The 59,231-nt window shown below is 51.8% G+C and overlaps 1 protein-coding gene across 3 annotated transcripts; it reads right to left on the reverse strand.

Annotated features, from left to right (window-relative positions):
- Window positions 1-527: 527 nt before the first annotated feature.
- On the reverse strand, window positions 528-54,912 carry FERMT2 (FERM domain containing kindlin 2). 3 transcript variants are annotated; one of them, XM_086462266.1, is made up of 17 exons: window positions 54,835-54,912; window positions 53,704-53,872; window positions 35,058-35,291; window positions 20,088-20,222; window positions 16,414-16,446; window positions 15,718-15,943; window positions 15,453-15,555; window positions 15,071-15,178; window positions 13,099-13,233; window positions 11,013-11,062; window positions 8,284-8,408; window positions 5,796-5,902; window positions 5,213-5,434; window positions 3,084-3,104; window positions 2,429-2,553; window positions 2,039-2,180; window positions 528-701 (listed from the first exon to the last, which is right to left on the reverse strand). In XM_086462266.1, exons 1-17 carry the CDS (start codon window positions 54,910-54,912, stop codon window positions 528-530), a joined length of 2,187 nt encoding a protein of 728 aa, XP_086318392.1. The 3 variants fall into 3 exon arrangements, with proteins under 3 accessions (XP_086318392.1, XP_086318393.1, XP_086318394.1); XM_086462267.1 differs by lacking the exons at window positions 16,414-16,446; window positions 54,835-54,912 and having other exon boundaries at window positions 53,704-53,860; XM_086462268.1 differs by lacking the exons at window positions 3,084-3,104; window positions 16,414-16,446; window positions 54,835-54,912 and having other exon boundaries at window positions 53,704-53,860.
- Between the last annotated feature and the right edge of the window lie 4,319 nt (window positions 54,913-59,231).

The raw sequence follows: 59,231 nt of genomic DNA on the forward strand, positions 1-59,231 counted from the left end.
GTCCCGGTGCACGTAGTGCGAAAGGAGAGATGGCAGCTCGACTTAGGGGAAGGGCGACTTCAAAACGGGTCAAATGTACAGAATTAAGAAAAAAAAAAAAACCCACACACACAAAAAAAGGAAAGAAAACACTCATGCATTAAACATGATAAACAGACTTCATATCGGTTAAGCCCTGGATGGCTTTGCAAGAAGATGGCTTAGAGTTCTCGTAGGAAATTGGCTATTTTAAGTCAGTCGAATCTCATCCTGATCTGCCCATCAGGTTCGGTATCTGAAGGCCAGCGGCACCACCCCCTGGCCCTGAGACGCTCTTGTTACGGCGAATTAACAGAAGTGCTCATTAGTGCCCACAGATTAACTGGTCTGGTAATGCGACAATTTTCATGATTAAAAAAAAAAAAAAAAAAAAAAAAAAGATACATTTCAAGCTTACTTTATTAAGCAGCATATTTCAAAGAACAGCTTTTTAAAGTTAAATATTAATATGGCCACGGGGTTTCCTCTCGGTGGACAGTACGTGGGACTCACACCCAACCACTGGTCAGTTTGTAGAACATCTCTTCGTCTAAACTCTCGTTCTGATCCTTCGCTCGCGTCGACAAGAAGATGTAGCCGCCGATGAACTCGTGGACCACTTTGCAATCCACCTCCGTGCAAATGAAGGACACCCGGACGTCGTCGGCGAACTCCACCGTCACCTAGAGGGCGAAACCACAGGGGTTAACCTCACCGAGGAGCGGCACCGGCGCACGCTCTTCCCTCCTGCCTCGCGGTGCTTTTCTGTTACGCCTTTTTCCGCTGCCTAAGGAAAATCCAGCGATGGAAGCGATGATTTGGGCTCCACGATCCTTAGGGGTCCCTTCCAACATGAGATATTCTACGATTCTACGACGATAATTGTTCGAATGTTTAGATACAGCACTATCTTTCATTGCTTTCAAAATTATTTTGGTTTTATTCCGTTTTCTATTTTATTTATCTATTTGTTTTAACGACCATTACACCTTTTATCCTCCCGTGACTCAGAGATCGTCACCCAGCGTGTCTGCACCTCTCGGTGGGGAGCACGTGGCGACATCTTTGCTTCAAGAGAAACAGAGACCGCGCACGGACCTGTCGAGGGCTGGGATTTTTTTTCCCCATTTTCCCCACGAGTGTATTCTGGGTTTTTTAAGTTAAAGCCTGGCTGTAGAAATGGTTTAGGGAGGGTTGGGGGAGCTCGTTTTGGAGTGACTGACTAGACCGTCCATTTATCGATGCCCATTATTTTTTTGGCCCCCCCCCATCCCTGACAGCTCTGCGGGAGGGCGGAGGATTCCCAGCAGAGTATCCCGGCCGAATAACTGGGATATCGGGGCTTGCAACCGGGTCAAAACAAAGCCTCTGAGGCAGAGGGGAAGCTGAACAATTTCTCCAGCAACTCTCAACGAGCCGTAAACCGCAGGAGAACAGCCCTCACGTATCCCTGGCGATTTCAATTAGGTGTTCCGCCGAAAAGGAGCACAAAAAGTTGGTGCATCCAAACGGAACGGTTGGGTAAAAGCCCATCTCGGTGCCCAGTGAAGTGGCTAATGTTGCTTTTCAGTCCTCACGTCAAAATCTGGGCTGAGCTGCAAACAAATGGACTTTTAGTGTGGGTAAGTACAATTACGGTACCCGCTAGGATCAAGCCTGAGCGTCGGTCCTGAGACTTGATTTTCTTCAGCTGCCTTTGAGCGAGCGCTCAGAGACCAGAGAAGATGGTTAAGGGTGTAACTGGCTGCGCTGAAGAAGGATTCACGTTGGCTTTTGTCTCCTTTTTCAGGGTGACACCCAGCTCCCCCAGCGGTGAGGACAAGCTCTGCTAGATCCCCAGCGAGGGTGGAAGAGGAGGGAGGAGAAGCTGTTTTACCCAAACGGACGGGACCAGCTTTGGCAAACGGCGACGGGAAAACCCGGCTTTTTAAAAGCCGACTTCCAAAAACCCGCTTCAAACGGACCCCGGAGCGCGTCACGCGAGTTGGGCGAGCGGCCGCGGCGGAAACCGCCGGCTCACCATTTTAATCTCCCAGTTCACGTTCCACTGCTTCATGTTGCTGAACCGCCAGGTTTTGACGGCGTCGCCCGTGCCGGCGTCCATCCGGATCAGGCGGTTGTAGGCGATGCCGATCAGCTCCTCCTTCTTGCCCCCCTGGAACCTGCGAGACGGCGAGGGGTGAGCGGACGCCCGCCCGCCCGCCCGCCCGCGACGCGCGGCCCCGCGCCTTCGATTCCGCGGCCGAGTTAACGCCTAGAATCGCGTTTATATTCTACAATATCGCAATTAATGCTTTGCACCTCGGTGCCAGCGCAACTTCCACAGCTAAGGCCGTGCCACACGTTTAACGTACGTTATTTGTGACCCCCCCCCGCCCCCCACCCCGTCCGGCCCAGCACCCCCACCGACCTCGCGATGAAATGCGTGATGCCGAACTCCGGCAGCGACTGCCAGGCTTGAATGAACCGCATCTTCGCCTCGATGAGACTCATCTGAGCGACGTTCTGGTGGGCTTCCAGGATGCGGGCCGTGATCTGCGGGCGGCGAGACACACCGGCTTTAGGCGAAGGAGAGGGGGTTCGTTGCGGGGGTGGGGGGGGGGGGGTGTGGGGGGGCACCGCGGCCGTCGCGCGACGCGGGAGGCGGTTGGGGGAGCCAGCGCGGTTGCGAGCGACGCCGAGAATCGGTAATTTCTACCCTGAGGTCTTGTTTTAAGCGCTCGAAGCCGGCGACCACGGCGGGTAAACGTGGAGCTGCTTTGCCTTCGTCTCTCCAGACCCATAAAAGCAAATACAGACCCGAGCTGTCTGGAGGCAAAGAGCCGCTCGGGCTCGGTGAGTTTAAGGCGCAGGACGTGAGCAAACGGCGGGGCCGATTTCTGATTTTAGCTTCGCCGGCGTAAATCACCGGGGACCGTTATAAAAACCACACAGGGCCCACGTTTCTCGGGGAGGGTGTAGGTTTTGTTAGTCTTTTCATCGCCGCTCTCCAAACCAAAGGGGTTCTAGACTATTTTAAGTTTTATCTCACGTTTAATCTTAATTTTAGTGTCGCTGTCACTTACCAAGTCTCTTACATAGCCTGGCTGTAGATGGCAAGGCGAAAAAACAAAAAACAAAAAAAAAAAAAAAAGAAAAGGAGGCAGAAAGAAAAAAAAAAAAAGCAATCAGAAATACGGCAACAAAGCAAAGAAAAAGTGTAAATTAACTGCAAACCAAAGTTCGAGCCAAAAAAAAACCAAAACCGCATGCACCATTTCTGAGGTGGAAAAGCAGCCAAAGTGAACGTTAAGGACGAGAGGGCAGAGATTCGCCGCTCGTGCTGGCCCTGGTTTTGGTCCTGAGAAGGTTTTGGTTCCTGCTGGTGGATGAAGGTGCCAGCTGAGAGGAGAATTCGTGTCCTCGCGCTCCTCCCCGCGCCTCTGCCCAAATTCAAGCCCACCTCCTCGCAGGGGAAGCTCGAAGGGAAGCTCAGTGGCTCCTTTTATTGGAGATACGCAGGGCAATGATGGGCCTGCTGCTGGGGGGGAAGGGAAGGTGGAGGATAACATCAGCCGGGCTCCTGGGGGACGCGTCTGCCCTTGCGAGCCGGCTGGGTGCCGCTCCGACACCGAACCCCACCGAGAGCTGCGAATACGCGCCTTTTGGGTTGGGGTTTTTTTTAGGCGTTTCTTGCTGCATTTGGGGTTTGGCGCCCCTCAAACCCACCCTGCCAACCCTACGCTGCTGCAAGGGGACGGGGAGACAACCACCAGCCGAGGGGGTCTGGGGCTGCTGCGGGACCCAGCGCCTCCATAAATCCTCCGGCAAGGCCCGCTGCCATTTCCCATTTCAGCACCGTTTGGGGGCTGCACTCCTCCTCCTCCTCCTCCTCCTCCTCCCCCACCTCCTCTTCCTCCTCCTCCTCCTCCTTGTGGCACCCTCTCGGCCAAATTCCTTGCATTCCCGCAGCCTCCATCCCTCCTTCCCTCCCTAAATTTGCTGTTCAGCCCATGTCTCTAGGGGACCCGATGTCTCTAGGGGACCCAGCATTTGCATCGCGGCCGCCGGCCCGGCTTGCAGCAGGGCGAGGGCTCGTGCTCGTCCCCTTGGTTCGTCAGAGGTTACTTTTATAACGAGGATACCTGCACGGTAAGCGAGTTCTGCAAGCTAATATTTTTCCAGGTGCCTCCATTTTACTGAGTTCAGGCCTAGAAGGTATTATATATGTTCAAATGGTATATTTATGCAGCCTCTCCTCCGTCCAAGTGGATATAAAGGCTTATTCAGAAGAATAATAAGGGCTATATAAAATATAACTCCACTGCCAGGAAATCATCGTGCCGTGCCAATAAAAAGTTACATTTTCCCTGCTTCTCTGACTTGCAGCCTTCTTCTGGGTTTGCAGAAATCGTTATCTACCCACAGCCAGCCCGAAGCTCCAGCTGAACGATTAAGTCACCGAAAGGCCACGGAGCAATGCCTTGACTTATTTTTGCCCCTGTCCTGACATATAATGTCTCTCAGAAAGTCATGCATTTATTTCCAGCGCAGAACAGTTCAGCCCTGTCATGCACGGATCGAATGCAGCGTGGAGTTCAAGCGCAAGTCACAGCAACTCAAAACGAAGCAACGTTTCAAGGACTGGCATTTGGAAGCAGTGGGAGAAGCAAAGAGAGAAATACGCAAACCGCGTTACAGCCAAGTCTGAATAAAAGCACTGCAAGCGACTGCAACTCCGCTGATCCTGAGGATTTCTGCACCGCCTCTGTGCAAGGGAAGGGGTTTTAATCCCAGCACCGGGGCCCGATTCCACCTCACCGCCGCTCCGCCTGCGCGGCGAGAGACGGGGGCAGCTGACCCACGCTTCGCTGCACTGTCGTGGCCAAAAACCATTCCCCAAACGTCTTGAAAAGACTTTAAATAAATTCTAAAAGTATTTAAAATAGATGCTTCCCTGCTGCCGAGGCTGCGTACGTGCACCACCGCGTAACGTACGGCATAATTAAGGTGGTGGGTGCCATCCCCGGGTGCTGGATCGAAACCACGCGGTTCAGTCGGCGTTTTAGTAACCACTCGCATCCGATTAAGTGACAACACCCGACACACGTGGTGTTAAAAGGGTTAACACGCCGGTTACCCCCAAAACGGGTGCACGGTCAGCCCGGTCCACACCATCACCAACACCGCGCCGGGAGAGCGGGCGAGCACGTACCTGCTTGTTCTTGTACTTTTTCAGGTAGCGAGGAGAAACCAGGCACTCGGGGTTAATGTCGGTGTTGATTTGTTCCGGGATCAGCTGCGGGTCTGGGTTCAAATGCTGCATTTTCAGGAAGGAGAGGATGTTCTGGACTTCCATGCCGTAGGAGCTGTCGGCCATCGTCTTGCCCTTGGAGGCCAGGCGGCAGGCGGCCATCCAGCTGGCGTACTGCGTCTCCTGCGCCCCCCAAAACAGAGACCCGTGCCTGTCAGAGGGCTGGGGGTGCTCGCCCCTCCCCGCCAAATAAAACCCCAGGGAGCCTTTATTTCCCTTCGAGCCCCAGGAGACTCAAGAATGCGCAGAGACGGGCAGAAACCCAGCCAACGCGTAGGCTACAACCATGGGACGAAAAGCCACGGAAGAGCAGGGGCTGCTTTTCTACTCCAAATCCACACCCCTGCTCTGAACAGCGAGATCAGACGCACGTGAGCGCACGGTCTGTTATTTTTTTAGTTAACACCAGCCACGTGGCACATCCCAGCGTGAGCTGGCGGCGGGCAGAGGGCGAAGAGACGGCCGGTCCGAGCCATAAACTTACGTTATCGCAGCGAAGCCAGATTTCATTCATTCCCTCCGCCACCGGAATCAGAAGTTTGATGTTAAACTTCTGACCAGAGATGTTCACATCAGGGGTAACTTCACATCCTGCAATGAGGGAGCCAGCGTTTAAGAGAGGCGTGAAGAACTATGCTAAAAAAAAAGAGGGAAAAAACCCAACCAAAAAAGGACAAGAAAAAGCTCTCCCACTACAGGGTCTCCAACGGCATCTCGCTGCTGCAAAGGTCTTACGCCGCATCTCCGATGGGATGAACGCTACGTAGCAGGGACAAAACCTCTGTCTGATGTCTCTTTTTCCCAGTGACAGGAAAAACCAGGGAAAAAAACCCAAGACCTGGTCTGAAATCAGTGCAGCCCAAGGTAACGCGCACCCGCAGGATCCATCTCACAGATCCTGCCCGGCCTCGCAAATGGACCTGATGGCTGGCAAACACCCTGAAACGTTCACGAAAGGGCAGAAAAAGGTGGCTGCCTGGGGGCTGCCTCTCACCCTGAAACCCCCGTACATTGTTTCAGCCAGGCACGCTGCTGCTACAGTCAGCGGTGAGGTGTGAGCATCCCGCTCCGGGTGCCTGGAGAGAACGACAAGCGGTTGTACAAACACCGGGGGGTGACGAACTGAACCGGCCAAGCGAGCCCGGGCACCGCTTCAACGCCGCCTCCGAGATTTTTTAAAAGTGCCGTCACAGCAGATATGTCACAAGCTCCCAAAAAGGTCCCGCGGGTCGGGCTTCGCTCTGACCGCAGCCCGAGGTCGCTTGGCATCACATCTGCTCCTGCCTCCACGAGGGGAGGGGGGAGGGGGGGAAAAATGAGGTCTCTGGAGTTTGGTGGCTGCTGGAACAGGAATGTTTAACTTGACATAAGAAAAGCCAGCAGCCATCGGAATGTAGAAACTCATGTGCAATGCTCGTGGGGAGCGCTTGAGCGAGGCTGCTCCCTGACAGCACCAGGGGAAGGAGGGAAAAAAGTTAAAGGCAGCGGAGGAAGAGACTGGTCTGTTCTCTCCAGCACAGTGTGGGCTCAGACTTATTCTCCGCCATGGGAATTAGTGCGATCCTTTTGGATAGCGATGACAAAATCATAGAATCACAGCATGGTCTGGGTTGGAAGGGACCTTAGAGATCACCCAGTTCCCACCCCCCTGCCCTGGGCAGGGACACCTCCCACCAGACCAGGTTGCTCCCAGCCCCATCCAGCCTGGCCTTGAGCACTGCCAGGGAGGGGGCAGCCACAGCTTCCCTGGGCAGCCTGTGCCAGGGCCTCACCACCCTCACAGGGAAGAATTTCTTCCCAATATCTCACCTAAATCTCCCTCTTTCAGTTTGAAACCGTTACCCCTCATCCCATCACCACCCTCCCTGATCACAAGTCCCTCCCCACCTCTCCTGCAGCCCCTTTCAGCACTGGAAGCCGCTGTAAGGTCTCCCCGGAGCCTTCTCTTCTCCAGGCTGAACACCCCCAACTCTCTCAGCCTGTCCTCACAGGGAGCTGCTCCAGCCCCTGAGCATCTTCGTGACCCTCCTCTGCACCCGCTCGAGCAGGTCCGTGTCTTTGCTGTGCTGGTGCCCCCAGAGCTGGAGGCAGCCCTGCAGGGGGGTCTCACCAGAGCGGAGCAGAGGGGCAGAACCCCCTCCCTCGCCCTGCTGGCCACGCTGCTCCTGATGCAGCCCAGGAGGCCATTGGCTTTCTGGGCTGCGAGCGCACGTCGCTGGGTCACGTTCAGCCTTTCACCCACCAGCACCCCAAGTCCTTCTCCCCAGGGCTGCTCTCCACCCGCCCATCGCCCAGCCTGGGCCTGTGCTTGGGGTTGCCCCGACCCGGGTGCAGGACCTTGCACTTGGCCTTGGGGAACCTCACGAGGTTTGCACAGACCCACCTCTCCAGCCTGTCCAGGTCCCTCTGGATGGCCTCCCCTCCCTCCAGCGTGTCCACCACACCACACAGCTCGGGGTCGTCAGCAAACTGGCTGAGGGTGCACTGATCCCACTGCCCGTGTCACCCACAAAGGTATTAAACAGCACCAGTCCCAATACCGACCCCTGAGGAACGCCACTCCTCACTGGTCTGCACTTGTTGACCGTGGCTCTTTGAGTGCGACCTTCCAGCCTGTTGCTGACCCAGCGAGTGGTCCATCCATCCAACCCATGTCTCTCCAGTTTAGAGACAAGGATGTCGTGTGGGACAGCGTCAAATGCTTTGCACAAGTCCAGGTAGAAGAAGAACAGCAAGTTGTCACCCCACGGCACTGGGGAGCTGGTGGCCCGTGGGACCACACGTACCACGAACTCACTTTCTAGAGGTCAAAGCCTTCACCAGGCTATCAAGCCCAGTCACCCTCATTCCTTTAAACTTATTTACCCAACCCTAGGGAGGCGTGCCAAGAAGAAAGAGCAGCGGGAAAACGAGATGCACGAGGAGCAGCCTGTTACTGGAATAAAATGCAACGGCGCTTCAGCTTCTCTCACCTCTCAGGTTCATCTGGTGTGCAGGAGTCCCGTTGGATTCCTCTTTGCTTTTATAGCAGGAGATAGAGGTATCTTTGAAGGTGCACCAATACGGCTTGTAGCCTTTCAACGTCAGCTTCTTGGGCCTGCCAGACAGGTTGAGGGACGTTACATTTGGTTTAAGCTCCTAAACCAAGCTGCTGCACCCAGAAACTCATTTCACCCTTGAAAACCTGGTGGCAGCAACCTGGGCTATGCCCACCCCTGGGACAGTCCCTGCCTGGGTGCTCAGCCACCTCTCACCACCCCTTCACTCCAAGGCTGGGTCAAGAAATCGAGTTACAATTGCAAAGTTGGGCTTTTCAATCCCGTGGCGGTCCCAGTAATTTGGGGCAAGGTGAGGGGAGCTGGAGAACTGTCTTACAAAAATGGACATGTCCACGAACCGCTGCAAAATCTGGCTCTTTGCCTGCCACGTTAAACTGGAACCCCTCTGCTCAAGCTCTGAAAGGAAGCGGGACTTCTAAAAGACTTCTCAGTCGAGCACACGCATGAGTACACTTGTTTTCTTTTTAAATACTCCGTGTCAGAAAAGGTTCATTTCTTTTCTGTGGAAAACATGGATTTTGCTTCACTCCACAGAAGAACCGATGGCCCTGCAGCAAAGCAAAGGGACCTCCTGGCACGGTGGTACCCTGAACCTGCTCATCCCACCCCGAGCCCAGGACCTTCGTAGAGCAGCAAGCTTCTGATTTTTCTTAACCCCTCCTAATTTCTAAACCTTAGCGAAAGGCTCGACCTGCAGTTGCGCGCTGCAATGCGTTTCTCACATCCCCAGCCCAGAAAGGAGCTGCTGAACCCTCAACTGCGGGGATCAAACACGTTGATGGCCCCAATTGCTTGTCCTCAGGCCTCATTTCCAAGCAGAAGCGTGCTGGGGGCTGCTCGAGGAAATTAGGGAGGTGGGGGAGAAACACGGCATCTGCTTGAACCCCGCGGCTCCCACAGCTCTGGTGGACAGCTGAGCTTGGGGCATCTGCTGACCCCTCCTGCCTTTGCTGGTTTTCCTCCTCCTAAAGCCCCGGCACACACAGCCCTGCCCCATGCACACTTTACAACCACCCTTTCCTTCGAAAGCTGCCTCCCGCTCCAGAACAGGTCACCAACCTCCAGCCAAGCCATCCTACAGGGGCAGGTTTTTCCACCCTTCGCTTTGCATCCTTCTCTAAAGACGTTTTAATACGTTTTTACTGTCTGGAGCTTTTTTGGGGGAACTCCTTTAAATGGCAGGCAGGGCATTCTGGCTGGCACGGGCAGTAACCCAGCTGGCAGGGGAGAGAGAAACATCCCGAGTCTCTGCAGCAACACCAGGCTTGTGTAGGGACATAGACTGCAGCTCCTCCCCAGCTGAAGCGTGACAAGAGGCACGTCCAAAGCTGGGCCAGCTCTTAACATCGCATCATTACGTTGCGTTTCTGGCAGTGAAATACCGCCTGGCCCTCGTTTTGAGGAGCAAACAGCGATTCTGTGCTCCCCCACCGTGGCAGGACAGCCTCAAATCCCAATCTCAAAGTTTGGGGCTTGCACCGGGTGAGGAACCGGCAGCTTCTCGCCGCTCCATCGCCTGCCCCACCGAGTGACACATCCAATTTGTAAGCAAGTAGCTCCCCGAGTCATGCCTGGTTTTATTGGAAAACCAGCACATCCAAGGAAAGAGCAAGTTTTTGGTTTGTGTGTTTGTTCAAGGGGAGGAAAAAAAAAAAACCCCACTCAGATGCAGGGCACAGGCTGCAACCCTGAAACTTTGCCCCAGTTAAGCCAGACCGCAAGCCCAGGCGGCCACGGAGACCTTCAGAGGGGGAGAAAGAGTTTTTCACAGCCGAAGGGGTAGGTTCTGGCTCCAGAACCAAACAATTAATAAAATAAAGGCTTGTTCCAGAGCTACTTCGCTGCCTACAGCTTTTCTTCTACATCCTATAGCTTCGGTGTGAAATCCCATCACAGTTTCCAGAACTTTCACTGCAACCCTCGCCGCAGCAGGCAATAAATTGCAAAAGACGGTCGCGGCTGCCAAAACGTTACTCAAAGTCCAGACGCTGCCGTTCCCGGTTTCCACGTACCCCCGTCCAAGTCAAAGCAAAAATTAAAACAACCCTTAAATCCTGAGCGAGCTGGAAGAGAAGCAAAGTCAGCTTAACCTGCTCCTTTTGGCAAGGAGGGGGCAGACAGACCGGGATCTCGGCTATTTATTATTCACCCAGCCTCTTGCAAACCAGGAGAGGTATTTGAGCAAGGTTTCTAGGTTTCACCCCTCATTTTAGGATGGCTTGATGATCTCCTGGGCATTAACAGTGCGAGAGAAACACCCCAGCGCGCGCTGCTGGCTACGGGACGCGGCAAGCTCTCCCGGAGGGGTGCACACCTGCCGGGGCAGCAACAGTGGGAAAACACCCTGGGTTTTATATATAAGATCAACTTCAGTATCGAATGGGTTGTTTTGTAACAGCGTGAAATACTTAGTGACTGCGCCCCGTGGGGGATAAAGAAGCAAAATGTTGTAATAGCAAGAGAGCGCAGACGCTCTGAGCTGTGGTATTACACAGCGACTGCTCGGTGGCTTTTCACGCGTAGGGGTGTGCAGCCAGATCTCAAGCCAGGAGATAAAAACCAGAAGGATATCAGGCGGTAGGACCATTAATTATTCATAGACATTACCATTTTCACAAGCACCTCTTCCCATCAGCACTTACTTGAAGACTTTGATGTAGTCGGCGAGCTCCGGGATGGAAGTGATGTCACCCTGAAAAGAAAAGATTATCCCACTCACCCGCCTGCGCGAGTGGCGGGTCCAGGAGGGAAAGGATGCTGCGCCCGGGAGGAAGCTGGTGGCAGCTTCCCCGGCCAACGCTGGGGGCCCAGGGGTCATGAAAACGCTCTTGAGAAAGCCCCATCCTCCTCAGGGCAGAAGCAAGCGGAGAAATATCTATCGCGCTGCCGGAAAACCAGCGGACAAGGTTTTATTTGCCTTTGAGGAATTCCTGCCGCCGCCTCGGAGCCAATTCCCACCCGCCAGGTCACCGGCGGTCACACCAGCTCGTGTTCACACAGGGGGTTTTTCCTCCTCCCTTCGTTATTTCCTTACGCTCCGAACAAAAGGAAAAGATGCCGCTCTGCCCCTCCACGGAGGACTGGGGCTTTCGGAGAGTCTAGAAAGGTTTTTTTTCCCCCCAGCTTTTTTGATATGGAGTTTATCATCGTATTTGGCACGAGCAAAATCTACGGGGTGGCACTTGCACTTCCCACGAGCTCCAACCAAAGGGTTTTCGAAGGACAGAAAAATCAAAGCAAGACAGTTTACTTTCCGTCTGCCATGAGCAATGCTGTTTAGAGATAACCACGGGGAAAAAAAAAACGCAGAATCTAAACAAACAATCCAGTAATTGCCCATTATCTGTATTCAATTACTCGACTGCATCTGGAAATGGCCCCCGCGAGCAACCCCGACGGAAAGGGAGATGGAGATCTTTTGATGAATCACTGTCGCCTTCGCTTCTGTCTGGCAGGGGCTGCTCCTCAGCACCGCGCTTCCAAGCTGGTTTGGCAAAGAAATTCTCAAAAAGCTCTCTTGGCGATAAAAACTTGTCGTTATTTCTGTCGCGCCGGCGCAGCGCTGCTCTCCCTGCGGCAACCGGTTCATACCGTAACTCCGCCGCTATTAATGCTACTAAAGCAGGTTAAGTATGGAGGTTAACTTCAAAAAAAAACCCTTCGTAAACACTTTAAAAAAAATTCTGTGAAGTGTGAGACTGGAAAATTTGAGGGATTTTAGGGTCTGAAAGAACATAAAATGAAACTCAGCGATGGTTTAAATGTGCAGAACGCCTGGGAAAGCTGTGCTGTGCCAAGTCTGACTGGACCTAGTCCTTCTCCTGCAGTTTAGCTCTTGGGCTTTACATTTTTAAAGGTGGAAAACCAGTGTGAACACCGAAAAAAAAATATTGAAATCCTCTGAAATACAGTCATAGCCCACTCCAGGCTAAAATCCAGTCTAATAAAAACAGGGTTTCATAAGCGTAAGTTATTTCTGAAAATCGCAGCAGCTGTTTTAGGTGCTGCAAAACTTTGCCGTGAATTAGAAACGGTGGAAGAGAAACCTCCGTGCGAAGAACTCAGCATTTTGGAAAGTCAGTGGTGAGCACAGAAACCAAATTCATTTGAATTTACTTTTCCATTATTTCACCAGGAAGGTGGCTTGGTGCAGGGCGGGGGGTGTCAGTAAAACCTCGGCTCCTCCAGGACTTCTCCAACACCGTTTGGTTTTACGGTCCCGGTAGGAAAAATGCAATTTTGTGCTTGACTTCTGCAGCAATGCAGAGCTGGGCATGCGGGACGGGCTGAGCCGCCCCTGCTAAATTAACTGCAAACACCCCAAAAATAGAAGGTGGGTCTTACAGCTTAAATGAAGCCTTTGGTTCAATACGGGCACATGCTCAAAGAGGTTTTTATGCTGCTTTGGGCTCAGAGCAGAGCTCCAGCTCGGTGCTGGTCCGGTGCTGGACGCTGCCCAGGGTCCCCTCTCACCTGAACTAGCCCTTAGTATTTAAAAAAAATACTATTTTTAAGAAAATATTATTGGGGGTCTATGTTTCATGTTGCTTCACTGGGCTGTGGGCAACTTTCTCACGCTGTAAATAGAAAAAAAAAAGGGGAGAGGAAGGAAATAAAGAAGGTTGGAAGCCTGGAAAACTTCCCAGCTTGGGAGGATTATTCGTGCCTCGTGTGAGATGAGGAGGGGACGTGCAAGCCACCCTGCCACCGTGTGCCGGCAACCCTTACCAGGATGGTCGACGTTTTGCCACCTTCCAGAGTAATCTCTAGATCCGACAGCGCAGCATCTACCTCGTCCACCTCCTTGTCGCTGTTGTTCAGGTGGTTTTCCGAGGACATGATGGACAGCTTATTGATGTGGTACTGAAAGGCAAGGCACAGCATTTCACCGGGACGCTCCTGGGATCTGCTGGATGCCGCGGGTCCATCACGACCCAGCCACCACGCTTGGGAAGCGGAGTGTCACACCGGAGCCTCCACGGGAGCAGACGGCGACAAGAGCTGAGACCCGAGTGCAGTTGAGTCAGGAATGACCAGCTTGGCTGTTTTCAGTCCAAGGAGTTGGTGGTACGAACCCTGAAGGACCGCTCTGGACCCCGCAGGGCAGAGCTACTCTTTTCCCAGCATCACAGACTGGCTGAGGTCGGATGGGACCTCTGGAGGTCATCTGGTCCTACCCCCTGCTCAAGCAGGGCCACCTACAGCCGTTGTCCAGGACCACGTCCAGTTGGCTTTTGAGTATCTCCAAGGATGGAGACTCCACAACCTCTCTGGGCAACCTGTGCCAGTGCTCGGTCACTCTCACAGTTAAAAAACGTTTCCTGACGTTCAGAGGGAAGCTCCTGTGTCGCAGTTTGTGCCCATTGCCTCTGGCCCTGCCACTGGGCACCACTGAGAAGAACCTGGCCCCCACCACCTTTACAGCCTCCCACCAGGTATTTATATCCCCCTGAGCCTTCTCCAGGCTGAACAGTCCCAGCCCCCTCAGCCTTTCCCTCACAGGAGACATGCTCCAGGACCTTCACCATCCTTGTGGCCCTTCATGGACCACTATGTCCATCTCTCTCTTGCACTGAGGAGCCCAGAACTGGATGCAGCACTCCAGGCGTGGCCTCACCAGTGCTGACCAGAGAGGAACAATCACATTCCTCGACCTGCTGACAATGCTCTTCCCAGTGCAGCCCAGGACACCTTTCACCTTCTTTGCCCCAAGGACACGTTGCTGGCTGATGTTCGGCTTGGTGTCCACCAGCACCTCCAGGTCCTTTTCTGCCAAGCTGCTTCCCAACGGGGTGGCCCTCAGAATATACCAGTGCATGGGGTTGTTCCTCCCCAGGGGCAGGACTTTGTACTTGCCCTTGTTAAATTTTGTAAGGTTCATGTTGGCCCATTTCTCCAGCCTGCCAAGGTTCCCCCTGGATGGCGGCACAACCTTCTGGTGTATCAGCCACGCCTCCCGGTTCGGGAGGAGGCATTGCATCTGTTTTTACCCCAGAAAACCAAAGCATCCATAAAATCTCACACAAAGGACCATGCCCAACCCTCTCTAGACGGCTCGGAGAGGTAAACCGAGTCTTTGTATTTCTGTTTTCACTCTTTTTTTTTCCCTAGGAGGGGCCCTAGGAGCAGACAGCCCTGCTCCTGATGGGGATATTTCTGCATCCTACAGCGACGAGGCACGCCAGACCACACGTAGGAAATGGCCTGCCATCCGTCTTACAGAAGTCAATAGCAGGTGTAGTATTTATGCCAAATCACGCTGAGCATTTTATAAAACAGATAAATAAATAGTTCTGGGAAACCCACAGATTATCACCAGCTGTTTGGGGGGGCAGCATGCCAGAAACCTAGTGTACTTACTGGGGTTTTTTAAGAAAGGCAAAACTCAAAGCTAAGATAGACATAAACGTGTTTGGTAAAAGAAGGCCGAGTTCCTTTTCCTGAGGAGCAACCAGCAGCAAATATTTAGATTCCCCAATAAGCTCAAGTGAGGATTAGGAGACGGGCAATGATCCGACCTCTACCAGCATGAGAAGTCCAAGCTCCCACCAAAGACAAGGTGAACCTCAAACCACCAGTTACAGCAGATTTCCCTCAGCCACAGAGTGAAACTGTTCACTGATACTCACCCACAGAGAAGCCCGCAAAGCTACAAAGTCAAGTCTAACCCAAACCGTGAGCGTCTCGGGCTGCCTCCTACCTGCAGCGCCGCAAACATCATCATTTCTTCCTCCGTGCACTCGATCTCCTCCAGCAGAATTGCCCACTTGGACTGCTCGTACAGCTGGTTGATCCTGATCGCGTCGTACTACGGCAGAAACACGGGCCGGTTGTAACAGGCAGGAGGGCAGTTCAGGACAACCCCCTTCCTCCTTCATTCCAGCGCAACGCTTCGATCTGAGAAAGCCTCTGCCGCCGAAGCAACCCTTAGAGCACCCCTCGCAACGCCCACGGACGGGGCCTGCTCGCCCAGTTTGGAAAGCGGCGGAGGATTTACCGACACAAAAGCACGTCAGAGCTACAGGCACCCTTTGCTCAAAGCCTGGGCCTGCAAGATGCACGTAAAAGAAATAGCTCTGTACCTTTGGATTCAGGTCAAAAAAGCTGTAGTACTTGAACCGGAGCAGCAAAGCTTCGTTTTCTTTCACCTCCTGCTCCATAAGAGATCGGGACGAATCCAGCCATCTGTAAATTGTCAACACGGGATAACACACACACAGAGGAAACTCTGGAGAGGTCGCAACGACGCTTTCAAGAATGCAATTTAAACCACATATTGGGGGAAGAAAAAAAAAAAAAAAAGAGAAAAAAAGAAGAAAAGAGCAGAAAACCAACTCGTTAACTCACCCTTGGTTGATTTTGGCTTTATCGAGCAGCGCCTGCGGCTTGTACATTTTTGCTAAGGACTCCGGGGAGGTGACGGGCTGGCTCACGGCCAGGATGCCCGGGTTCCCCTCCGACAAGGCGCTGTCACCGAACCAGGCTGACGTGGGCGACAGGGGACTGCCGTCGTGAGCGTCGTAGGTTGGTGTCATGGTTTTGCTATACAGTCCTGGGCTGGAATATATGTTTCCTACCAGTAAGAGGAATAAAAGCCGGGAGTTAGCTTGTGGCCAAGCCCTGCCTGCTCCCAACCGAGCCAACTCGGACACAAACCCGAAGCAAGCGGATGAAAGAACCTTCCCTTCTTGTTCCTTTTTTTTTTTTTACCATTTTTTTTTTCCACAATGGGAAAACACTACACTGCTTGTTTTCCCATGAAAAGCTGCCCCTCTCTCTCAGCTCTTCCCCGAGAGCATAACTGATGGAAAACTCATTCCAGCCCAAATCCATGGGAAAAGGCGCAGATCTCCCACGCCGGGAAACTCCTGCCCCCTGCGTTTCTGTGGCACCTGGGACACGAAGGGCCCCCAACTTACCGGTATTACCTGTTGCTTAAAGATTTTGGAAGTCAAAAGTTTTAGAGGAGCAGGAAAATAAACTAAGGGTGCAGCCAAAGAGACCAGAGGCAGAGGGCAAAAGTCCTACTGAGGTGGAGCTCACCTTTGACGGGGCCGATGTAAAGAATATCGGTGCCTATAGAGAGGGAAAGAAAGGAGGGAAGTGAGAAGGCGAGAGAAAGTCACCGGGAGAGGAGGAAAGGACAGAAGCTGAAAATGGGCATTTTCAGAAGTGGGCAGAATAGCACAGGTGAAGTTTAACCACCCAAACGGAGCGTTTGCAGCAGCGCCGGTGGACTCGGCAGGCAAAGCAACCGAAGTGACTCCACGGTTATTTTTCCTCCTGTTACGAGGAACAGCCGGGCACGGCGACACGGCATTTCACGGACGGAGAAGCTCGCTGAGGCGGCCAAACAAATTTGGTATTAATATGCTGAGCAAGTCGTGCGATCTGGTGCAAAACTGACCCTGAAGCACACGTGACTCCCAGGCCTTTTAAAGCTTTACAGCTCGTACAGACTCAAAGCAGACCAAAAAAAAAACCGCACCCCTTTTAAGATAACGAATCTGAAGAGAAGGAAGCGGACCCAGCTTGGTATCTCGCACCCCAAAACAGCTGAGAGTAAACAGTCCCTATTCACCTCACGGGAGCGCTGATTTTTACGTTAGGAATATAAAATCCAGATTTTCAAAATAAGGGAGGTTCAGTGACTGTATCCTAACGCCAGTAATTCCACCGTGTATGTGTTGGGCAATGAGCTCAGCGTCACTTGCTGGGCACAAATCTGCGCACCAGTACCTAAAAGGACCAATAACCGGCTTTTTGGGACAAAGTCGTGTCCTTTTTAAATCACGAGTCTGTTCAGACGCGCAATTCGATGCACCCAAACTCGACCTCCAAGAGGGCGTTGAAGGTGGCGTGTGGTAAAGTTGAGATGCCAGAAGCACGGTCCTCTGTGCCACCTCCTGCTGCTGCCCTGAACCACCCCCTCGGGCCACCCTGTGGCTCCTCACTCCAAGCGATCCCTCCTCCCTGAGCGCGTGAGGAACGACAGAAAGCTGAGCTAGACATCTGGGAGGGTCTGAGACCAAAGCAATAGGACAGACTTCCCCAACCTCTCATTTTTGTGACGGGTGTCTCAAGGAGTCGTGAGAAGGGTTTGAATCAGCAGCATCATACCCATGACGGCCAACGGTTTGTTTAGGAAACTTAAAATAATATAGAAACGCGATTCTACACTGCCTGACAGGATGGAAAATATAGGTGAAAACCATCCGTGGCCATCACACAAGAAGACCACCAGGATGCTTTTAATGCTCCTGCTAGTTTTGCCAGATCCCAGTCTGAATTAAGGACCTGAGGGACCAGTAAGCACCATTGGGCACCTGCCATCAAGACAGACCTGGCAAACCAGGCACGAGCAAAAAAGCAGTAGAAATGGTCAAGGGATGGAAATATCCACCTCCAAGCTCCACACGTGCAAGGAGAAGGCTGGGGGTGACTTGGCAGGTGCTTATAGCAGGCACTTAGACTTTGGGGGTTGGACTCAACGATCCTTAAGGTCCCTTCCAACTTGAGATATTCCACGATCGCAAAAGCAGCAGAAACGTGCTCTCCCCACGGACCGTTATAACACTGGAGCAGAGCAGCCCAACAAGAACCGGCAACAAACCACCACCACCATCCACAAACTGCATCCACGCTCTTCCCTCCTCTCCCATCCGCTCTCACAGCCAACCTCAACCTTCATGCGGCTCAAGCAGACGGGGCTGAGCATTAACTGCACCACCAAAAGCAAATCCCACCTCTCGCCCCAACTCAGGCAGGTTTTCCCACAGCCATCCCCCCACCTCCCTCCGCTTGACCGGCTGCACTAGAAGAGCGAAGCTTCCCCTCGGATGGTCTCCTCACCACCTTCTCCAAATGTCTGAAACATCCCAGAAGAAGCTTCCCTTAAAAAAATTTGCTCGAGGCAGGCGATGTCATGGAAAGTTCCAGCTGAAATAGCTATAAGTTCGGCTAACTTATGAACAAGTGAATACAGGTCTCCTAATGGAAAGTGTTGGGCAACTTCTACTGTATTGACAGCTCTGCCTACAGCGATTTAAAGGGTTTCACTGCCAGGTACGGGGTGCTCAGTGACAAAACATGCCCATTACATCTACATGCACTGAAATAAGCAGATCCCGAAATACTAACTCGTTTTACAGAAGCCTTCAGCGCACAAACTGATGTTGGAACAACACTAGAAAACAGTTTAGTCAGATTAAAAACATGACTTTTAACTAATGGCACCTGAACATGGCAGGTAGCTGCAGTAATTAAACCTGCAGCAAAAGTAATGTCATACACAAGGAAAGCAAAAAAACCAGCAAGACACTTCAAAGTGACTCACTGAAAGACCAATAAATAATTAAAATAAAAACCTATCTTTTGCGCACGTTTCCCCCAAAGCAGGCCAAGTATTTCCTATTAATCTAACAGAGATGCTCTCCGCAAACACTGACTTTTGGAAAGGCTAATTACGGACTTTCAAGAGGAAAATGCCAAATGAAAATGAAAATTGACTGGAGCCTTGCCCAATGCAGGGAAAACTCCTCGAGCCAGGAGTGAGAGAGGACCAGCCCAGAAGTATTTTTAAGTAACTGAGAGGAGAAAGAGCGAGATCAGAGCAAAAGAAGGATTATTTTTCCCTTGCCATGGACCCGTGCTGATGGTTTGCCGCGGAGCCCACGGTGCACATCACTTTGGCACGGCAGCTCCAGGGCATCGTCGTCCTTGCCCAGCCAAAACCTTTCTGCTTGCGAGCGCCGGTGGCACTAACCACGCCGCATGACCTTCACTTGCACTTCAGTTAATTTAAGGCCAATTAATACATGCCGACTGAATTGCAAGACCATTTTTTTTTTAATTAAAGCTGCCCTGCTTCCCTCTCATCGCCGCACTTAAAACCAAGAGCTTCGGCAGCCGGACACGTCTCGCCCCCCTGGCAGCGCGCGTCGCTGCGGCTTTCCCCACAAGTCCATTTGGGCTAAAGTGCTCCCACTTGACCGACTTGATGGTTTAAGCTCCTGCCATTTGCCACCGAACACCGGACCTCCAGCAGCCACAGAGTAGAGCCAGAAAAACCCCTCCGCTTGCAAATACCTCCCTGCATCAATGTGCTGCCTGGGGCAAGAGGTGTAACTCCATCAGCGACGTTACTCCACCAGCAGCTCTCTTACCAGTGCTGCTCTGGTTCTGTAAGCCAGACTGGCAAACTATCCCCCACAGCAGTGAAAGGGTCGGGGTTTTTTTAGCACTAGGATCTATAGCTACACCCTTAACATAAGGGACCACTAATGCAATTAGTCAAATCCTGCGTTTGCTGGGCTATAAATAAGGAGTAAAGCGGCGGTACTGCTTAAAACACACCTGGAACTTGACATTAGGAACGATTTCCCATTTAACTCCTTTCTTAACAGGGCAAGAAAACTTTTCAGCCACACAATCTGAGTGTTACAGTGGTCACGCTTCGTTTCTGTTGTATTTGATAAAGGCTGGCGTTGCTCTGCTCCCCTCTAGGCGTGACAGCTTCAGGCATGCATCTGTGCGACCGCGACCGAGTGCTGCAGCCCTGGATGATTTGTGGAATTTATTTGGCGTCTGTTTCTTGCACAGACCTTAAGGAATTAGGTCAGACCGATACTGTGTCATTCCACCACCCCCACCTCCCCCCTTTTTATTATCTGTTTGCCCCCTGCAAGCTCGTCCTCACAAAGCAAGTCCCGGCTCACCGGACCCCGGCGTGATCAGCGGACCCTCCAGCTCAAAGGCGTCGTCTTCACACTGGTCGTCCAACTTCTTCTTTTTTTTCTTTGATGGATCTCTGGGTTTCCTCAAAAGGGAGAGCTCTTCTGGATGCCTGATGTCTGGGGAGAAAATGGACCACATTTACAAAGGCAGGATGGCAAAAAAGGGAAAAAAAAAGAATATCGTTCCTTTAGGAACAACATCCAGCAACGTGCAGTATCTCCCTTGGCTGGTTTTCCTGCTTGGCAAGGGTTAAAAATCAAGTTGAGAACATTTTCCCTGCAAGCCTGTTGGAAACAAGTACGTTCCCTGGCTGGCATTTGGGTAAAACGCAGAATTTCCCAGGCACAGCCACTCACATGCAAACACAAGCACTGCTAGACCCTGCGACAGAGCCTAGTAGCACTCCCACCCACTGTCTTAAATATAAATATATATTTTTTTTAATAATGGAGCTGCACAGAGCTCTGTCTGGGGAAGGATAAGGAGCTTATGGGTCAGGATTAAAGGGAGGGCAGGGACAGGGGACATCAAAGTGGGGGTCTGCTACAGGTTGCCCAACCAGAAAGACCGAGCGGACGAGGCCTTCTATAGACAGATAGGAGCAGCCTCATGTTTACAAGCCCTGGTCCTCATGGAGGACTTCAACCACCTTGGTATCTGCTGGAGGGACAGCACAGCAGGGCACAAGCAATCCAAGAGGTTCCTGGAATGTGTTGATAGTAACTTCCTTCTTCAAACGGTGGAGAAGCCAGCGAGAAGAGGAGCTATGCTGGACGTTGTTCTCACCAGCGAGGAAGGGCTGGTGGGGAATGTGAAGCTCAGGGGCAGCCTTGGCTGCAGTGACCATGAAATGGTGGAGCTCAAGATCCTTAGGGCAGTCAGGAGGGCGCACAGCGAGCTCGCTACCCTGGACTTCAGGAGAGCAAATTTGGCCTCTTCAGGGATCTGCTTGGTACAGTACCATGGGGTACAGCCTTGGAGGGAAGAGGGGCCCAAGAAAGCTGGTCAGTTTTTGAGGACCACCTCCTCCAAGCTCAGGAGTGATGCATCCCAACGAAGAGGAAGCCAGGCAACAACACCAGGAGGCCGGCGTGGATGAACAAGGAGCTCCTGGACTAACTCAAACACAAAAAGGAAGCCTGCAGAGGGTGGAAGCAAGGACAGGTAGCCTGGGAGGAATACAGAGAAAATGTCCGAGCAGCCAGGGATCAAGTTAGGAAAGCCAAAGCCCTGACAGAATTAAATCTGGCCAGGGACAACAAAGGCAACAAGAAAAACTTCTATAGGTACATCAGTGATAAATGGAAGACTAGGGATAAGGTGGGCCCTCCCTGGAAGGAAATGGGAGACCTGGTTACCCAGGTTATGGAGAAGGCTGAGGTACTCAACCACTGTTTTGCCTCAGTCTTCACTGGCAAGTGCTCCAGCCAGACCGCCCAAGTCACAGAAGGCAAAGGCAGGGACTGGGAGAATAAAGAACCACCCACTGTAGGAGAGGATCAGGTTTGAGACCATCTAAGGAACCTGAAGGTGCACAAGTCCATGGGAATTGATGCAGGGCAACCATGGGTCCTAAGGGAATGGGCAGATGAAGTGGCTAAGCCACTACCCATCATATTGGAGAAGTGAGATGGCAGTCCAGTGAAGCTCCTGCTGACTGGAAATAGGAAAACATAACCCCCATATTTAAAAAGGGAAAAAAGGAAGACCCAGGGAACTACAGGCCAGTCAGTCTCACCTCTGTCTGCGGCAAGATCATGGAGTGGATCCTCCTGGAAAATATGTTAGGGCACATGGAAAAGAAGGAGGTTATTGGAGACAGCCAACATGGCTTCACCAACAGCAAATCGTGCCTGACAAATCTGGTGGCCTTCTACTACAGGCTTACAGCATTGGTGGATAAGGGAAGAGCAACTGATGTCATCTACCTGGACTTGTGCAAAGTATTTGACACTGTCCTGCACGACATCCTTGTCTCTAAACTGGAGAGACATGGGTTGGATGGATGGACCACTCGCTGGGTCAGCAACTGGCTGGAAGGTCACACTCAAAGAGCCACGGTCAACAAGTGCAGACCAGTGAGGAGTGGCGTTCCTGAGGGGTCGGTATTGGGACTGGTGCTGTTTAATACCTTTGTGGGTGACACGGGCAGTGGGATCAGTGCACCCTCAGCCAGTTTGCTGACGACCCCGAGCTGTGTGGTGTGGTGGACACACTGGAGGGAGGGGAGGCCATCCAGAGGGACCTGGACAGGCTGCCAACGGCCTCCTGGGCTGCATCAGGAGCAGCGTGGCCAGCAGGGCGAGGGACCGGGTTCTGCCCCTCTGCTCCGCTCTGGTGAGACCCCCCCTGCAGGGCTGCCTCCAGCTCTGGGGGCACCAGCACAGCAAAGACACGGACCTGCTCGAGCGGGTGCAGAGGAGGGTCACGAAGATGCTCAGGGGCTGGAGCAGCTCCCTGTGAGGACAGGCTGAGAGAGTTGGGGGTGTTCAGCCTGGAGAAGAGAAGGCTCCGGGGAGACCTTACAGCGGCTTCCAGTGCTGAAAGGGGCTGCAGGAGAGGTGGGGAGGGACTCTTGATCAGGGAGGGTGGTGATGGGATGAGGGGTAACGGTTTCAAACTGAAAGAGGGAGATTTAGGTGAGGTATTGGGAAGAAATTCTTCCCTGTGAGGGCGGTGAGGCCCTGGCACAGGCTGCCCAGGGAAGCTGTGGCTGCCCCCTCCCTGGCAGTGCTCAAGGCCAGGCTGGATGGGGCTGGGAGCAACCTGGTCTGGTGGGAGGTGTCCCTGCCCGTGGCAGGGGGTTGGAACCAGTGAGCTTTATGGTCCCTTCCAGTCCAAACCATTCTGTGATTCTATATAAATATAAATAAACACAAACATAAGCACGTTAATCATCCTGTAAATCCCTACTTAGGCACCCAGGTAACAGACCAAGTACTCTCTCACTTCCACGGGAGCAATCCAAGAGTCAAGCCATTTATTTACATATCAGACTGGAAATTTTAGAGCCTGTATTTAAGGCATCCACTTTTTAAAGAGATCTTGGCCAAAGCGGTCCCTTTTCACAGCAAAACTCTAGTCTCTCTCATGTCCCTGAACCAGCCTCAATCATTTTAAACCCATGTTATTTAAAATGAAGAGCATCCCAGTGTGTTTGTGTTTTAAGCCATGGTAGTATGGGGGAAGCTAACGAAAATGAGAATTTTAGGGCCACTTCCCACTAAGGTGGTACTCCGGGTTTGCTTATGCCTGCTGCAATCGCTTCCAAGTGGGAAGGAGCTTTCTGGGAAAGCAGAGCCCACTATCCATCCTACCACCGAAACCACCGAGGGAGCAGAGGGGAGCCAGGAGCCCCTTGCCAGCGCTGCAAAAACCAAGAGGGGAGGAAAAAAACCCCTCCATCTACTCTAAACTGTCCTCAGTCGGTATGCGGGAACTGACCCGGAAAAGCATTCCCCTGGGCATAAAGCCACCCTATTGCAACGATGAAAGGCCTCAAAAAGATCGGAGAGCTCTGAAATACAGCTTGGATTGGAAAAAAAGGAGATTATGGGTCATGCTTGAGCCTGGAAGGAAGTGTTTCGGAGCTGGCTGTCCACGTTGAAGCCCCTGTGTTGTTTCTACCTCTGGTTTTCACACGTGTCGCCCAAAAACGCTCAGCAGCACGGAGATGCGCAAAGCTTTGCCTCCGGGATACCCTAAGGAAAGCAGCCCCTGGTCCTGTCCACGTCGAAGGCTGCAGCTGTAGCTGCAAGGGAGACAGACGAGCGGGAGCCGGCTGCATTGCAGCCAGGCTGTATTTTCCCACCAAGAGGAATGCTGGACGAGACAATAAGTCATTATTCTAACGAGGAGAGGTTACAGGGTTCCTATTTCACCGCCGCGCTGGCAGCAGTGGGAGTTTGCTGTACCCTCTCAGGCGCGGGATTATAATTAAACCCGGAATTTGGTCCCCAGCACATGACCCGAGCGGGACACATCCCCACGGCAGATGTGTCCGTCCTGACTCACCGCCCGCCTGCGCCAGCATCTTTCCTGCCTGCAAATCAGCGGGGGAACGTCAGGCTGGAAGCGAGCTCTGCTCCCCCCTCGCCCCATCCACGGGCACACCGGGAGCTGATTAACCAGAAGTGCTTTTCCACATTTGTCAGGGGATGGCTGCCACTACAAACAGCACAAGCTAAAAATTACTTCTTTAATAAGAAAAAAAGAAAAACGTATTAAAGCACAACTTCCCTGACAGGGCACATCCCTGGGCTTCGTTCCGCTGTTTGCAGACACAGGGACCATCACGGGCTGTCCCCTCCTGAGGAGGACACTGTGACAACCTCCCTGCAACGCTATTTTAAATAACAACCCGGGCTTTTCCCTCCTTTCCCCCCCCCCCGCTATTTTAAATCACCGACTCTGCACCACCGCCAACCCCACTGTGCCTGTTGCATTTGGGGGGGACTTGATTTTAAGGGACCTCCAGGGATGGATCCTGCTGGCCCTGGCATTCCCAAATCCAGAGGCTGGGCACCTCTGGATTTAACTCTCATATCATGGGTCTCCCATCTCAACCCATCCTCTGGGTTTATTTATATATTCATCGGTATTCTTTAATATAATATTTCTATTTTTTATTTATTTATATATTTACATATATATATTTTATATATTTATATATATTTATAGATATATTTATATATATTTATATATTTATATATTTATATATATATAAGCTTCATTTAATTGAAGCTTTAACACTGATTTATTATGACTACGCACACATTATCATGCTAAACTCCGTCCCTGCACCCACGAACCAACAGTTAGTCTCGCCACACAACTTTTTGACCATTTCTAGCAATAAATACCTAGCAGATGAACCCAGACGGCCATTCGCATGCCCACTGATCAAAGCCAGCTTACCTCATGAAGAAAAAATCTGCTGGGACAACCAGGGTCATGCGCAAGGGACAACGCGCAGCACAGCCCAAAATGAGGAGTTCCCCTGGTATTTTGCTAGCAAGGTTTATACTCTGATGTTTATTTATGGTGCATTAGCAACTGATACAGCCTCTCAGCTGAAACCATTCAGAGAGGCCAAGAGAAGGGCTCTGGGCCAAGCTCGGCTCCTGAAAGCAATCTGTTGGAGACGGCCCAAAGCTTGACCATCTGATTTCCAAGCGACTTTTTATAGTCCCTCAGTTGTTCATGACGCCACCATCGGATTACAAAGGATACAGGCAAGTTTTCGGCAGCTGCTTCCCAACGGCGCAGGGCCGCGGGGCACGGCAAAGGCGGCGGCATCCTTGCCACGCCGCAGCATCCCTGTTCCCCCGCAGCCGCCCGCGTTTCCCATCGATGAGCCGCAAATTTCTCCCGAACGGCGGTCTGCCGGGCGGACCATCGTCTCCGAGACTTGACAAACCCACTGAAGCCAACTGAGGGTTGCAGGGGAAATTAAAAAACGAGCCCACGGTGCCAAAGAGCAGAGAGCAGAAAAGCAGAGAGCGCCACATTGGCGTTGTTTCCCACCCCAGAAGTGAGAAAAAGCAAGAAGCACTTTACCCATTTCGACCTTTCAGTGAAAAAAAAGTTTGCTGCTGCTGCTGCTTATGATTAACAAATGTATGAAGGGTCCTAAAGCGTGTTTTGGACAGAGCTGGGCCTTTAGCTTCATTACTGTAGCTAAAGCAGAGCCTGTCTCAGTGTGTAAGGGCTTGCAGATGGTAGGACTCTGCTTAATCAGAAACGGGGACAAGGAACCGCTCCAGAGTCCCAGCCCCTGTTTTCTGGCATAAGAGCAAGAGAAAGATCCTTAAAGCACCCAAGTGGTGCAAAAAAAGTCCTTTATGTAGCTTTGGTCTCTTTACTGAGTCCCACCGCACCACCCACCTCCAGCCCACTTGCTGGAGCTGTTCACCGGGGGTAAAACTGGGTTCACCCTGGGGTAAAACATCCCCCCAGGGTTTGAGTTCAGCCCCAAAATCCCGCTCCAAACCCTCCGTTAACTATTTCACCCACATTTTCCAGCCGAAGCCAAGCCGCTCCTGCCAAAGGTCGCTTTGAAGGAAAAAGGGTCAGTGAAATGTGGGTGGACCAGGAGGAGTGACCTTCTGAACAAGGCTAATGTGTTGACTCTTCAATTGATGCGTTGGTCGGGGCTGTGTTTGCTTTAAAACAGACTCCTTGTCTGTACACACGAGACAGATGGCACTGGCAAGGTCTAGTAGAAATTACTGTAAATGATCCTTTTAGCATTTTATTTCGATTTATTGCGTAAGCGCGTGAAAACCCAGCTGTCCAGCCTCTTACTGAGCGTCCCCAGCGCCGCTGGTGGCGGCCGTCAGCAGAAACCATCTGTGACGACACGTGGCACGCTCCGTACAAAGGGGAGAGTGCTGCCCAAAATCTGGTCCAAACCCAGTTTTCATCTGGATCCAAGCAGGAACCGTTTGTATCTTGACATCTCCAGCCCACGCCGGACCAGCTGCAGCCACGGCTGAGCCCTAACATTGCTGCAGCTCCGTGTCCACGCCCTGGCAGAAGGGCTTCACCAAACTTCGGGGATTTGTTGCCCAGAGAGGTGGTAGAAGCCCCATCCCTGGAAACACTCCAGGTCAGGTTGGACGGGGCTCTGAGCAACCTGATCCAGCTGAGGATGGCCCTGCTCACCGCAGGGGGGTTGGACTAGATGGCCTTTAAATGTCCCTTCCAAGCCAAACCATTCTGTGATTCTATGATTGCATCTTAGGGAGGCAAACGCCCTTTGGTGAAAGGAGCACACACATACATGCATTTCATGGGAGGCATTTAAAAAACGCAACCAGGAAGGCGGCTTTCCACCCCCAAGAGGAATTTTTCCAACTTTCAGATGAAGCCATTTTGCTCCCTATAAGTATCCTCTTTTCCATCTGCCCGCAAAACCCTACTTGTGCCTGCGCTGTCTCCCGCTGAAGACAAATCCAAGGCATTTGTTTTCCCCGTGTAATCCCTCATTTCTCATCCAGCCCCTCCACAGCTCACTCAGCCCAGCTGTGCCCATTTATCTCCCACCCGGAGACAAACAACAGAGCTGGGATGAAATCCTCCTTTTTCATAGGACACCACACCGACTGCCCCTAGGAAACTTGGCTTTGAAGAAAAATATCTGCCTTGCAGGGTGTAAAATTCACAATTTATGCTCTTTTAGCACCGAATCCACCAAGTCAGTCTTGCAGCTGCAACCACCAAGGTGTATTGCGACGGGAAAGCAGTCGCAGTCAGAGATGGGACTGAAATCCACACATCCCAGCATGGAAGAAGGGGTGGTTTTGCTGCTCTGTCCCCATCCAAGATGTGGGGGTTCCCAGACCCCACCAAGAAGCACACCAAGGGGTCGGGGGACACACAGTGACAACTTCAGTGCTCCAAGGGATGGGCTCTCACTCCCACAAGAAGTCAGATTTGTGGTTTTCTTGCATCACCTACGCATACAACACGGCATCATCGACTGGAAGGGCTGTCTGAGTATGTACAGACTTCCCCAAAAATTAAAATGATGGGAAATCACACTAGTTTTAATATTCAATTTTGATATATAAGGAAAATTAATGTTCCAAAGAAGCTCTCTCAGCATCCATTTTTCCACCTGATTTCTGGCTCCCTTAAAAGGCCAGCGGGCTGGTTTGCCTAGTTAGCTCTTGGACCATAAAAACTCCATAATTTTGCTTGTAGCACAGAGAGCATTTAGGGGAAATCCTCTCTTTAATGCTGATCCAGCTACCCTCCGTTAGGAAACGTGTTTTGAAGTGGGCTATCTCTGGACTGCATCACCGCTGTCTCGAAGCAATGACTCACAAAAATTACAGCCTTTGTGCATTGCCGTGACGATTCTTAGAAAAATGAGCCCTCAAACCCCATTTCTGACTTTAAAAAAAAAAAAAAGAAGTATTTTTCTTCGGAATGAGTGAATTCTATGGATCGTGTTTCCTGACTTTACGGAATTCCTGAGTTTACAGAATTAAGCATCCGACTTATCTTGAAGATAAATTCACTCGAGATAAAGTTTTGCAAAACAGACCAGAAGCAAAAAAAAAAAAGAACAAACCCAAAACTTATGTAACTTTTGAAGTGCCTGGAGATAAGACCGTGCTTGTACCCGGACGCTGGGCGGTATCTGATGGCACAGCAGGTCCTCACCCCCTTAGCACAGCTTCCTAGGTTTGTACACCCGCCTACATTCAGAACATTTTATTATGGGTTCTTCAGCTGCCTAGGTGCTTAAATATTTATTTGGGTCACAGCCAAATTCTCCACTTGCTGCCCCGGGCCATTCAGCTTTGTCAGGACATCCTGCAAAGCCTCCTGAGATGCCCAACGAGCGCCGCGGTCGCCGATCAAACCGGGGCTGACCCTGGCAGGTGCTTTGCCAGAGCCTTCCCAACTTCAGCATGGAAACCCAAGTGTCTGTTGACTCAGTGACTCGCCGTCGGAGCAACCCCCCCGAAAACGGAGGCCGGCCGGGTTTGCGGCGGCGTGACTGCTGCTCGCCAACGGGGAGCCAGATGCTGAAATCAGGCACCACCGGCCAGGAGGGACCCAGGAGGAGGAGGCAGAGAACGGTGACGGAGCCAAACGTTATGGCAAGGCTAAGAAAAAGGGCCATTGGAGAGACATGAGTCAACAAACGCTGAATGTTTGGGGTTTTTTCTCCGCAAGTGGGACAAAATCCCCAGACTCCAGTTATCCGGATGCCTCTCGGAGCACAGACAGCACTTTGAGCCTTGCCCCTGAAGTGTCTGAACCGCAGCTAAAGTCAAATTAAACTCCATTAACTCAAGCATCACAAACAAGAGAAAAAAATCCACTTAACACCCTCTGCATCGGACCATAAAGAGCAATCAGAATAATCTTAAGGAAGGCGGCAGCATCAGCTTTGCCAGCATCTCCTAATGTCTTCAGGGTGAAAGTCTATTTAAAGGGTCTCTGTCAACAGCAGAGTAAGGATGAAAACATTCACTGACTCACACGGTGACATACAACCTGATGCTACTCCACAGACAGAACGGGGACTGGGGTGGGGAGGGGTGAGAAAGGGGAGTATTTTTTTCCATTTCAGTCACTTTGCAATTAAATCTCGTTATTTCCCTTACACCAGTTGCTGGTGTTCGTCTGGATCCTATGCAATAGCTGCAGCTGAATACAGGCAAGCAATGAAAGAGGAAAAGAGCAAAATGAAGAAGCTGGCAGCGGTACGCTTGGGCCTCGCAATTTAAAAAGCTGAGTACATTGCAATTTGGCCGACTCTCTAAATGGTAAGATTTCCTTCCACACCCATCCCCTAGACATATTTAGAAATAGCTGCGCTACTGCCAAATCTCTCTGCTCGTGGCAGCAAAAGGCAGCAAACCCTTCCTCGGTATTTCACCGGGTCTGTCTCCACGCCGGCACGCCAACGCCGTCTCCAAGCATCTTCACGGTCCTACTGAGCATCCGGAGCCTGTACCACAAGATGCTGGTGCCGCCCCCCCTAGATAACCCCCTGAGATGCTCACATGCATCTACCAGGACTCCATTTCAGCTCCACTAGTTTAGGAAAAATGCTACTTTACCAGCGGGGTGTGAAGGAAGGGAAAAAGGTTTCAAGAGGTTTGCAACGGTGAGGCTTTGCCTCCCAGAAAGCGACCGCGCCGGGGCTGCAGCTACTCTGCCGGGTACAGGCAGAGCCCTGGGAACGCTGCACATCTCGGAGTACCAAAGGGTTTCAGTTTTTGAGAAAACAACAACAAAAAAAAACCAACCAACAAAAAAAAAACAACCCACCCTCAGCGGCTTTTTATAGAAGTTTTTTTGGCAATGGAGGGCGTGGAAATACTACAAATACTTCAGAAGTCAGAGGACGTTCTGTACTGGAGCGGAGACCATTTATAAAGAGAAAAAAAAATAAAAAAAGGTAGGGTCACATTCGGCATCTAGACGGCTGGATGGTGTCACCTGGCTCGGGCCAGGCTGGCATCACACCCCTCCCAAACGCCACCGTCACCTCGTCTCGCTCGGTGGCTGGAGGCTGATGCCAGGCAGACCGGCTACCGCCTTCCCATCAGTCCCACAGCCTCGGGCCCCTCGTTATTTTGGAGCAGGGAGAGGCGAGGAGGAGCCGCCCCATCCCTCCTCCCTCAGCCCCACAAGCTCCCCGGGATGGGACCACGCTTACCCTATGCCCAATTTCCCGGCGTCCCTCGCCCCTTGAGAGCTGGGGACCGGAGCGAGATGGGATGCGGGCGCAGAAACCGCCGCTGCACGACACAGGATGCTCCACAGACTTTGTTTTCCAAACCAGGTGATTAATTCACCCAAAGTTCTTTGAGGATTACGAGGCAGGAGCTGGGTGTGATGCCTTACCAGCCGCTGGGGAAAAAAACCAAAAGACCTGAAGGGAATTTCTGCATCTTGCACAGCCTCAGGGTGGGTAAGGGAGGGAGCAAGTCATGAATTTTGGAGCGCTTCCTCCCAGAGCTGCCTCCTCCCAGCTCCGGCACCACATCCTCCTCCCAGCACTCCCAGCTCCCACCAGCATTAACTGGAATGACCCCTGCTTCTCTGCTCCGGCTGGAGGACAGCGTAGGGCCCAAATCTTCACGGTCCGAGGAATAAAGAGAAGGATGCAAGCTTTTACGCCGTCACAGCATCTCCCCTTGCCTGCAGCTCTGCAACATACGCTGTCTCCCCAGGAGAAGCAGCACCACTGGGGCAGGAAACGCCGAAGCATGGGAAAAAACCTTCACACTTGCATTTCGCTGTTTGCTTTTCCTCTCCCACGTGCCCACACAGCAGCAGCGGATCCTGCCTGGAGTCCCCTACTGCTCCCAGGACACATGGAAAAAAAATACAGGCAGCAGCAAGAGAAAGGAGATGCCGTGAAGGAGCTTAAAGGCATGTGCAGATGCAAAGCATCCGCTGTCCTGGAATCAAACGAAGTCGTTGTGGAGGAAAAGGGGATTTTTCCACTCACGGGATGCTGGGTTAGCAGGGGGTCTCCAATGCAACCGCTGTGGAAGAAAAGAGGACTTTTCTGCTCGTCGGTCTGTAGGGTGATGGGTTAGCGGGAGCTTTGCAATGCAGCCGCATCTCCTGTCTCCCCAGATCTCCCTTTCCCATGAGGATATTCCCACCCACACCAATAAAGTGTGGACCTGCAGCCACATCGAATCGCGTTTGGGTATGTGATGGGCTGCCTGCTGGACAGGAATATCTCCCCAGCGGGACGATGAGAGGAGGGGGAGATGCAGGAGCCCCGCAGGCAGCACCCCATCCCAACCTCCATGCCCCGCTGCCGGTCAGGCAGGCAGCGCAAACTCCTGCTGCTCCAATTAAAAAAAAAAAAAAATTTTTTAAAAAAAAAAAAAAGGGAAGTTTTACTTTCTCTTTCTCTGGTCTTTAATTGCAGATCAAAGCTGGCCCTTCAGGCCGGCACCGCCTGCCAGCAGCTGCTCCCGGGCAGGCTTCCAAGCCACCCTTTGGGTGAGGGCTGCCCATCCCTTCCACCGCCCTGCTCCTCTCCTCCTGCCTGCTCCTACCACAGGCAGGGTCAATCCGTGCTGGTAACCCTCCCGCCCGGTTGCTGTGGGAATCAAGGGGCTCCAATCCAGCGACTGGGAATGAGACTGTGGTTTTTTCCGGCTTCGCACGACCTCCCAAGAAAGCGAGGGATGTGCGAGCGGCTCCAGCATCTTCCCACAGCCACCTCCAGGCTGGCCCCCCGGGAGCCCCAGCGGCGAGAGCTGCCCTTTGCCACAACTTCACCCCGCACAAGAACAGAGACTTGTCTTCAAAAAGCAGCTGCACGCTGCCACGGTGAACACCTCTGGGTACAATTTAAAGGGAATATAGGAAAAGGCACAACCCTAAATGTTTCCCCCCAGTGTGTTCCTGCTTGTGTACAGGGGATTCTATAAATGCAACCAGCTAGAGTCCTGGCAACACGCGGAATTACTTAAATTACTCATTAATCATGCCATATGCTAAAATTACTGAAGCGTGTAATTAAATGCTCCGGGGGCAAAGACAGCAAACAGTTACAGCCAAAATATGAGCAACTCACAAGCACAGTTCTGTCGGCTGGACGTTGGGCCACGCCACACTGGACCCTAACTTTAGAAATGAAGGGATTTGCAGGGACAAGAGCTATGCTGTTAGAGCTGGGACTACTTCTTTCCTCTTCTGCCTTGAAATACCTACTCAGAACTCCTTGGGGAGACAATTAGCATGATTAATAGGGAGTACACATGCCCTCTGCATCCAACCTGTGCAGCGATGCTGCGGAGGGCAGGAAAAGGGAATGGAGAAAAACGGAGCAGCATAAACACTAATCTGGGCGGCAAAAAAACACAACAGGGAAACAGCAGGTTGGGAAAGTGTTATAGCACAGTCTGCAAGACCCCAAGAGCGGGTTGTGCTGGAGAAAAAAGAAAATGCAAGCTCCCCAAGGCAGGATGACCCCACCATCCTCTAATTTTTGGCAAGCTGAAGGGGGCACCGAGGTGTGGGCAGATATCCCCCACGCCTTCCAGGAACGAAATGCTCTGTGCAAATCCAGCAGGACACCCCCGGGATGATTTTGCGTGCCAGGAAGCAGCAGCCCCTCTCGCCCGGCAAGCGCGTGACCTCCCGGCCGAGATTAGCTCCTGCCTCCACCGTCGGTGCTCGGCTCCGGGACCCCGTGCTCGAGGGAGGACGTCTCTGACCCACGGCACAGCACCGAGGTCACACAGGGAGCAAGAACGGACAGGCGGTGAGTGGGATTTGCAGGGAGTGGCCTGGGGTTTGCCCCAGGGAGCTTCTGGATCATAAATATATATGAACCAAGACCTCCCCGGAGCAAACACCAAACCATATATATATATATACACCTATATATATACACACACATACACATATATATATGCCTTCCCACTGGGAAGCTTCTCCCTGGACCACAGAGGCATTCGGACACCTATATTTTATATATATATAAAAAAAACAGGTATTTGGACATGTTTTATATATATTCAATATGTCTAATATACAGGTGTATATTATTGTATATATAAAAAATAGGTGTCCAAATACCTCTGTGGTATATATAAACCTGCATGTATAATATACATCTGTGTATTATATATATTAAATATATATGTTAAAATATATTATCTATATTCTTATATAGATAAAAAAATAGTGGTATTTGGACATCTATATAATATACACCTGTACATTATATATACCTCTGTGGTCCAGGGAAGAGCTTCCCAGGCCCTCCAGCTCCCCGCATCCCAATCTTCCCTCAAGCCGATGTGACTGTCTTCCCCATAGCCCTGCCGAACATCTGGCTCCCAGTAAACACAAAGACCAGGGCTAACCAAGATTTAATCACTGTATTCGGCCACGCAGTTTCCGTCCATCCTCAGACAGGTCGGGCTGGTAAGAGTCACTAAAAGGAGAGTGAAGTTTCCAGCAAAAATCCTGCTTCCCCTCAAAATCGGGGACGTTTATTTCCGTAGGTCAGATGCCACGGAAGGAAAGTCAGAACAACCCTCGACAGATGTGTGTCCCCAGCCTGCTGCAGAAAGCTCCCACCACAGCTGGGCTGCAGCTATCCGAGCAGCTTTCTCCCTTTCCACGCCTTTAAATATTAACATTATTCTCCCGGTTTGTTCATAAATACACTGAGAGCCCTGGAGTTGAAGGCCCTGCTTCAGGCCCATGTAAGGTTCTGACTGCTCGGCAGGGGCAGTGAAAGATCTCTTGTTACGTGATTAACTGTATCAGAATTTCCTGACGTGACTCACTGCTAGAAAGATTCATCAGCAACCAAGCAGACGCCCGTGACCTCCCTGTCTAGCATGACGTTAAAAATGGCAATGGGAGACAGGGGGGAAGCAAAATCAACTGGGAAATAATGCTGGCTAAGCCTTTTCTATTTAAGGAGAAATTGCCCAATATTTGTATTTAAAAAAAAACCCAGGAAAGAAATAGCAAAGATTTGTAATCAGCTATATATACCGACCCAACCACAGATGCGCCGGAGGCCACGCTGTAACACCGCACGTACGGCCGAGCTGTTCCTGCCTCACGAAACAACTGGGTCAGCCAAGAGTAACCCTGGCCGCTTTCTGAGGGCAGAAATAGATTTACTACGGCCCAGGTTGGGTTGCAGGCTCCTTTTGGAGGGGAGCAAGCGGGAAGGACACCGGTAGGGAGCCCACGCCGAGCGCTGATTTGAGTTTCTCGGACTGAAGTCACCATCTACTGGGTTTTTTTGTGGGCAGAGAAAGAAGCACCAACTTCTGGGGTAAGAAATTTGTGAAAATGGGTAATAAGCGATGCACAAAAGCAGCAGCCCTGTGTACCTGCTAGGAAACGATCCATCTTTTCTTGTCGGGCTTCTTCTCAACAAGGGAAAGGAGCATGAAGAGGAGTTGGGGAGGAGAAAGGGAGACTCGGTTCCTTCCCTCCACCAGACAGTTTTACAGTGAAGCATCACCACTTAATCTCTAATATGATTTTCCACTGGAAGAGAACCCACGGAGCTGGCAGGTTTCCTATTTCAGGGTTTGTTTTTCATCCAGCAGATAAATTTGCAGGAAAAAAATTACGACCCAACACCAGCAGCTTTAACATAACGCAGGGCTGCTACCGCCTCGCCTAAGACAAAACCGAGAACAGCCTGGCTATGAAACAGAATTCAGCACAGAAAATTTATTTCTTCTTATGTTTCCAGTACCACTGGTCCCGTTATTTAAGTATCTGCACTTAAAAGGTCGGCTTTGCAAGGGAAAAAGAGCCGACATCCAGGCTGCTTGACGCCCAAGTGACTGTTGGGTGTCTGAAGCTGGAAAATACCAGCAATTTAGTACATTTATGAGATGAGCAGAAGGAGAGGCAGGAGCCAAACCAAGGGACAACCTCCCCACCGGTGGCTTTCGGCGCTCGCTACTTACTGAATGTTTTGCAGATGTCAGAAACCGCCTTGAAGACCCTGTCGGAGAAGTTGACTTTCACCTTGACGTACTTCATGTTGGGCAGCTGAAGGCGAAGCAGCTTGTGCTGAGGTGTGAACTGGAGCTTGGCGTCAGCCTGTATCCCGTATTTGTCCAACGTCCAGTGCGTTTTAAGGAGCCAAGTTTTCTTCTTTTCCCACCACAGTGCGTGATCCGACCAGTCTTTCTTGACATCTGCCACAAAGGAACCATTTTACCAGTTAAAACTGGGACCAGAATTAGCCTTCAAAAGACAAAAGTCGATGCTTAAATGCGTTTCACAGAGAAGTGACTATCGATCCAAGAACACCAACAGCCCCTTTCAGGTACAAATAATTGCTCGTACTCAGTAGCATCTAGAAGCCGCCTCAGAGATAAAAGTAGGAAAGAACCCAAGAGGAAAAAAGGACGAGACACAACGTGTCCGTGGGTCACTCGGCCCAGCAGCAATGGCAAGCGTGAAGCCAAGGGGGTCATGAACAACGCGACACCTTCCCTGGGAGGGATTCTGCACAGCTTTTTGGGTTAACTATCAATTCTTGGGTTTCCCCATCCCCACCAAGCAGGACCTCTGAGCTACCCAAAGGCGAGCCCAGCCACCTCGGCACACACGGGAAGCAGAACTAGGAGGAGGTTTGCAAGAAGAACTAAATAGAAACACCGTGTCGTCTCCAGGCCTTTCAACAAAACTGGAAAATTCCCAAATGAAACTAAAAGTTCCTTCCCAAAGGAGCAACAGTGCAAAACCCAACAGCCCCATCTCCTTCCAGCACGGACATAACCATGCAGTCTTTGAAGGCCACGTCCAAGTTGGGAAGCATTCGGGGAACGAAAACATGGTGGTAACTCCAAAACAGCAGCCACTGTGAAATAGTTTCTCTAACACCTGGAATATTTTTCGCTAACCCCTGCCCTGCTCTCCCCACAGCCCCCTGCCATTCCTGCAGAGCATCTTCCAACCCAACAACCACCGACCAGTGTTAATGATGCAGTGTCCCCCCACCACGCAGGAGAAAGGGAACGAGAGGCGGAGGGAACGATCCAGCCGCTGCGGCTGCATTTTGCAAAGCTCTGCTTAGCCTAAACCCTCCATCTCCAAAAACAGTGAGGGGGGCGGTGGTGGGGGTGGGGGTGTCAGCATCGACAGCGACAGCCAAAGCTCTGATTCCAAAGGAAAAACCAAATGTTTCCGCAGGATGTCATCTGGGCAAGCACAGGAGAACCTCAAGAGGCTGCAGGACGAGTTACAGGGACGCTTCTGCACTTGATATTGCAAATGAGTTACCAGCAAATTTTGAGCTCATGGACATTGTATGAGGATTATTTTTAATTTTCATAATAAAAAAGAAGCTTGAAAGCACGGCACTTTCCACACTAAAGCACCGGTAATATAGTAATTGTTTTCAGCTCCAGATCCTTCTGTGATCCTGGGCTCCCACCATGAAACACCAGTTTAACCCAAATTAAAACTGCCAGCTGATGTTTATTACCACAGCTCCTTCCTCCACCCCTCGGCAGCGATGCTCGTGCATCGCAGGGCAGCAGCCAGAAAGCCAGGGGCAAACCCAAGCAGAGTCCAGGGGTGCAGCCCCAGCAGACACACCACCAAACAGGCTGAAGGTACTGAGAAACACACTCCAGGACAGAAGATTATCCCCACGAGCTGCATCTGAACTTAATCAAGATGAGAACAGGGTGACAAGTGAACTTTTTTCCTGTCCCTATCTGAAAACGGGATCTCGATCTCAGGGTTACTGAGAAAAGCCAGCAGCAGCTTTTTTATTTTTTTCTTTGAACTCCTGGTATAATGGCATAATCGTGCAGCCAGAAAGTGGAAATGTTCAGCTAGACTTTTCAACAGCTTTGTACCATCAAATTAAACAAAACCAAATATAGAAAAGCATGCAAACTTGCACAAGCCTTGGCTACTCACAAAAAAATCTGAGAAATCATTACAACGGACTTTGGTAATGAAGCTCAACTTTTGCCCTACTGAAAGCTGAACAAATTGGCACTGAAAGTCAGGGGGGAGGAGAAAAAAAAAAAAGCATTCTGAATCACTAACAGAAAGGAGATTTGGGGTTACGCTGCAGATTAACCTTTCAGGCCATGGCACAAATACGCACAGCATCGTCTTTTGGCCTGAGAGCAATTAACACTTTGAATTAACAGCAAGGTGTTGGCTATGGCCAAAAAGGTAAAGGTTTGTGGCTGCCCCATGGGGTGGTCAGACATAAAAGAGCTTGGCAAATGTTTAGCAGCTGACTTGTAGCATCGAGTTTAACACTAACACGCTGACAAGAAACCTTCAGTGCTCTGCAAGGCAGCTGGTGTGACCCAGGGCTTGGAGCAATCCTTGCGCACCGGGGAATGCCAACCGCCCGGTTAAATCTGCTCAAAGCTTTCTAAATCTTCACCAGGGTCCCAGTCCATGAGTTACTGATTTGTCGGGCTTACAGCTTCACGCCAAGGCTTATTATTTCGGCTCAGTCTTCTCTGCCGGTCGCAGGACCGGCCATTTCATATTTATCAGAGCTCGGGTAAGTCTCCCAGCACTGCAAACTCATTTTAGAGATCCCAGACCTCGAACTCGAGAGGTTCCTACAGCTCCAAAACCACACTGCAAATCTCAGCGGAGGTTGTTTGCAGATCCAGAAGCTCCTCTGAGCTGCTGAACATGACTCGTACATCCCTGAGCGGCTATTTCCAGCCACCAAGTGTACCAGCCTGACGGCAACGCTGCCGCACGAAGGAGCACAAATGGTCAGAGCCGGCAAGCGCTCATCAGTGTATCAATCAAAGCAAATAGGAAAAGAAAGGCTTGTTCAGCGGGGTGGGAAAACCCACCTGTATTAGTCTAAATCAAGCTGATTCCTGCTTATGGCATGGGGTGGGGAGTGGAACATCAGAGCCACCAGGATTTAGGTGCAATAAATAAAAGCATCCTCCTACCGCGGTCATCTTGGGCAAAGGAAAGCACAGAGGGATCCCTGGAAATGGGGCTGCACACGTTTGCTGGCGTCACAGCCCTTCATTGTCACTGATGCTCCCCTTCCCGGCAAGGAACCTGCCAGCTGAAGGCTGCGGAGATGGGAAGGCTGGAGCCTCCAGCATCAGCCGGAGCATGGGCTGGGGACAGGGAGCTCCAGGAGCCCAACCCCAGCAGCAGCGCCTGCGGGAAAGGGAAGCACGGCGCTTCCTTCCCGGCATCAAAAATAATCCCCACTCCCTGCTTCCTCCACCTCCTTGCACGGCCCTGAAGTGAAACCTCAGCTGCTGGGAGCCCGGGAGGGCTGAGGGACCCGGCTGTGGTTTTTGAGGAAGAACCTGGTTTTGCATTTGCCTCCCAAAACCGTGCCGAGAAGCACGGGTGATGCTGAGGACATTTTGTACAGCAAAACCCCCGGAGCAACCTTGCTGTTCACCTTGCAAAGCTGTTCAGACGGTCCTGCAAACGCAAGAGGCATCTCAAAACACCCAGACGGCTGCAGAGACCTCTGTGAGGACAGAACGTTACGAAAGGAGGTGAAGGGCTGCTCAACAAAGTGGTTTAAACCTTAAACATCCTTAGCTTTCGATGCATGCCGGTGCCTTGCCGCAGTCACACCACAGCAGCTTGTCCAGCATAATTAACGACTGCAGATTTTTACTCCCACAGCTACCTCTAAATTCACATCTAGAATTCATGTAGCAAAAAAAAAAAAAAAAAAATCTTATTTGAGATGTATATGAATGTATTTTAATTCCAGGCTTGCTATGGCTCACACACACAATCACCATTTAAGCAACAAAGCCGCATTTTGGCGAGGTGCAAAGAAGATCGAGGCAGCCCCATCCACTCTGCCTGACGGCCCGTTTATCCCAGGAACCACCTGCTCCAAACACTTCCCCTCTGCCGATCCGTGGGCTTTGGAAGTCCCTTTTCTGCTCCGCTTCTGCAGCAGCTATTGAACCTCCTTTCTTCAGAAGCATCACCGGCACTTGGCAGGCTCTCTGTGCGAGCTTATGACTTACTAGCAGTAGTATACAACTCTCCAACGTTACATAAACACTGTATTTGCCTTGTTATTTCGGGATATCCCCTATTGCAGACGGGTTCCCTTTCCCTGCACCTCTCAGGACAACAGAGCCCTGATACGACCAACTAAATCTCTTTTTTTTTTTTTCCTCCCTCCCTGGCACACAGTTCAAACCCACTAGACTGGTATTTGGGGAGCGGGAAACTCCCGCAGTGGTGGTCTCCACCTCTGGGAAAGGCTCCTGCGGGGTAGCACCAGATCACCCCTTTCACACACGCATCCCTGATTAAAGCCACGGGACAGCAAAGAGCCTACAAACACCTCCATCACCTTAACATCGGAGGCAGATTATTAAAAAGCTCCGGCATAAGCTTGAGGAGGTACACAGGGAATTTCTGCAAGCCTGGCTGGTTGGCATCATGGTTTTCTGTTTGATTTTTGGAAACACAGGTTTGGAGCTGAAGCTGGTTTCCCCGCAAGACCCTTCACCTCAGGAGGGGCGGCGGATGCAGCCCAAGCAGAGGTTTCAGGTCATTTCTTAATTATAACTGATGGCTTTTAGAGCAACGGATTCAAGTCTTCAGCCCTCCCAGGGGAGCAATACAGAAGGACCATCCTCCTCCGCTACAAACCACGGTGGAACCAAAGCCCATCCATCCCCCTGGGTGTTTTTCCATAGGAGCAGAATTAGCCCAGCAGCATTCCCTGGTCCCAGCTCTTCCCCAGCGGTGGGTGTGCACCAGGGGTGCCTTTAATGAGGATTATTCCTGCTCTGGTCTAGTCATGCTTGGGAAGTCAAGGGAGCAAAATGCCTTGCCACTACCCACACTATACCTCAAATTGCTCCATAAATATATACTAAAAATATATATTGTGCACATAAACGTACACAAATACACACTTACATTGTATATATACACACATATATAAAATATATGCATACATAATATACACACACACACAAAATGTATGCATATATAAAATATATATATGGCATTTACACACACACCCCCCTATATATATATATAAATGCTATATATATGAGATACAACGCAAGGACTGAAAACAACTCAAAAGCCAAGCATTTCCTCTTGCAAAAAATGACTTTTGTACTTGATAATCTACCAAGAAAAAAACCAACCAACCAAACAACAAACTTTCCAGCTTTACAATGAGTTTGGTGCAGACGGGCTGAAATCGCTCAAGGGTTTTTATAAGGATGGAAGAAAAAAAAGTGGGTTGTGTTTCTTTTTTTTTTAAATTAATAGGCAATACTCATTTTATTGAAAAAAAAAATACAGATGTGGACAGCAGGCTTAAAACCCCAACCGCAGGCAGCAGAGAGCTCGAGAGGCGGCTGGAGGATTAAAGTACCTTTAAGCTCAAATACCTGCTGATAACGCATTAATCCAGCGCTCAGAGCCCCAAGGAGCGGCCAGGGGCTCTCCAAGCCCGAGGCTGGGTGTTGGCTGGTTACACACCCCTCCTGGGAAGCCAGCAGGGAAGAAAAACTCCTTCAAAGGAAAAGAGACCTCCAGCAATAAACAGGCGAGGAGTGTGCCCTGGGTGAGCTCGCTGGGAGGGGATGCACCCTCCTCTCCACCCTCCTGTCCCCTCGGGATGCACCGCACTGCGCACGGAAAGCAAGGAGAAATATTTAAAAACTTGAAAAAGGAGAGCAAAAAAAAGAGAAAAAAAAAAAAAGAAACCACAACCCAAACCATCCAATTCATTGCACGTAACCTCACGTGGTTGCTTTTCCACATGCTAGCAAGCGGTGTGTATCCATGAGGTCTGACGGCACATCTTCACGTCACCAAAAAAAACAGAGAACACTGCCAACGTCCTCGAAACGGTACCCCAAAAATGGCTAAACCAGCGCAGGGAGCAGGACAGAGGTGCTGGGGTAGGGCAAGGATAAAGGAGCGTTTGACAGCCAACGGCGCTGCCGAAGGTCCCGCTCCAGCCAGCGCCTGTTCTCGTGGTCATTCGTATTATTCACTTGTCAGAAACTTCTGACGCAGCCGTTAAACACCGCTGCGGCTCCTGCCCCCACCGGACCTGCGGACGCTGGCGCTGGGATCGGCTTCGGCAGCTCAGGGGATCGGATCCAGACCCACGGGGTTTGCTGGGGATGGCCGCAAGATCCCCGCTTACTTTTGAAAAGATCCTCCCGACCAGTGCAGGGATGGGGATTTCAGGAGATAGATGTGCCCAGGCTGCTCGGCAGCCCTACAGGGCCAGCGAGCTGACCGGCTCACTTTGGGCTAACGTCGCCGCGGTTAAAATTAAAGCAAAAAAACCCAAGGCAGATTTTTTTTTTTAATATATACATTTATATTTTTACCTATTTATATTTCCTTATATGTACAAAATATAAATATACACATAGCTGAGTGTTTATATACTTATATTTTAGAGGTATGTATATATATATACACACACATGTATACCTACATAGCTGAACACACTGCTCCCTACGGGGAGGGATGGGACATAGTCTCCTTGCTGCTTGCACTGACCTCTTTAAACCCAGATTCCTTTAAGCATGCCAAAGCCACTCCTTGTAGGACAATTATGGGGGAAAAAAAAAAATAAAATTAAGCTGTTTTCATTTATCTTGAGTCCAACAGAAATGCTGATGTGTTCTGCTGGGTGACACGGTCGCTGTCTTGGGGCAGAAACTGGTTTTTAGCACAGATTTGAGATTCTTGGGGTACGGTGCACACTGGAGTAGACCCCCCTCCACCCCCCAACGGCGATTTATTTGCAGAGCAAAGCTCAAAACGCAACAAAAATCCTTCTGGCCTCTGGTCGTGACACTTGAAAAATTATACTTTAATAGATAGAAATAAATATCCTGTGAAATTATTATCAGACTGCTGTAATAAAGCTGTAGCCACGACAATCTGATGCTCCTGGTACTAATGAGATTTAATAAGAGGTTTTAATCGCGTGCCCCATACGTATTTGTCACAGGCTATGAAAAATACAGTGTACAGCAGCCACTCTGCAGCAACCACCTGCAGAAGGGCTTTTCCCCGCTGGTGGATGCAAAGTGGCACCTTGAATTCTCCCCTATTTACCACCACGGGCAACTATCACCACTATTTTATCCGAGGAGATAGTAGTTTTCAGGAGAACATCTACACGCACCCATGGAGGTGTCTAAAACAGGGCAGACCTGTGCTGGAATTGAAATCTAAGAAAATCACTTCTTGCGTGAAAAATAGTTTGACTTGCTAAAAAAAAAAATAAAAAGGATGGACAAAAGCAGCCTTGTTCCCAACGCCGTGGTTCCCACGAGCGCGACCAAGCGCAGGAGATCTCCCTCCCGTCCCGGCGTGCCAGGGGACACGCATGGTTCGCCGCTGCGAAATCTCGACGTCAAAGCACGCCGTGTAGTTGCAGAGAGCTATGGAAGAGCAATGAAACAAAAAAGGAGGAGGGAAAAAAAAAAAAAAAAAAAAAAAAAGCCTGTTGAGGACACTGAGCACAAGGCTGAATGCAGATGTTCAGCGTGTCCTCGCTCGGAAAAAATTATGGGGCGTCTTCTGCCAACGAGGGAACGTGCTGCTGCCCGGCTGGAAAAAGAGCTGTCCTTTTACTGGGCTTGTAAGGGAGGTTTACAAGGACAAGCCCACGTCTCGATGTGGCAGGGATGGTAACTGAAGCACTGAAGAGGTGACCAAAAAATTGGGGCAGTCAACCCTACTTGCTCAAAGCCACCGCCCTCCCCTGAAGAGCCCACCACCTCCACAGCCCAGCAACGAGGCAGGGCAAAAGCCCCTGTGAAATGTCTGCACCACTGGTTTTGGTTTATACTCCATGTGCGGAGCAGGGATATTTTCCAAGCCCACATCACCACCGAGCATCTTTGCAAAAGCAAGAGGCTGACACATCCAACCCAAACGCCCCCCGAAACGCTGCTCCTGGCAGCGCAGGGCTTCGCTCCTCCACGCTCGACCCGCAGGATACTGAACCTTCCAGCATCTCTGCCGGAGCCAGGTCTGCACGCAGGCTTCAGGGACAAGAGCAAACCCCGAGAAGCCTGAAAGTTACTTTTTTCCTAAAGTAAACTGTAGGAAGGAAGCTCTTTTCGGTGTTATTAGGATTACTCAACTAGCACTTGGAAATTTAATTCATTAAGATGCCACAGCAGTATCTACTACTCGCACTGCTCGTGCTGAAACACAAACACCTCCTCTTCCTAGCGCTGAAATGATTTATCTCGTGCTGGCCACGCTGACAAGCACCTCTGCCCTGAACGGATGCCACTCACCTGCGGAAAGAACAGCAAGACCCCCTTTAAATTTGCTTTACCCCGCTGCTGCTATCCCACAAACGCAAAAGGCCCAGGCAATCTGTACCACGAGCTGTGAACCGAGCATATGGCGTTCGCCCTAGAGGTACCTACATACTTTTATTATGCTTTTATGCATGAATTTATTATACATACATAGATAAAAATGAAATCTATTTTATTTCTCAGCATCTGCTGCAGCAGGAGGTCTGCGGGTTTCTCCAACCCGCTCACCTGCAAAGTCCAGCCGTACCCCGTTTAAACCCCCAGGCAAGGTGAGCAGCTTTGCAGCGAGGCTGACGCATCAGGAAACTCTCCAGAGGAGCCAAAAGCTGGGGCCACCTCAGCTCCCCAACACCCCCACACTGACCAGCACCGATTGGCACAAGAAGGTCTTCGCCAGCGCCGTGAAAACTTGCTTTTAAATCCTTGCACCAGCAACCCAGAGCAATTTGGCTTGCTTGTTTTTCTACTGGAGAGAATAAAAGATAGCAAGGGTGGATTATTCTTTTTCTTTATTTTATTTTTTTTTTAAAAAAACAGGTTCTTTACAACCTGATTTTGCTGCGTGTTTCATCGAGGACCCCTCCAGAGGAGGCTTTCACTGGCTGCTCCCTGCCTCCCATGGAATCATGAGAAATGGCAGAAAACTCGATTAAGGAGCGCGGTTTCCATGATTCATCCAGCACAAAATAGGAAGCATCAGACAGAAACACAGCAGCAGAGGAAGGAAGGAAGGAAGGAAAACCACTTCTCCAGGGAGCACTCAATAGCCTTGACCACCAGCCCCAGCGCTCTCCCTCACCCTCCAGCCCTGTATCACACTTCCCTCACCAAAAAGGAAAAGTGCCCCAGGGTGACAGTGCCAGCAGTTTGCAATCCTGACTCATCCCCCGCGAATGCGCAAGGCATAAGGGAGCCAGTCCCTGCCAAAAAGACATCACACCCCATAACGGAGCCAGAGGACCCCTGGCGGGATGGATGGATGGATGCATAGGGCAGACAAAGGAGGACCTGAACTCCCAGCTTCTCATCTGAAGCTTAATTCTTGCCAGGCAATTCCCTGAAGCTGCCTTAATGATGGTTATTCTCTGAGAAAAGCTTAACCCCCCTGGAAAGTCAGGTCTGCAACCACCTGTGAGCCAGCACTGGGCTCTCCTGCAGACCAGGTGGGATCCTGGTCTGCAGGAGAGGGACACCAAACCTTCCAGGTTTCACCCAAACTGCACGCCCCCCCAGGCAGAGCGTAAGGGAAAGGAGTCTTATCCCACCCTGGCAGCTAAAAGCACTTCACGCGCCACCAGCTTTCCCTTGCACATGTTTTGGGATGAGCTCCTGGGGCAAAGGAAGATTTGGGGTGAAACTTATCTCGGTCCTAGGTCCTTTGCAGAGCCATGGGAAGGGGAGGAAACCCCATCATTTTTCTTATTTCTTTCTGCATGTCAGCCCAAGCTCGTCGATGCACACAACACACTTTTAAAGGGCTTGAAGACCTCTAACCCTGAGCTTGGGTCCATCTCGCAACCAAGCTCAGGCACAAAAGCCATAGGGCAGGACACGTGGGGTGGCAGAGAAGACAATCTCTGCTGCAGACGGCCCTCGAGCTGGACATCGTGTCAAGCAAATCTCTGTGTATCATCAGCAAGGAAGGGAAGCTCAGCAGGACAGCGATATAGCTCTTTGCAGGCAATTTCATAAAACGCAGGCTTTCTAATTGAATTTGAGTTTTGGCAATTAACCCTTCCCAAAGCACATATGGCTGCAGGGAGGAGAGGGGAAAAAAAAAAAGAAAAACAACCACCAAACAAACATGTATAATCGTCTGGGAAGAGATTTAAAATGTAGTAATTGGCAAGATGAATTTTTGTTTGCTGTCTAGTTGTTTTGCAAGCTAAAAATCATCCAAGATTACAAAGGAGAATGTTTATTCAACCGCTGGAGTGCCTGTTTGCCTACGTGCACCCCCTCCCAACCTGTTACCCAAATTCAGCCACGTTTTACCAAAAACTGGAGGTCTCCAAGATCCCACCTGGTGGTCTGTAAGAGAGGGATCAATGCTGGCACATGGACACGCCGTGCACACAGCTCCTGACCGAGGTTCGTATTTGAAAGGCCACCGAGTGCGAGCTGCACCCAGAGCTGCTGCAACCTTGCTGGAAAACGGGCGAGCTCAGGGAAAGCCGAGGAATACAGTTCTCCAAAAATAAGAAAGCTTTCCTTTGGTTCCTCTGGGCACTTTTGTTCCCCTGCCCTATCAGTTCTACCTGGTGGAAGCTCCAGCCTGGATAATGACAGCAATATGCAAAAAGCAAACCTGGGCAGGAAAATTAAGTTCCTGCAACTCTGCCTAAACTCGTTATCTCTCCATCCAGCAGAAATTTGGGGTCCTCAGTATTTTTCCAAATTATAACACCTGAAAAAACCCCGAAAGCCACCGAGAACATTCAGAACCAAATCCCACCAGCTGAGAAGTTTCGCTCGGTTTTGTTTCTCTGCCCCCTTCCATGCTATCAGTTAATTCACATTTCAGAATGAGAACAAAGAAATGCATCTTCTTTAAGATGTTTTAACACCAGGAGACTTTTTTTCCCTAGGCACGCCCAGGGCTGGATGCTGGGCTGAAGTCGGTGTGTCACGAGTGCCATAAATCCCCTTCCTTCCCCTTGCCTGTAAGAAAAACCGTGACCAAAAAAAACCCATAATCCACTAAACACCCAAAATAAGAGCTCGCAGTGGCGGTATCACCGGTGATGTTGAAACGACTGAAGTTTGCAGTGCAAACACTCCCTCTTCTCTTTCCCAACTCGGTAAACACTCCCTACATCCACTATTTCATGCAGTTATCCACAAGCCTTTCCTCCACCCCATAATCAGAGACCAAGGGTTAAAACTCAGATTCCTGGTTTGCTTATTATCATGTCCCATGGCGGGGTTGCAAGAAGTGGCTCATAAACCCACAGAGGTCTGCAAGCTGCAGGCAGAGAACCACCAAAATGCCCCTTCTTGAAATCAAAAATCAGAGGTGAGGCATGATTTTACCCCGGTCCCCAGAAGGGGATGGTGCCTGCTATGAATGTAACCCTCACACACCTAACAGCACAGAAAGAGGGTTCAGAAATCCCTGCCCGGGAACACTCAGGGGCATTTGGCTTCTACATACAAATATTAAACTATTTTGAGTACAAGTTGTTTGGGTTTTTATACGGTTGAGGGAGATTCAGCCAGATGCCTGGGTGAAATGCAAGCCCCTGATGGAGAAAGGTGGGGAAAAGGAAAGGATGGCTATGGGGGCAAAAAGAAAAGGAAAAAAAAAAAAGGGAAGCATGTGAACGTGATGATTTCCATCCTTTTAGCTCCCTCGGAGTGACGTGAGTGTGGCGAATGCAGCTCCTCACGCCGGCTTCCCCGCGCGCCTTACGTCAAATCGAAACCTGAGGGAGCTGGAAGAGGAAACTACTGATTTGGGCTGGGTGGGAGCAGCAAACCCAACAATTTCCTGTCTGTGGTAGGACAAACCCAGGCTCTGGTACTCGCGGGAACGCCGTCGCCCCCGCCTCCTGCCCCGCTCTCTTCCCCCTCCAACTGGGATCTGTGTCATCGGCCGGACTCTTTCAAGCCACAGCAGATGGCTCTTGGTGAAAGAATTGGGGGAAAAAAATTAAATACAAATAAAATTTAAAAATGTAATTATTTTTGGGGGTGGGTTCCAAAGAGTTATCGCCTCTCTGGGTAGGAATATTAATTGCTGTGACCGCAGCTCCTGCGCACGACTTTTACCTACCCCCGCCCCGAATTCCTCTGGTCATTGGCAGTTTGGCTGAATATTCCACTTAGGCTAACAAAGAGGACATTATTTGAGCCATGATCCTGTAATTTGGTGTGGGCCTACGTGGAAGCTTCCTGGAGGCAAAAGCTGGATGTAAAGTAAAGACCAACGTGCCTGGCCAGAGAGTGTCTGTGTTAACAGGCACTTGCATACTCTCACTTCAGTGCCAGCAAAAATGTGTTATTTGGAGGACAAGGATTCAGCACAGGTCACTAGCAAAGATACTAATCAAGTGGCAATATGTAAATGCAGGGTGCATTCATTAGCAGCTCTGTTGGTCCCCTTGAAGATGCTGCTGAAGCGGGAGCATCTGTGCCTGGAGCATCTCTGCTGGGCAGCCTCCAGGGTCCCACTTTCACCCCCAAAATGGCCCAAACCCTGCCTGTTTCCGGAGCAGGACTTCTGCGCTCCGCAGCATGTCAGATCCCCCCAGCCTCCACGCTCACCATCCCACCAACTTTTGCTGTTGAAAAGCCTGGGATGAGGTTTCCCAGGGAAGCGGGGTCAGTGCGGAGCATCGGAGCAGTCCCGCCTGCCCAAACCGCAGCAGCCCGAGCTGCCCTCAGCAGCACACACCGCCACCATTCATCACGTTATTTGAGACAACCACTCACCACCGTGCCTCAAAGGGAACACAAACAGCTTCTTGCAAGCCTCCCAGCGTATTAAACGGCACTCAGAGTCCTCCTCGTGAACACCATGTACTTGAAAAGCAACACTGAGGAGTGACCGTGCGCTGATTTGGAAGGAAAACCTCCTTCCCGTCTCGACCGACAACTGACGGCCAGACGAGTATCTGCAGATCTGGCAAATGAAGATGCTCAGCTGCCATCCAGGCGGCACAGACCGGAGAAATGCCCTGACCATACTCCAGGCACCAAGCACTGATGCTCAGATAAGTATTTCTGGAAAGCGTGGCTACAGTAAAAACCCTTCCTTTATTTCTCTTCAGCCTCCCAACAGTTCCTCTCGCCTCCTCTAACCGCAAAGCACACGTGGTCACCCGGTGAGCCCCTACCCGAGTCTCCCTGGAGAAGTCCAAAGCAAAAGGAGTAAAGTCACCGGCAAGCCAGCACTGCACAAGACTCACCCTGCCTTGTGGCTGCAAGAGAAACGGGCTGGGGCAAGGACTCTGCATTTCTCTGACGCGGCCTTAAGCCGTTTCAAAGAGTTCGGTTTGGTTTGGAGGCAAAGAATTTCCCCAGCAAGTCTCAGGAGTGCTTGGAGCATTTAGAAGCACTGCAAAACCTCAAACCTGGGGAAATCGATGACGCTGCGCTTTCTTGGTGTTTTATTCATAACCCTTTAAGGGGGCCATTAAGAAAAAGAGGCTTTACAGGCAGAACACTGATCTTTTCAATCGATCTTGCAAGGAGTACAGCTGAAAAGTCACTACGATAACAGGGGGAGGAACCATTTGATGGTGAACAGAGCCCCTCGGGTGAATCCCAGACACATTTGCAGGCTAAAACCAGCAAAAAAAAAAAAAAAAAAAAAAGAGCTGGATGTGCTATGATGTGCTATGTCACCTAAATCAAACCACTTTGCACGTGACAACTCCTATGCCAGCTCTTGGTGACATCCGCCCTCTCCCAAGTGATGGAAAGGAGATAGCTGAGGAGCTGCCAACGGGAACAATGGAGTTGAAACCACTTGCCTAAACCCTTATCGAAGCTGTGATTCACAAAAAAACCCCAAGGCCGTAGGAGATGTCATCACTGCCTGCGTTATCAGCCTCTCCCCATCGAGGGCAGGGGGCTTGCTTCGACATTCATCCCCGCTGCAGCTTCCCTGCCCATCCTGGCTCCATAAAACGGGGACACCACCACGCCGCGGGGCAGCCCCCCGAGCCGTCCTCCCGCCTTGGCCGGGCAATGCAACCAGCATTAATGCCTTTCAGTCCAGAAGGGCTATCGTAGTTCCAAATCCAGCAGTTTTGGGGTTTTTTTTCCTTCACTTATCTATTTTCTTCAGGTACAAACCCCTAAAGGTGCTCAGTCCTTCCCCCAGTGCTCCCAGCAACTCCCGCAGCTGGAGCCGGCTACCACGCATATACTGCCTGTGAAAAGAAACCTAGAGAGAAATCTGCATTTTCACTGCAAAACTTCTATCCACGGACTTTCTGAATCTGCTCAGTGCACATTTAGGTCACCTGTCTCAAGCCATTCCTCTGCCAGCCACCGTTTGTCCCTCCTTCCCTGTTTCTGTCAGCTATTTTATTCCCACTACCGTACGGAGCATCCCCCAAACGCAATCCTGTGTTTAACGTATATCCCACAAAGCTCACCTAAGAACATCTCAAAGAAGCAGGGTTTTTTTTTTTCTTGCATGTGCTTAAAACAGCCTTGACAACAACAATAACTTGCGTTCACTTCCTTCCTTCCTCTGCTCCCAGTGATTTTAAGCCTCATTTTTTTTGTCTGTAAGTCAATAGTGGCAAAATTCCTAAAAACCCCTGCGTGAGTACCAGGAGTTTCCAGTACAGACCCAACCCGCACGGACCAACTAAATACTACTGCTCTTAAAACCTCAGCAGGTTTTTTTTTTTTTTGCCTATTTTTCAGAGATGACTCTGCCAAGCACACGGCACGGCTCAATTAACGAAGTGGCTTAATCCAGCGGGGTGATAAATAACAGGGGAGCGAACAGGTCATTGCAATTCACTTGAGTAACCAGAATCCCTGTCTGCTGCTTGGGTTTTTTCCAATCCCTGCCTGCATTAGTGATGGATTTTAATTGCCTATTCCCAAACAGTCCGACCGCAGCCGCTCTGCGCAGGCAAGGACTGAATCGATAAGATTTACCGATACCTGCAGCCTTGCCATCAGGGAGGAGAGACTTTCTTGCGTTCCCATTCCACGCACGGCACCCCAACACACATCCCCCCCCATGCACCCCAGCCCTCTCCAAGGCAAAGGGCTATTTACTGCGATCATTTTCTCCCACAAGCATCAGGAAACACTAATGTAAATCTAGATTTTCCCTTTTCCAAGCTCTCCTCGTTGCTTGGAACACATTTTCCTCCCCCTGCTGAAGAGTTTCTTCCAGCATCCTACAACCAGAGCGGGGCCGGTCTGCTGCAAATACACAGCGATGCCTTAAACTTCAGTGAAGCTCTGGGCAGGCCACAAAAATCTGTTTTTCCCTGCCCTCCGGCAGCACAAAGCCTACGGGAGGTTTGTCCCAAAGGATGGAGCCAGCAAACCCCTGCCTAAGGCACAGCCCTCCCTTCATTCCTCCCCCCCCATTGATGTGCAAGCGGAGCAGTCCATAGGGGATCCCAGAGCTGCATGGAAACTTTATTTTTAAGAAATCTCCTTAAAACTCTCAGCAAAAATCTGCTTTGCCAAAGATAATAATTTTTTTAATGCTAGGAGTTGTTAAAAAAGGGAAACAAACACCGGCAGGGACAAGGGAATGACGGGGAGGGACAGGTTAAAAATGCAGAGAAAGGGTTTCACGGCGGAAAAATTGCAAAATTAACGTATCTGGAGACCAAGCAGAGGCAGAGGCTGGATGAAGGAGGGCATTGAGGAGGCACACAAGGGTGAGGAGCGAGTCCTGTCCCACCCCGCTCTGCTAAACCCGACCCTGATAAACTGGCAGGAGCTCAAAGAAGAGCCATAAAAATAATGAGAGGGCTGGAAGAGCTGACATGCAGGAAGATTAAAAGGAACTAAATACGTAGAGCTTGGCTCGGCGACAAAAGCCAAGGGGAAAGGGAAGGCAACAGCCGGAGATATCCGCGGGTCTCGACCATCCCGGGGAGGGGGACATTGGGGCTGAACCCCCCCCCGGGGGAGCACCATCCCCGCTCCCCCTGCCCAGGCCGGCGCTGCGGCTGCTGCATTCCTTCCCTCTCATACAATCCCTAATTTAACAAGCGGAGAGGATCCGGGCAAACGCATTTGGGGGGGGGGGGTTTGATGCATTACATCAGGCGCTAATTTAGGTCCTCGCTGGGCTCTGTCCCCGTACACGCGTCCGGCTTTCAGCGCACGATTTGGCCCCGGCTCTGCTTCGGCATCCGCCGGCCCTGACATCCAGCGCAGCTCGAGACCAGAGAGGAGCATCGCTTATTCATTTGTGATCAATGAGATCGGGTTTTTTTTTATCGTTTCTAGAAAGCTGTTACTTTTTTTCCCTCCCCTAGCCTGCTGAACTTCAGCAAATCTTTCTGCAGCTCCAGCAGAAAAATAACAATAATCGAAAAAAAAATAAAAATCAAGTCTTCAGAGAGTCAAGGCTATCTCCAGCCCAAGACCCTTTGATGCGAGCGCTTGCTTCCTTTTGAAACAAGCATATTTATATCCGTCCCTTCCTTCCTTTAACTTCAGATAATTAATAAATCAAAACCTAAGCACGGTGGAAGATGGTATTTTTTAAAGCCGCACGAGGGTTTTGCATGGAACCGGGACCTGCAGGCGCGGCTGACAGCTCCGCTACTCCCACAGCCGCAGGCACGCGCGGGGACCTCGCAATTAATATTTTATTTGAGCAATTACAGTCATCAGCCCCGACTATACCGTTGAGTAAACACACCCAAGCCATAAAGAGCTGATAAAAAATTAAAAAAAAAAAAAAAAAAAAAAAGACAAGGGGAAGGTTCGGCGGGGCAGAGCTCCCCGCTTTCGGCAGGGAACGCGCCCAAGCTGGCTCCTCCGCCACAAAGCCGTCCCGGCGGCTTCGGCCGCGCGTTCCCACGCGTCGCAGACAAACGGGCTCTTTGTCCAGGTGCGCACCCAAAACCACCGGACACCGTGGTGTCCCCAGTCCAAGCCTAGTCCCTCCCCCCCACCACCACCACCACCACCCCCCCGTTAATCACCCCGTCCTCGCAAAGGGCCCTCGGAGGCGCTTCTCCTCGTCCAAAGCAGCGCGGAGCCAGCGACAACTTCAGAATTAAATTTTTCTGCAAACTGGAGAGCGCCCACAAAAATCCCTCCCCACGCCCTAAATGAAAATGTTTGCCAGCCCTGTGCAAAATCCTGGGTGCAAAGCAGCCGGTGGATGGGGGCTGAGGCCCCAGCACAGACAAATTGTCCCCGGGGTGTAAAAGTTTGGCTGGTTTTGGGCTGAGGGCGGTTGGGAGGCGGCAGCGCAGGGCGCTGGCTGGGCAGGGGCTGGGAGCCTGGGGGCTGCTGGGTGGGGCCTGGAAGGGTGCATGGGGGAGAGGGGCAGCTCGGGGCTGGGATGGGGTGCTAAGGCAAGGTGCTAGGGGAGGGTGCTGGGACCTGGGCTGGGCAGGGTGATGGGCTGGGGTGCTGGGGCACGCAGGGTGCTAAGTGCCAGGGCAGGGTGCTGGACCAGGATGCTGGGTGCTGAAGCACGGTACTGGAGCAGGGTACTGGGGCAGGATGCAGGATACTGGGTGGTGGGGCAGGGTCCTGGGTGCTCAAGCACAGTACTGGAGCAGCGTCCTGGATGCTGGGGCAGGGTCCTGGGAGTTAAAGCACAGTACTCGAGCAGGGTGCTGAGTGCTGGAGCAGGGTGCTGGGTGCTGAAGCACAGTACTGGGGCAGGGTGTTGAGTGCTGGAGCAGGGTGCTGGGTGCTCAAGCACAGTACTGGAGTAGGGTGCTGGGTGCTGGGGCAGGGTCCTGGGAGTTAAAGCACAGTACTGGAGGAGGGTGCTGGGTGCTCAAGCACTGTACTGGGGCAGGATACAGGATGCTGGGTGGTGGGGCAGGGTGCTGGGTGCTCAGGCACAGTACTGGAGCAGGGTGCTGGGGCAGGATGCTGGGTGCTGAAGCATAGTACTGGGGCAGGGTGCTGAGTGCTGGAGCAGGGTGCTGGGTGCTCAAGCACAGTACTGGAGTAGGGTGCTGGGTGCTGGGGCAAGGTCCTGGGAGTTAAAGCACAGTACTGGGGCAGGGTGCTGGGTGCTGGGGCAAGGTCCTGGGAGTTAAAGCACAGTACTGGAGGAGGGTGCTGGGTGCTCAAGCACTGTACTGGGGAAGGATACAGGATGCTGGGTAGTGGGGCAGGGTCCTGGGTGCTCAAACACAGTGCTGGAGCAGGGTGCTGGATGCTGGGGCAGGGTGCTGGGTGCTCAGGCACAGTACCGGAGCAGGGTGCTGGGGCAGGGTCCTGGCAGTTAAAGCACAGTACTGGGGCAGGGTGCTTGATGCTGGGGCAGGGTCCTGGGAGTTAAAGCACAGTACCGGGGCAGGGTGCTGGATGCTGGGGCAGGGTCCTGGGAGTTAAAGCACAGTACCGGGGCAGGGTGCTGGATGCTGGGGCAGGGTCCTGGGAGTTAAAGCACAGTACTGGGGCAGGGTGCTGGATGCTGGGACAAGATGCTGGGTGCTGAAGCACAGCACTGGGGCAGGGTGCTGGGTGCTGGTTGGTGGGGCAGGGTGCTGGGTGCTCACGCCCAGTGCTGGGGCAGGGTCCTGGATGCTGGGAGGATGCCGGGGCAGGGTGCTGTGCTGGGTAGGGGGGGAGCCGAGGAACTCACCGAGCTTCTCGACGAGGCGCAGCATGACGCCGCCGATGTGGATCTCGCCGGTGACCCGCAGGGTGACGTCGCGGCCCAGGTCGGTGACATGGACGCTCAGCTCCCACGTCCCATCGGCGTAGCAGCCGTCCGGCATGCGGATCCCGTCCAGCGCCATGGCCCCGGCCTCCTGCGCCGCCAGCCGCGCCTCACCGCCCGCCCGCCGGCACGGCTCGGCTCGGCTCGGCTCGGCTCGGCACGGCTCAGCTCAGCTCAGCTCAGCTCGGCACGGCTCTGCCCGCCTCCGCGCCCCGGGGCGGGGGGTGTGGGGGTGTGGGGTGGGGGTGTGGGATGGGGGCGCGGTGGGGCGGGATCAGAGGGGGGGGCGCAGCGCTGCCCCGCCGCCCCCCAGCCGCTGCCTGCGGGGCCGCCGCGGGAGGAGAAGGGGCGGGCGGGGAGAGGGGGGAGGAGGAGGAGGAGGGAGGAGAGGGAGGGAGGAGGAGGAGGGGGATAATAATTAAAGGAAAAACGCGCCCAGCACCGCCGGGCCCCTTGGCCTTTTATGGAAGCGAAGGACGGAGCAAGCGGGGGCCGCTCCAACATCCGGGACTCGCCGGGGGGCGGCTCGGCGGGACTCGGGCCGGCCCGGAGGGGCTCGGCTCGGCTCGGCTCGGTTCGGTGGGACTCGGCCCGGCCCGGAGGGGCTCGGTTCGGTTCGGCTCGGCGGGACTCGGCCCGGCCCGGAGGGGCTCGGTTCGGTTCGGCTCGGCGGGACTCGGCCCGGCGGGGAGCAGCTCGGAGCGGGGCTGGCGGCGGGGCGCAGCCGGTGGATCCGCGGTTCCCCCCGCGCTCACCCCGGTGTCCCCCCGCCCCCCCATCCATCCCGGCACGGTGGTCGGCGGTGCCGGTGGTGTGCGGAGAGGGGAGCTCCTGAGCCGGCCCGGAGAGCGTCCTCTAGGGCCGGCGGGAACTCCGTGTCCCAAACCGTGGGTGCTCTGAGCGCCTTTTTGCGGCGGCCTTGCCCCCTCTGCTGCCTTTAGGGGGGTTTTTGGTTTTTTTTTTTTTTGGTTTTTTTTTTTTTTTTTTTAACGCTGGCCATTCAAAAGCCCCGAATTCATAAGCAAAATATTTCTCGTTGGGCAAACCCCTTACCTTAGCATCGTGGTCCATGGCCCGCGCCGTGCCCGCGCTGAGGCTGGGCGAGGTGCCGGTTCCCTCCATCCTTACCATCCCAGGACATAGGAACTGGCTTTAAATAAGGGTCTGAACCAGCACAAATGGAGAAAAAAAAAAAAAATTAAAATAAATATTATGCGCTTCCTGTAGCTCCCCACCCAATGATACATACATCCCGCCGAGGCAACTGGGCTTCCTGAAAAACCGTCACACGGAAGGAGCTGCGTTTTGAGGTCCGGCGCGGTGGTCGGTGGCAGTGGGCAGGATGTGTCCCACACCATGCCGGCCGATGGGAAGCTGCGTCCCGGCAAAGCCGTGCCCTCCCCGGATGGCTCTGCCAGCCCAGAGCTTTCTCTGCGGGCACCGTCCTTGCTGCCAACGGCGGCGGGATCTTTGCTGTCGTGAAGGCAACAAAAACCTCTTAATGGGGATGATAAGGACTTGCCACGTTTTCACTGTTGCCGTTATAATGGAGGTATTCATAAAGGGCTGCTCCTCTGTTTTCCCATCTGCATTAATAAAAGCTTTCCTGAGCTCACCCTGGGTTGAGTAAGCCAGGTTTTACTCATGGAGGATTTGGGCTAATGTAGCTGATGCTGCCAGAGGGAAAGTGGGTAGCACTACCCTGAAAAGTGGGAGGATGGACAGCTAGATGACCAGTCCTCCTGGGGCCTGAATCCCTGTCAAGGTAACCCCCGTTTCATCCCTCCAAACTTGGAAGCTGGAAGATAATTCACAGGGTGATGGTTTAGGAGGGCAGGAGAAAGCCGGTCTGTAATAATAAAGCTTTCCCAGATTGTATCTCGGTGTTCTTCCAGTGTGAAACAATAGGGCAATAAATAGAAAGGGTTACTCTGAACCGAAGGGTTTGGACGAGGTTCCCAGCTGATGCAATTCAATACGGCTTGGCTGGAGCTAGTAACCTTTTAGTACAGCTGATTGCACGCCGTGAGGCAGAGGCTGCTGGTTCCCTGTGCTCTTGAAACCACCGTTTGTGGAGCTTCTTTTTCCCTGAGGACGGGGAAAGCTGCTCTCTCTGCCCTCTCCGTCCCGGCCGGGGCCAGGCGCCGCCATCCCCGGGGCTCTCTTTTCCTCCCAGCGCCGCTGCTCGGCGGTGGGTGTGCGGAGAGGCGGGCAGCGTGATCTCCAATGCTCAGCCGAGACGCAAAGCAAGGTCAAAAATGCACCGGCGAGGCTCTTGCGTCAGAGGCAACCAAGCATCCCCGGGGCTCTTCCCACTGTTTGCAAGAAGTCCTCACTCCCTACAAGCAGCAATAGCCAAATAAGGTGCCGAAACGCACGGCCGCTTCCATCGGGACAGGGATGATACCTACCAGATCTGCCGGCAGCGCAGCTCCCAGCCCACCGCTCCTTCTGCCTCTGCTTCGTAGAAAACCAGGATGCTTTTCCGATGAAATGACTCAACGGGCATCTTTAGGAAATCAGCGATGAAGCCGAGCGGCTCCTTCCCTGTCACGGGTTTATTTGGCTCATTTTGCCCCTTTTTATTTTTGTTCGTGACCTTTTGGGGGTTTTTGGTTTTTAAACTGTTACATGCAGTTGTTGAAACCAGCTGGCTTTCCTGCCTGGCTGCGCCAGGGCTGCGGGCAAGCCGGTCAGACTGGCTCTTTCTTGGGTGACCGGCCACGGAAATCTGCCCCGTGCGTTTGGGTGCCTCGGCTGGGGGACTGGAGCAGAAAAAGCAGCACGGCTGAGCGCTGTACAGAGGCAGAGAGATTCCCCAAATCCCCGTGTAAACAAAAGCTCCGTTTCCTGAAATGCTCCGGCGCGGCTGAGCACGACGTGCTCTGACCCCAGGGTGGGCAGCCCCTGCTCGGCCCCCGCCGCCCCTCCGGTTCACCTGGGTCCCGATATTCCCCGTCCGCAGCTTTTTCCTTAACGAGGGTGACGTTTCAAAAGAAAACCCAAAAAAGGAGAAATGCAGAGGGTTGTTTTTCCCCCAGCACTTCTTGTGTCTCTAACACCTCCCTGCCCGTGTGCCCCCTTAGAGCCCGCTGCCACTGGGGTTCACACGGGGTTTGCAAACTCCCCACTTCTCCCTGAGTTTTACCCTGAGCTCTTTCTTGCGTCCCTTTGAAAAAATGCACTACTAGAAATAAACTTATTTGGCACAAACCACTTAGTGCCTCCTCCCGCATCTCCGGCACCGTGAGGTGAAAGAGGTTCAAACCACCTGGGTGGTTTTCTCCACGTGTCTCTTCTTCTGCCTCTACGTGTCTTTTGGACGTAGCCAAGGTTCACTTCTCACAAATGACCGTTTCCTGGCAGAGAGAAGGTTGTGCTTCTGGCAAAGGAAATGTGCCGGGTAACTCTGCTTCCTTGTTTATTCCCGGCCACGTTCGTTCTTCCCTGATTTTGGAAATGTCCACGTGACTTGGCTTTTTTATTTTTCAGAATGAATATGCAGAGTAATGGAGCTGTCACAGGCATGTATGGTGCAAATGTGCAATCACCTGGAGTTATTCAGCATCCTTGTAATGAAAGGATGGGTAATATTTGGGAATAAGGTCTTGAAGAAGCGCTTGGGATGTAGAGGTTTAGTCTTTCTACATTGTAGTAATTCCCTCTTGTGATCTTGCAAAGATTATTCAGCACCTCCACACCCCACTGCCCAGCAGAAAATGATATTTGCTTGTGTCCCTTAGGAACAGGAATGCAGCCCCACTGCTTCGCTCATGCGTAGCCTTCCTCCAGGCTCATCATCTCAGCTGGATGTAATGTTTGCTTTTGAGGAATGAGGTCAGAAGAATTCCCAGGAGTTTGTCTCATCTTTGGGCCTCGGCACCCTTTCCTGGGCCGGTTCGTAGCTGGAGTGGTGTCTTTGGGTTTTCCCACCGGCTATGGGGGAAAACGGAGATGACAGCAGGTGTCGGAGCTGGAGGGGTATGTGGGGGTTGAACACACAAGGCAACGCTGCGTATCTTCACAGAGTTTGAGGGCCGGGAATAGGTCTGTAGACTCAAGTCCTCGCGTCTTCAGGATGGGACATTTGTCCTACTCACTCCGGGGAAAGTTCAGGCAACCTGATATGGGAATGCAGCTGGGTGCTCTGGGCAAGCAGCACTGATGCCAAGGTGGGTATCGTTACCTGGAACGAGAGCCGTCGACCTCAGGAGGGCCATGTGGCCAGATCTCTCCTCCTGATGGCCAAGGACACATGGGATGAAGCCAGGGACCAAGACTTGAGTCTGTCACAACCACACCCAGCTTGGTCCTTCATGCCCAAAGGTTACAAAACACATCCCTGCCGCTGGAATAAATCCTAGCTTGCGAGAGATAGATACGCTTGGATACACGGAGCCAGAGTGAGCTACCTCCTCCCTTGATAAGCCAAGTCAAGGTTTCATTGCCCTACAGCTACAAAATCGCATCTCGTTTCCATGCTGCATGTGCCTACCGCGGTGCACCGGAGCCTGCTAGGCTGGTGCTGCAGGCCAAACCCCGCTGCAGGGCTTTTCTCTGTCCCCTTTTCACCTTCTTTCCAGGAATTGGGGTCAATTAAGCTCTTGAAGCCTCAGGCTGGGAGGTTTGTTTCCGAGCCTCTTCCTCCGCACTCAGCTCTTCATAACAAATAGCTCCGCTGGCTCTTGTGACTTGGCGAGTGTCAGGCGTTAGTTTCCTGTTGACAGGAATCCCTGTGCCGTCGTTTATCTTTTATCCTTTTTCTATCATGCAGTTGTGTCCTTCTGATGTTTCCAGCTGCCAGGAGTGACCTCCACGAAGTGGGACTCTTGCCTTGGCCCAGAAAGGAGGCAAGGTGCCCCAAATCGTTCTCCAGTCATCCCCAGGGTCAGAAGGGTCCTTAAACTTTGTGTCTTTCTGAAAGGGCTGGTGGGTCCTAGAGCACCCTCTTGACATCTGCATTAGCCAGAGGGAGTTGTTAGCTGAACACTTGAATCCATGTGATGGAGAATTTGGATAAATCCCAGGTAAATTCTCCTAAAAGCTGATTCATCCCCAGGGCTGAAAATGTCCTTCCAGCTCCCTGCGTGGTGCCTGAGTGTCTGACAACAGCCATGCCAAGGGACCCGCTCTCATCACTGACCTTCCTCTGCATCGCCTGTGCCTGGCTCATGGTTTTGGTACGGCTCATCCTCCTCACCTTGGACTCTTAACGTCACCTCGTGACATGCACAGCAAATCACGCTGCTCTGCATAGCCTGTGTTTTGGTAAAGGATGGGTACAAACCATAGAAGCGTAGAATCATTAGGTTGGAAAAGACCTCTAAGATCATCAAGTCCAACTGCGGACCCAACACCACCATGCCCACTAAACCGTGTCCCCAAGTGCCACATCTACACATTTTTTGAACAACCTCCAGAGATGGTGGCTCCACCACTTCCCTGGGTAG

Source organism: Leptosomus discolor, chromosome 3 (assembly GCF_034619465.1).
Source record: "Leptosomus discolor isolate bLepDis1 chromosome 3, bLepDis1.hap2, whole genome shotgun sequence".
In the NCBI taxonomy this organism is placed as follows: Eukaryota; Metazoa; Chordata; class Aves; order Leptosomiformes; family Leptosomidae; genus Leptosomus; species Leptosomus discolor.

Coding starts and splice junctions, on each gene's coding strand:
- FERMT2 (XM_086462266.1), bottom strand. CDS start 54,912: ATGGTAAGGATGGAGGGAACCGGCACCTCGCCCAGCCTCAGCGCGGGC. Junction 53,873..54,834: donor CCATGGACCACGATGCTAAG/GTAAGGGGTTTG, acceptor CTGGCGGCGCAG/GAGGCCGGGGCCATGGCGCT. Junction 702..2,038: donor TGAACTGGGAGATTAAAATG/GTGAGCCGGCGG, acceptor TTCGCCCTCTAG/GTGACGGTGGAGTTCGCCGA.